Below are 72,089 nucleotides of genomic sequence, written 5' to 3' on the forward strand. Positions count from 1 at the left end.
GCATGCTGAACATAAGTCTTTAGGATTAAACTCTGCAATGCAAAAGGTTAAACAACATTATACCAGCACAAAGCATAAATTATGTTAGCTTGAATTCTTTGCATTCTAGTCGCCCGTAGAGCGCGCACTGCCCTGATGTTGACATGCAGCCCTTTTTTCCAATTAAAAAAATAATAATAATAATAATTTTTGTGTGTTTTTGGCTAGTTTCTTGATCTCCTCAAGGGGAACCCACAAACTCTGGGTACCTCTAGAATCCCTAGGATGTTTTAAAAAAAGGCTGGAAATTTGGCATGCGTAGCTTTTGTGGAGAAAAAGTTATGAGGCCTTAATCATGAACTACCCCAAATAGCCAAAGAAATGCTTGGCACAGGAGGGGAGAAAAGGCCTGGCAGTGAAGGCGTTAATCTGAAATAAACTTAAAACTTACTCTTCTTCTCTGGGAGTAAATGTGTGATAGGTTACAGTGTTAATTGATTTGAAGTGTGGATTTTAACTCCCCTTTACCCCTTGAGACTCCTAAAAAGGTCTGTGAAAAAAGAGAAGCAAATATATATGTCTGAGTGTTATCAGATGGTAGCAGAGTGAAGATGGTTAGTTTCCCGAAGTAAGGGAAGCTAGAACCCTTTATTCTAGATCAGTTAGTTCCTAGATTCCAGTTCTTAGTGCCCATGTCCAAAATTTGGAGTATCTGCAGAGTTCCAGAGGTTAGGGAGAAAGTCGTATCAGCAGTGAAGGAGTGGTTATCAGTAGGGTGGCAAATTGTGGTGGTTCATGTTTAGCTTATGGTGCTTTGTGGAGTCTTACTGGTGTTTTGAGGACATGTTTTGAATGTTGTGTGAGTGTGATGTTTAGTAAAAGAAGTTGAAGTTGTTATCGGGTTCAACATGATCTAAGATCCCAGGATAATAATAAAAATTGTACAAGGCACTATATTGTAATTGTCTGCTAAGTTTGGTGGGACGTTGTGGACTGCACAATTGAGATAGGGGCATATATTTGTGTGAATGTGAGATGGTTGGTATGGTGGATCCTAATGCACAGGGTGAATCTACACTAATCTGAACAATACCCCGCAGGTCAAGGTTTCATTTGAAGTGCTTGATTATTTTGACTCTTGTGTGACTGAAATACTGTCAGTTCTTTAGTGGAGCAGACAAAGGTTATTGTATTATATTTTGGTATGTGTGGTTGATGCTGAGGAATGTGCATGCGTGCAGATTGTGAAGGAGGGTGAGCCGCTGCAAGGAGCGAGATTGACGTCACAGTGTGTTGTGCTGGTATTGGTTGGTTGGGGTAGTGCTGCAATGGTATTGGTTGTCTGTGTCACAGGGGGCCGCACTGTGATTGGTTGTTGCTGCTGAACAAGAAATTATGGATAAGGAGTTATTTCCCGTTCTGGAACAAAATTCTATCTGTGATTATTGGTATTAGTTTGAAAAATTAATTGTTTCAAGGTAATACAAGATCTGTTTAGAGGGGAGGTTCTTGTAACTTGTAGAGAGGGAGAAGAGGCACCTCATGAAGATACCACAGGTCATTCTATGGCAATAAATGTAGGGCTCCAAATTTGTACTTGGCATAGTCAATGGCACAAGATCACAGAAAAGGAAGGGTCATTGAGGTTTCCACATTATGACAGATTTAATTTGAGGATCACTGAAAACTTGAGGAGCGTGTTAGATGAGATGAAACCACCTCCTAGATCTGCACAGTGAGAGGTACTTTACACTTGGGAACGTACTGCTCATGCTAGAGAGAAAGAGAAGCACCAGGGCAGAGCTCGAAAAGCAGTGCACGCATATGCCGATGCTAGGTGGGATGCTAAACAATAGAAATGAAAAACCGACATGATAGAGGGAGTCAGATTATTCCCAAGCCTTAATGAGCGAAGCATTTGAGAGAGAGAAGGAAAAGATAAAGGACAAGAAAGCAAGGGTTGGAACGAAAAAAGGAGGCAGATGATATGAGTGAGATCAGTGGCAGTAATTCTGGTGATAACTTTCTAGCTATATAATTGTCAGAACGTCCACCTCCACATAATGAGTCCCGAGTGGAGGGTGGAGATACCACTAATTGTGATGGAACTAGTGGATTAGCTACCACCCCAATGAATGTGAATCCTAGTCAAGTGGAAATTACTCCAGAGAATGTATCTCATGAAATGATGGGAGAAGGTACAAGAATTCACGTTCCTGCTAATTATATTGTTCCAAAAACTGCTGATGCCCTTACTATCCCGGTTACTATTGGTCCCCATGTATTGACCTAATTTCCCAGGAACTACAGTTTATAGTTTGGCTGTCCACAGTGCAGCAGGTATTTTAGGTAATGCGGCAGCAAGATCTGATGTGAGAGGATTTGTTACTCTAGTCCTGATACACATAAGTTCTCTGACTCTTTCAATGTGTAGTTCCATAGCTACATCTCAGAGATTGACAACTTCTGATAAACCCATATGGGGGCCACCTTTAAATTCTAGTGGTGGTGCCCAATGAGGTGGGATTATGCCTAGGCTTCTTAAGCCTATATGATTATTTCCTTAGCGCTAAGGGGCATATTTATATTCTGTTTGCGCCAGATTTACATCAATTTTTTGGGCGCAAGTCCAGTGCAAACTTAACTCCATAGCTATATTTTGACGCTAGACATGTCTAGTGCCAAAATATTGGAGTTAAAGTCATTTTTTGCCTGCGGAAAACTACCTTGCATCAATGAGATGCAAGGTAGACGTTCCCAGGCAAAAAATTACTCAAACGCCCTAGCGCCTTATTTATGCTCCCATGCAAAAATCACGTACAGGAGGAGGAGGGCCTTAAATAATGGCGCTAAGCCTGCTTAGCACCATTATTTAACGCCTGGGTCAGTGAAGGCATTAGGGGACCTGTGGGCCTTTTTCCATGGTCTGAGACCATGGAAACAGCCTATAGGTGCCCTTCCCTGCTCCCAGGGACACCCCCACCCACCCATACCCACACCTGGAGGACACCTAAGGATCGGGGGACCCATCCCAGGTAAGTCCAGGTAAGTATTTTTATTTGATTGGCAAAGTGCTATTGGGGGCCTAACTTGGGCCCCTCTACATGGCACTTTGCCCAATGGCCATGCCCAGGGGATTTAAGTCCCCTGGGCACAGTCATTGGGCTGGGGGGCATGACTTCTGTCTTTACTTAGACAGGAGTCATGTCCATAGGGGTTGTGCATGGAAAAAATGACGTTAATCAGGTTAGAGTCATTTTTTTTACTCTAACCTGACTAGCGCCATTCTTTCACGCACAACCTCCAGTTTCCCCTACGCCTCCCCCACCCAGTTAGCGTCAATAATTTTGAGGCTAACTGGGCCTTACTGCTGGCTAGCGTCATAGCTTAAATATGACGCCCGGCTGGCGTCCAGGAATGACGCTAGCCAGCGGTATACTTTTTGACGCAAACCTGCGCTAATGCAGGTTTGCATCAAAAAGTATAAATCAGGGCCTAAGACTCTCTGGGTCGGATTTACAAGGCCCTAGTGCCTCCAGAGCGTCACATTTAGAGATGCTCTGGTGGCGCTATTCACTGCACAATATTTACAAGGAGGCGGTAAGCCACTTTTCGTAGCTTAACGCCTCCTTGTAAACATGGCCCCCTCCAACGCCGTTTTCTGTGGCCGAGGGGGTGCAATGGGTGTTGCTGTGGGTGTTCCAGTGTAACACCCATTGCTTTTGACACTGCCCCAGATTTACGAGAAATTGTAAATCTGTGAGAGAGTTAAAAACTAATGCCACCTCAGGGGTGGCGTTAGCAGGGCACTACGAGGAAGAGTACTTTTATTCCTCCTAGATTTTGCTTTTTCTATGTGTGCTGCATCCTGCAGCGCACATAGAAAGAGCAAAAGGCCATGAGTGATTGTTTATGTTCAGGAAGGGACACCTTCTGGCCCATAAACAATGACATCCCTCAATGCAGACACCCTTGCGCTAAGGTGCAAGTGTGCCTGCGTTGGCAGCGAAATTTAGTGCCGGCATAGGAAGAAACACAGGGGTGTGCCGTATTTTGTAAATATGGTGCATCCCTGTAGTTCAAAAGTGGCACAGTGCTGCAAATTTTGTTGCTGCCCACTTTTTTCTAAATATGGGCCTCTGAGTCTTAGTGCTAAGGAAATAGATGGGTGGGTGAAAGCTTTTAATGCTGATACTCCTTCTAGTGATAGCAGGAGTTCTCAGTTGAGTGGGGAAACATTCAGTCACCTGTGAGAGAGAACCTGGTAGATGTGGCTAAACTGAAGATAGAACTGGAAGAGACGATGAGCAAGAATCTTGAAATGGCTCGTTTAGACTCTTACCAAGAAAATGAGCTTGTGTTCATGTGTGAGGTTGTTACTAGACCTGCATGACAATTTTATGATGAACTATATTAGTTGGCTAAAAGATATGAGATAGATTTGAACAAGACTAAAGCCTTGCAAAAGAGATATTGTGTATGCTTTAATGAGGAAGACATAGCCTGTATGAGATCTTCAGAGCTGAAAATACAAACCAAAGAGCTAATTCAGAATATTTGAAAATGGAATGAGCTAGATAAGTGAGAAAGTCGGTGGGTGAGAAAGAAAGAACCAAGGAAACAAACATGGGAACCACCTCCTTCTTTAGCGGGAGATGCAAGTGCATCAAATCTCCTGTTGAGAGAATTGCCTGTTGGAGGTTGTGTTCATTTGCCTTGGAGCAGAAGCGATCTTCCATCATTCACTAATGACTTTCCAAAGTAGAGGGGAATGCCAGTGGAGTGGTACATGCAAGTTGAGCAAATTGAGAAGATTTCACAGGAGTTGTGGGTCAGTTTGAACACTCTGTTTGACATTGCGGTTCCGAGTGACTTGTGGGCGGAATGTAAGACAGCTGATGAATGGCCTGAGTCAGAACCGCCAAGGAGCCTAGAGACAAAGGGCCCTTTGCTGTTGGTGATAACATTCTTAAAGTCAAAGGTGTCACCTAAAGATAGTGATTGGAATGAAATTAACAGACCAGCTCAAGAACCTAAAGTGTTGATTCATGCTTATTATGAGAGACTGTTGCAGGTGTTCAAGCAGTATAGTGGAATGGAAACGTTTAAACCCAAGGATATGGGACATTGTGTGCCAAGGTTTGTGAGTGGATTGAGGCCTGAAATTAGCATGATTATTCAACAGCATTTGATTTTCTGGAAGAATAAATCAGTTGATGAGATCTTGAGGTATGTGAAGTACTGTAGTGAAGAAATAGAGATGAAACAGAAGAAGCTGAGGTAGAAGTTAATGGTTGCCCAGATGAAGGCTGTTCAGAGGAGTAGTCAGATCCAGCCAGTTGTAGGGAATAAAGGTGTCATGCAAGGTGTGTATCAGCAAGGAACTACTACGATGCAGGGTAGGGGTAAAGGAGTGCCAATTGACCCTAGTACATGAATTAATGTGGGTAGTCAGAAGAAGACAACCCCTTGTCATTTTTACAACAAGTTGGGGCATTGGGAGAAAGATATTGTTTTAACCCAGCCAATCAGCTCCAGAACTCAGGGTTTGTACAGCCCCAGAATAATAACCCTCTACAGATGTAAAATTTGCAGAGACAGAGAGGGCATAATGTCAATGTCCCACAAGCTCCAGTGATGCAGGTTCCACAACACCCAATGCCATAGCAAAATGCCAATGGCCCCAGATTGAATTATAATCAAGTTCCAAGTGTGAGTTTGAATGCCTTTCAAGACAATCACTTTCAATAGTTTCCAAGGTTTGAGACCTTCGAGAATTATGGCTATGATCAGTCAGCCTTATGGTGCCTGATGGAGGTGGAAGATTGCATACTTGACGCTGTCTTGGAGGTAGACCAAAGAGGTCCATTCATACATGGTACGGTGAATGGCCACCACATTTCATTCTTTCTTGACACTGGTGTTACCCGTTCTACTCAGAGAACAGCAGAAGTCCCAAACCTACACCTCTGGAAAAATTATCAAATGCCTTAAGAGTTGTGAATAAACAAATGACAACCCAAGGAATGAAAAAAGTGCCTTTGAGAATAGGATCCTTTGAAGAGAATCAGTTTGGTGATCTTGTACTTATATAGCATGTTTTTGAGATTCATATGTTTAAGTTTGGTGCTTAATCTGTAATAAACTTTACTCTTTGACTCTGAGATTTAATGTGGGACTAAATAGTTTACAATGTTATTTGATTTGAAGTGTTGATTTTTAACTCCCCTTTACACCTCAAGATTCCTATTTGGACCCCGAATGTTATCACTGTGCATGGCCTTTGAACGTGTGCAAAGGATTTTGTGTGTGAGTGGGTGTTTGTTTTCATTGTTTTTGGGATCCACTGATTCTTCAAGAGTTCACACTGGGGTCATGCTGAGCACCATGCCGGATCTACAGATCCATGGATAGGCCCAAAAAAAGTGGACAATTTTTTATCATGAGGGGGTTCCTCAGAGACCCCTCAATCTCCCCGGTTGGGTCAGGATCCCTGTATCCTTACCCCTTCCATGAACATTTCATTCTCCCCCTCCCCCCCTGGCCAGAAAGAAAATGGTGGTAGCCACTTTCCTCTCAGGTTGTAGCCACCCAGTCAGGGCCTTTCTTTTCCCCCGGGTCCACGGATCCTCTGTGAGTGGATTCACGAAGGGGGCACGCCCCTAGATAGCTATATTTCTTTTTTCTTTAATAACTCCAAAACTACTGAACGGATTTACAACAAAAAACAAAAGTGGCTTTTTTTCGGGACCAAGAACTAGCTTTCTGCCAAATTTGGTGTAATTCTGTCCAGTGATTGGGGCTAAAATCCCTATGGGAAACTGCATGTGTATATACACCTATTGGAGTTACAGTTAGGACCATGTTTACATAGAAAAATAGTTTTTTGACTTGCCTATATCATTGGCACCATTTGACCAATCTTCACAAAATTTTCCACAAAAAGTGCCCCAGTAATTCTGGTTGTGCAAGGAAAGTTTTGTGGTGATCCATCAAACGGGGGCAGAGAAAAACCTGTGTGTCCAATGTTAATTCACATAGGACCTTTGAACACGACTAAAGCCCGAACCACTAGAAGGAATTTGGCAGAAAGCTAGCTTTCGGAACGCAGATTGTGCTTTCACTTATTTGGTGTAAATCAGTTCAGTAGTTTTAGAGATAATAAAGGGAAAATAAATGTGCAAATAATGGCAAGCTCGTGCAGGGAAATGCACAGCTCTGATTGGCTCCAAACGCTTCCGACCAGGTAGTGTTGGCATCCATCTTGGGATATAGCTTCACCTAAGACCTACAAAAAAAGTTTTTAAAAAAGACAATTGGCCAGGGTAGAGTCACCCTGACCCGTTAGCTTTGGTGCTGGGGCACCAGGGGGATCTCCCTCCCCAGTGCTAAAAAAACACTTTAAAAAAGTCCAGAATTTCAAAACGACATTGCAAATTTTCAGAATTGTTTTTTAAAAAAAACAAGTGCTGCTCCCTCAGAGGATGGGGTCCCCGGGGCCCAGATCGGCCCTGGAGAGTGGGGCCATGTGACACCTGCTTAACCTCCTCTACTTCTGGCTTAATCATCCTCACAATCATTCTCACACATTGTGACACACATACTAAGTTGGAAAAATGCGGAGACTTTTAAAACTTGCTTCAATGTTACACCTGCCTCTAACAGGCATATAATTGTGGCATAAATCCCTGCCTGAAAATGTTAATAGATGGGGATTTTTTTGTCAAAATCCATGAGTTTGTTTATGGGAATATTTATGACCTACAACTTACTCAAAGTCCGCTACGCCACCTTCGTCTCTGACCTTGTCAATTAAGAGTTTTACAGAAGCCTCCTCTCTGGCCTCAGCTATTCACCCTCCTATGTACTTTCTTGGCACCACCGTCCAATAACAGACCAAACTCTCCTCAGAATTTAACATTGGCCAATTATTATCTCACACTAAGTCATTTTCTTTATTATTTCCCAAAGATACTCTGTTTTCCCTGCAATTCCCCTGTATATACACATATACGTATAGTTAGGAAATAGAATTTAAAAACCATAGACATTCACTTAAAAATCCAAAGATTACAGGGATGTTATAGTTAGGCTCACATTTTAAACGTACCAAACCATAGAAATTCACCTGTCATAGTTAGAGTTATCTCAATTAACTATAATTCGTGCCCTAAGGTAACTATAACTTGCACCCATGCCATGTACAGTTTTCTGCTAAATAATTTGATTGCAAATGTTACATTGATACTATCAATGATATTATAAAAGATGTCATGATAGCAATACTGGTTCCCGCAGGAGGCAAGCCGCCGACTGGGACCACAGGGGCCTTGAGACTCCCTCCGCAGTCACTTTGCACACTGGGACTCTGTGGGGTACCCAGGACAGATGGCTGGGCCCCAGGTGATGGGGCCCCTGGGGCCAGGATTGGGCCGGGAAGGAGAGTCGCGAAGCTCCCTCCCAAAGGAAAATATATATTAAAGCCAGACCCTTGGGGATGGGTCCCTGGGTCCAAAATTGGCCAGGGGAGGGAGGCCGTGTGACCTGACTCCCCCATTGAATAGAGGTGGGCCCCCAGAGGCCCATGTGCCCCCCTCTCTCATGGTTCTCCCTTTAAATTGCTACAATTAGGAACATGTGCAAATCACCCTGAAGCTGCACCCGCTTGGCCCCTCAATGTCCACCTTAGTAGTATGCATATGTCTTTCCCTTCTTTGTCAGGATGATGGACAGCTTCCCAAAGGGAACCATAGAGCATTTTCCACCAGTTTGGATGGCGCGCTCCTGATGCCCGAGGAATATAAGGACATGTCTACAAAACAAAGAATCATTTACTTCGTATAGATAATAGGAAAGACCCTGGTTTGGTTGATATTGACGTCTTTGTAGTCTTGTTGGGCTCCCTGTAGGAGGATTCATGTTATTACAGATTTCTGGAGAAAGACGCATGAGGAACAATCACTTTGCCAAATGCACACAAGGTCACTGGTAACAGTTCCTTGTGCTCCATTACGCAGCTGTAAAGTACATACATTTACCCTAGGAAGCACAAAGAACTCCACTTGAGTAGATACTTCATGCAAGGCTGTGGACTTTTGTTGGATAAAGGGCAGGTAAGGTTCATCTGTGGCAGAGTCACTCACACAAGTGCTGACACACTCGCATGCGCACTCTCACAATCACTCAGACACTCAGACACTCATGCCCCACTCACAGACACACTTAGGCCCTTATTTATACGTTTTTAGCGCTGCATTTGCGTCATTTTTTTACACAAAAGTGCGGCAAACACACAAAATATAATTGCAAAAAATGACGCAAATGCAGCGCTAAAATAGTATAAATATGGGCCTTAGAGACTCAAACACCCACTGACGGACTCACTCAGAGACTTAAGCACCCACTCACAGACCCTCTTGAAGACTCACACACCCACTCACAGACTCTCATGCCCACTCACAGTCCCACTCAGACACTCACACACCCACTCACAGATCCACTCAGACGCATGCATCCACTCACAGACCCATTCAGACACTCACACACCCACTCACAGACCTACTTAGACACTCATGCTCTCAGAGACCATTCAGATTTTCACACACCCACTCACAGACCCATTCAGAAACATACACACACTCACAGACCCACTCACTCACACACTCACTCACAGACTCACTTAAACACTCATGCACCCTCTCAGAAACCCACTCAGACATTCATGCACACACTCACAGACCCACTCAGACTTTCACACATACACTCACAAACCCACACAGACATACACACCCACTCACAAAGATACCCTCACACCCACTGTCACACCCAGAGACACCCTTTTACACCTATTCTCACACCCAGTCACACCCACTCTCACATCCATATAGACCCTATGACACACACTCTAACACCCACTTCCACGACCAGAGTCACCCTCTCACACCTTTTCTCACACCCAGAGAGACAGGCCCTGCGGCCTGCTCCCGGCACACACAGCCAAAGGCCATGCGCAGCACGGGATTGGGTGATTATAGGGGGTTGGTCGCAGGGCCTGCTGTGAACTCCGCCACGCATGGCCAAGGAGAGTGCACTCCAAAGATTGGATTGACGTATAGTAGTGGAAGCGTGCTTTTTTTAAAACATAGAAATTCACTTAAAAAACGAAAGGTTACAGGGGTGTTATAGTTAGGTTCTGAATTACCTCGTACAAAACCAGAGAAATTCAACATTTACAGTTAGAGTTATTTAAAGTAACTGTAACTCGCAGCCCAAGGTAACTATAACTCGCAGACTCGCTGAGCACTACTAATTACTCCAAATATTAGAGCACACATGACAACTTTTATAACATCAATAAATCTAACAATGAAACCTTAGAAGTCAACTTATTGAAGAAAAAACTGTGCATGGCAGGGGCGTGAGTGGGTGTGTGAGAGTATGAGTGGGTCTGTGAGTGGTTGCGTGACTGAGTGGGTCTGTGAGTGGGTGTACGAGGGTCTAAGTGGGCTGTGAGTGGGTGAATAAGGGTCTGAGTGGGTCTGTGAGTGGGTGAATGAGTGTCTGAGTGTGTCTGTGAGTATGTGTGTAACTGTCTAAGTGGTTGTGTGTGGAAGAAAGAGATTGAAAGAGAGAGAGGAAGGGAGTGAGAGGGATAGAGTTTTTTTAGGCTTTGATCTATGATATACTCAGAATGACATATTTCTGAACAACTTGAAATGAAAAATGTATTTGTCATTAAAAACAGTAAAATCGCCTTTCAGTATGAGCCTTAAACATTTGCATTTCAAAAATAAAAATAAAGGAGGGAAACAGCTTCGACTGGACTCAAACCTTCAATGCTCAGTGTGAAGATCTGTGACATTCTCACTTGGGCTATTCTTTTTTTTAATATATATTTTTTAGCCCTTTATGAGCTATCTTGGACTGCAGCGGAGCCCTTAAGAGGCTCCCCCGCGGTCCCTGCAGGTTTAAAAAAAAAATGTTATAACCTGCCCTTTACAGGCTAACTGGGACCGCAGGGGAAGCCTCAATGCCTCCCCCACGGTCATTGACTATTCTTTTTTTTATTTTTTATCACATGCTCTTTAGGGGCTATCTGGGACTGCGGGGAAGCTTCAAGGCCTCCCCTGCGTCCTATTGCTCCAGCATCCAAGAAGCTACTTTAAGTAGCAGCTCCCTTAGTGCTGAAGTGAAGCTTTCATCTCTGTTCCATGCATGCATATCTGAGTGTAGGGAACAGAGACGAAATCTCTGCTGTTTGACAGGTCCCACTGTCAAAAAGCGGAGTGTTTGCTGTGACTTGGTGGCAGTTGTCAAGGCTACAGCCAAGCCTCAGCAAACACCTATGTCCCGGGGGTGGGCACCCCAGGTCATAGCACAAGCCGGCCCTGGGGGGTGGAAGTCCCCAGCAGTCGCGGCTCGTGCTAGGCCGAAGGAGCGTGACAGCACGCACGGGGGGATTAAATTAAATAAAGAATATTTTTTTTAAAACAAAACACTTACCTCCTCCGCCTGGTGCCGCTCCTCTGTCCCTTGTCGACTACAGGCACAGGCTCCCAGCCTGCCCTGCAGCCAATCCTGACACTGCTCAGAGCAGTGTCAGGATTGGCTAGGAGCACCCAGCCAAGGTGCTCCCAGGCAGACTGGGAGCCTGGGCCGGCTCTCTCCAGCCCAGCCGGCCAAGCACACATGCACTCTGAGGCCCCTCAGTGCACGTTACTCCCGTGGCCCCACCCCTTTTCCCAAACAATGATCATAAACACAGTTTATGATTCTTTTTTGGGAAAAGGTTTGCAGCTGCCACTGCTGGCGGAGAGATGACGCTTCTCCGCTATTATGAAGATGCCGCCCTGGTCCCAAGGGCTACAGAGGGTCTGCAACATACCCCCTTCACTTTATTTAAAATCTTTGTCCTGGGGAGGTGGTAGTCAACCCCCACACTGAGAGCAATACCACTGACCTGGTCAGTGAACTGCTCTGCCTCCCGTAGCTCCACCTGTAAGTAGAGCCCTCGTTCCTCTGAACTCCTGACCTCTGTCAGGAGTTCAAGGCCCTCCTCCACCCGCAGGCTTCTGCCTGCACCTCATCCCTGGTGTCTAGTGGGGAGCTCTGCTTTCCTACTAGGCTGCCCTCTGCCTCTCTCCTTTTTCCTGCTTTGCTCTCTGTGTGCTTTCTCGTTCGTGTTTGTCTCTTTTGTGTCCCTTTTGCCTTTCACAGTGCTTCTTTTCCCTTTTTGCCTCGCTTCTGTGTTATACTCTTTTCTCGCATATCTCTCCCCTCACTCCACTCTGTTCTCTCTCTCACTCTCGCTCCTCTCTCTCTCTCTCCCCTGCTGCAGCTGCCCCTGTGGCCCCATCCCCCTCCTCTCTCTCGCGCTGCATTCCCGCCACTGCTGCCCCCGTGGCCCGCCCCCTTTTTTTGCATCGTTTTATGCCCCCGCTTCCGCCTGCCAGCTGTCCTCTCCTCCCCCCTCCCTACTTAATGGCGGCCAGCGCGCGGTTGGACGAGCAATACCAATGACCTGGTCAGTGAACTGCTCTACCTCCCATAGCTCCACCTGTAAAAGTAGAGCCCTCATTCCACTGAACTCCTGACCGCTGTCAGGTGTTCGAGGCCCTCCTCCACCTGTAGGCTTCTGCCTGTGCCTCATCCCTGGTGTCTAGTGGGGAGCTCTGCTTTCCTAGTAGGCTGCCCTCTGCCTCTCTCCTCCTTTTTCCTGCTTCGATCTATGTGTGCTTTCTCTTCCGTGTCTGTCCCTTTTGTGCCACTTTTACCTTTCACAGTGCTCCTTTTGACTTTTCGCCTCGCTTCTGCGTTACACTCTTTTCTCGCATTTCTCTCCCCTCACACCACTCTCTCTCTTTTAATCTCACTCCTCTCTCTCTCTCCCCTGCCGCTGCTGCCCTTGCAGCCCCCCTCTCTCACACGCTGCATTCCAGCTGCTGCTGCCCCCGCAGACCAGCCCCTCTTTTTTGCACTGTTTTCCGCCCCCGCTCCCACCTCCCAGCTGTCCTCTTCTTTCCCCTACTTAATGGTGGTCGCGCCGAAGGTGTACCAAAGGCAAGTCCGGCTGCGCCCGTCCGCGCCTGGACTGCTCCCAGCTCCAGAACCTCTGGTTCTCGCCACCCCCCACCACCGCGACACTCAACTCCACTACGACGCCACCACCCTGCATGCGGTCAATGCCGGCCGCTCATCCACCTGCTATCAAGCCACCCCGCAGCTCGTCCACAAACACGCCGTCGAACTCTGGAACCTACTCGACTCCCCAGCCGTCGCCTTCCTGGCCGAGACCTGGATAAACCCCTCCTCAGCACCTGATATCGCCATAGCCATCCCGGACGGCTACAAGATCACCCACTGGGACCGCACCAACAGACCAGGAGGAGGCATTGTCATCGTCCACAGGAATACCCTCAGAATCACGACCCACACCGAAGACATCCCCAGCACTGCCGAAAACCTGCACTTCCAGATCCACACCAATCCAAACACCACCCTCAGAGGGACCCTTGTTTACAGACCCTCCCCTGGCCCCCAACAGCAGTTCAGCGACTCCATCTCTGACGTCATAAGTACGCACACCCTCACATCCACAGACTACATACTCCTCAGGGACCTGAACTTCCACCTTGAGAACACCAACGTCAACAACTCCACCACCCTGCTCGACAGCCTCGCCAAACTCGGCCTCAAGCAGCTCGTCACAACACCCACCCACTCCACAGGACACACGCTCGACCCCATTTTCTCCGCCAGCAAACACGTCTCCTTCAGCCCCACCACCGAACTCCACTGGACCGACCACTGCTGCATCGACTTCTCCTTTGGGAAACCCACAGCACACCATCACCCGCAATGGATTCCCCACCGCAGATGGAACAAGGTCACCGAAGACCAGATGATCACCATCCTCTCCCGGAACCCACCTATCGACACCGCGGACACCAACACAGCAACCCGCAACTTCAGGCAATGGATCGCCGACTGTGCCAACACTCTTGCCCGATCAAGAAACCCTCTAACAGATGCACCGATAGAATGGCCTTCTGGTTCACCGCCAACCACCAAGAATCCAAACAAACATGCTGAAGACTTGAGAAAAAGTAGCCCCAAGAACAGACATCGGACAACCACACAGCCTTCAAGAATACCATCCGCCGACACCACCAACTCCTCCAAAACACCAAAAGAACCGCCTTCAAAGAACACATCGACAACAACACACACAGCAACAAGGAGCTCTTCAGCATTGTGAAGAAACTCTCCAACCCCGCTCCAACATCAATGACATTCCACCATCACAAGACCTCTGCGACTCCCTAGCCACCCTCTTCGACCGCAAGATCACAGACATCCATGACAGCTTCAATACCCAGACCCCCCGTCAACCACCGACACCACAGACTCACTGCCCACTAGCCTCCTGCTCTCCTGGACCCACATCAACGATGACGACACCATCAAAACCATGAACACCATCCACTCCAGCTCACCATCCGACCCCTGCCCCACCACATCTTCAACAAAGCGAGATCCGTCATTGCACCCCAACTCTGGAAGATCATCAACAGTTCCTTCAAGACCGCCACTTTCCAGGAGAGCTGGAAACACGCCGAGATCAAAGCCCTCCTCAAGAAACCCAAGGCGGACCCAAAGGACTTCAAGAACTTCTGGCCAATCTCCCTGCTCCCCTTCCCAGCAAAAGTAATTGAGAAAATTATCAACAAACAACTAACCCATTTCCTCGAAGAGAACAACACTCTGGACTCGTCCCAATCCGGATTCCGCAGCAACCACAGCACCAAAACCGCCCTCATCGCTGCCACCGATGATATCAGGATCATACTTGACAACGGTGAAACCACGGCCCTCATCCTCCTGGACCTCTCAGCCGTGTTTGACACCGTCTGCCACCACACCCTACGCACACGCCTCAACGACGCAGGGATCCGCGACAGAGCCCTGGACTGGATCACCTCCTTCCTCACCGGCAGAACTCAGAAAGTCCACCTCCCTCCATTCTGCTCTGAAGCCACCAAAATCATCTGCAGCGTACCCCAGGAATTGTCCCTCAGCCCGACCCTCTTTAATGTCTACATGGCACCACTCGCAAACATCGCCTGATCTCACAACCTCAACATCATCTCATACGTTGATGACACCGAGCTGATCCTCGCCCTCACCAAGGACCCCGTAACCGCCAAAACCAACCTCCACGAAGGAATGAAGGGCATCGCCGAATGGATGAAGAACAGCTGCCGAAACTGAATTCTGACAAAACTGAGGTCCTCATCCTCGGCTCCACCCCCTCCGCATGGGACGACTCCTGGTGGCCTGCCACACTGGGAACCGCACCGACACCCACCGACCATGCACGCAACCTGGGATTCATCCTGGCCTCATCGCTATCAATGACCCAGCAAGTCAACGCCATCTCTTCCTCCTGCTTCAACACCCTCCGCATGCGTCGTAAGATCTACAAATGGATCCCCACTGAAACCAGAAGGACGGTCACCCAAGCCCTAGTAAGCAGCAACCCGGACTACGGCAATGCCCTCTACGCAGGAACCACGGCCAAGCTCCAGAAAAGACTGCAACACATACAGAACACCTCCACATGCCTCATCCTGGACATCCCCCGCCACAGCCTTATCACAGCCTGCCTGAAAGACCTGCGCTGGCTCCCCGTCAACAAGAGAATCATGTTCAAACTCCTCACCCATGCTCACAAGGCCCTACACAACACCAGACCAGAATACCTCAACAGACGGCTCTCCTTCTACACCCTGACCCGACAGCTTCGCTCCGCTGATCTTGCCCTCGCCACCGTCCCCAGCATATACAGAACGACCGCCGGTGGCCGATTGTTCTCCCACCTCACCAACATGACGTGGAACACTCTTCCCACCCACCTACAACAGACACAGGACCTACTTACCTTCAGGAGACACCTCAAGACCTGGCTGTTCGATCAGTATGAAAGCAGCTTCAGGATTGGTCTGAGTGACTTAGTGCACTTTACAAATGCTTTGTTTGATTGATTGATAGAATATTAACAAAGCCCCAGGAAGCTGGCACCCCAGCTATTTAATTCATAAAGCCCGGGGGGTGGTGATCCCCAGGGCAGCGGCGGGTTGGATGGTCTCTCTTGTTAATCTCTTAAAGCCCCTGGGATGTTGCGGTGCCCGGGGCTGTGGGGGAGGTGACAAGAAACCCCCACGCCAGTAATAAATTCAGCCCCAGGGAGCTGGTGGTGCCCAGGGTGAGATGGGGGCAGGCATTCCCCCCCGCACTCCAATAAAAGAATGGCCCCAGGACTTGGCCAACTCGGGTGCTTACTAAAGATTATTATTATTTTTTTAATTTTGCCAGATCAGCCACAAAACTTCAAACAAAAAAGATTGCTTTTTAGCTATAGGGGACCCCCCTTTTTCTCGCACCCCCTGGACGGATCACCCCGAAACTTTTCAGACAGCAGCTGCTGTGACTGGCATATTTTTAGGGAAAGTTTTGTGAAGATTTGTCAAGCGGCGCCAAAGATATAGGCAAGTATAGTCACTAGTCCTAGCTATAACTACCTAGTGGTGCCTATATATCTTTATGATTATGATTTATAACAAAGATAAATATTTGTTGTCTTATTTTGTTGATTTATAGTACAATATGATATTAACTGGTATGAGTTAGGATTTTCATGATAATGATTTGCAATGATGACAAATATATATACGTATAAGACAAGAATAAATATATATAATGAAAATACTGAAACAAATATATATATATACTAAATGTTATGTAAAATATTTGCATAGATTGGTTAAAAATAATATAAATTAGGATCATCATCAATTCATCCACTGAAAACCTTATTCATAGATTTATGTTACCAAATCTCCAAAGTATAGACAGTATTAAGATATATTTAATTGTTAATTTTGCATTGAAATATATAAAAGGCTCCCCATCCAATATTATCATGGTAATTCAGTTTGAATGATATATTTTGGCACCCCTATTCATTGTATTTAATTATGTCTTTATTTTTAACCTAAGAGATCATTATAATGTTTATTTGAAACTATATTATCCAGAATGCTTCATTACTAGCTTCCTGGATTGTTTGTATATAAGTAAACACGGTAAAGGGACCGTGATCAAGACTCCAGGCGAGTTTAAATGCAATGGTGGCTATACAATGAAATAAAGGATAAATAATTAGACTTGTGGAGTGCTGTGAAAATTCTTTAACTAATTATATATCTATGTGGATGGCCTCTACTGTCACAAGCACCGGCATCCACTTTCTCCCCTCACTATCAAAAGGAGGACAGCAGTCTGGATGCAAAAATATTGTTTTTAATCCTAAAGCAAGGTACAAGAATGCTTTTCAGCAACAAATGCCTTTCTCAACCTATGAGGTGCCATATTGTCTCTCCCCTTTATTTTACACATGTTCACAATCTCTGTGACAAAAATGAATTTGATTATGTGCAGAGTAAAATTGTGGTATTCTTATTTAGTAGAAAACTCAAATTGATGAAATTCCACAAATTGACCAAAAAGGTGACAACTGTAAGAATGGCTGAACAGGGACTGATTAATAATTTGCTCATTGCTGATACTTATGTAATAAAAGAATTAATGGAACTGGAAGAAAATGGGCAAGATGAAATAGATGAAACTGTCATTGTGGAAAAAATAGAGAAGGAAAGTGTTTGGTTAGCTGGGGACGGAGGGTCATCTTTTAGATCCAGGTCCAAATTTATTCCACAAGGAGGAGGAGATAATATTGACCTCTTTATGGAAGCAGTGTATAAAGATCTAAAAGATTTTAGGAAGGCCTCCCATAGATGCTGTTATAAAAACCAACAAGGGTTGTTGGGAAATGATCAAGAAGCTTACAAATAACACAGATGTAGTGATACGAAATGCAGACAAAGGAGGGAATTTAGTGATTTGGTCAGTAAAAGATTACATGCAGGAGGATTATACACAATTGGGAGACAGGGAATGCTACATAGAGGTTACTTATTCACGTTATGTAGAGGTAACAAGTTTATCTCATTATTGATAAGTTGGAAGGAGACTGGTCTGTTGAGCTCAGAAGAATATAGCTTTCTTAGAAATGACACTCCGAAGTTACCTGTTTCCTATCTTATTCCAAAAATTCACAAAGATGCTACCATGCCACCAGGTAGACTAATAATAGCTGCGCAGGAAATCTTTTTTGAAAATGTGTCTGAAGGTATTGATTTTTTCATGAGACCTTTTGTACAGGCACTGCCATCATATCTTAAAGACAGTACTGATTTTCTGAAATGCATCTTTGATGATGGATTGAGGGCCACAGAACATTTTCTAAGAGCTAGACCAAATAAGTTTTTCAAGCACAGCAAAATCTTATTGACTATGATGAAATGGTGCCTGAAACACAATATTTTCTTTTTTGACAATCGCATCTATGAACAGAGGCAAGGGACAGCAATGGGGACCTGCTTCGCCCTCAGCTGTGTGAATTTGCATATGGGCTGATGGGAGGAGCAGGTCCTCAACTGTCCGCCCTTGGATAGATGGCAGCCATATATTATTCTGTGGCTGCGATATATAGACAATATTTTTGTTATTGGAAAGGTGACAGAAGAAGTGTAGATGAATTTGAGACAGGCTTGAACCATAATGATTTGAACTTAAAGTTTACTAGCAAAATGAGTGAACATGAAATGAAGTTTCTAGATGTGACGGTAGTGGGACAAAAGCTGGAAACAGGAATGTATAGGAAACCTACAGCAGATAATAGTATCCCTCACGCCTCTAGTTTCCACCTTACTCATTTAGTGGAGGGTATCCCTTTTGGTGAACTCTTAAGAGCAAAATGAATATGTAGTACATATGAGAGCTTCTCCACGGAGAAAGATGAAATGGTGGCAATATTAAGAGCTAGAGGTTACAGAGAAGAGTCTCTACATAATGCTTACAAGAGAGTTGAGACATTGAAGCAGGAAGATTTCATTTTTCAGAAACCGTCCAAAAAGATGAAAAAGCCTAATAGCCAAAGGCTCATTCCTACATATAATAGAGCACATGCACATGTAAGAGCCATTCTCAGCAAACACTGGCAGCTTTTGACAAGTGATGGCATAATAGGGAATTAATTATCACAGAGACCTATGATCACATATAGAAGAGGAGTATCCACTAGAGATAAGGTGGTCAGAAGTGATGTGAGAAACATAAAAAGAGGGACATGGCTGATGAAAGGAGAGGGATTCCAAACATGTACCAGATGTAAAGCTTGAAAAAATGGAGAGAATATAAAAGAAATTTCAGTAGTTGGGAAGATCGTGCGTAGGATCTGTGGAACTTATAACTGCAAGAGTGATCATGTAGTGAATTTTTGAGATGCACTTGTTTGGAATTATATGTTGGAAGTACTACCTTGCAAGTTCATAAACGGATTCTACAACAGTTGTGAGTGATCAAAAATAGAGACACCACTTACCCATTAGCGAGACATATGAATGAGATACATAAAGGAAGATTAAATGATATAAAGTATTTTGTGATCGATGGCATCAAAAAAGACATAAGAGGAGGAGAATGGAAAAAGAGGTAACAGGATAATGGAATCCAGATACGTCATCTTACTTGACAGTAAAGAACCAGATGGGATGACTGCAGTAGAAGAAATTCATGAAGATATATGACAACGCCATGATAGAATAACTAACTGTATTTTTTATGTAATGCTCAGTTGCTGTAGTCTTATCATGAGCAGATTTGAAGTGTTTTGGTTTTTAGCTTTAATTGGTTTTAATATATGTTGATAGGGTAATCACTATGCATGTTTTTTTCAGATAGACGTCAAGAAGATTTGAACAGGGTGAAGCAAAGAAGTCCAGATACTTCACCCACTGGGGCGTGATAAAAAAAGTACCCATATATTCCCTAGGATTGCCTCAAAATGGGTAGAATAACCAATTTATACAGCACCAATTTATAAGTATGGATGTAGTAACTGTAAAAGAGGTTTTGTTTGCTGTAGGGTCAGATATTTTCTTGCTAAAAAAAAGTTGAATTGTTAAAGGAAAACTCCGACAGAGAATTATACACAAATTACTTAAGCATTTGGGGGTAATAATGAAGATGAATAAATGTGATGATTGCAAGACGTAAAGGCAATATAGTATTTTTACTATTTTTACTATGTCTTGAAATCATGTGACTATGATAAAACCAATTAGCGATCAGATAACAGAGATACCCTTTTGGACAATTTGAAAACACAGTGGTGATTGGTAGAAATTGTTAACACATGAAAAATAAAGGGGAGAGGCAATATGGCGCCTCATAGGTTGAGAAAGGCATTTATTGCCAAAACGCGTTCCTGTACCTTGCTTTAGGATTAAAAACTTTATTTTTGCTTCCAGAGTGCTGTCCTCCTTTTGATAGTGTGGGGAGAAAGTGGATTATATTAGTCGAAGTGGCAAAGTGACTCGACAGCACGACCAGCTATTTCGTGCTTTACAGCATCGCCGAAATGAAGCAGTGAAGATATATATATATATATATATATATATATATACATACACACAACTCCTTGGTGTGTCCTGTTTTCAATTTATGACACTCTAACACTGCACAATTCTTTTCAAATCTGTGATTACCGTCTACATTGAAATTGCACACACCTAGGATTTTCAAGTGTGAATCATGAATGCCAAATTAAATGAATGATATGCATCAAGGCTCGTTGACCGGATTTAGATACTGCTTCGCTGGAAAAGTCAAAGGCCCCCTCTTGTCCGCTGAACTTAAGTATTTGAATTAATTTCGTCCAAGGGCCATCACATTTGAAATGAGGTTAAATGACATAATTGACAAGTGTACTACAAAATAAATTTCCTGCTGTTCCCTACAGAAGATAGTAAATTAGAAACCTTGCAGATTAAATAGGACCCTGCCTCTATTCGTTGGGCCTCTTTCAAAATTATTTATCAAACAACAAATAATGGCAAATCTTTTTGCTTAGCCTTTCAGCTCATACAAATGTTATTCCATATGTTTTCACCTTCTCTGATTGGCTCCGATACATGGAATTACAAGAGTGATAGGTGCAACAATGCCACTAACTGAAACCAGGCTGTAGTAGTACAGGACATTCAAGAGTTGAAAATGGCGTAGTTTGGAAGAATAAATACTCGTGGTTAGACTTGTGATATATGACTCCCCCCACGACTTGCCAATGTAAGAGAGTAGACGTTTGCAAATATGAATAATCATATGAAACACTCCATGGTCCCACTTTAACTTTCTTTTTAACTAGTCCACACAATAAGTAAGAGAAAGAACTAATCAATCACAGGCAACAACAGAAAAAGAAAATAAAGTATCCTAGGAGCAATATATAATGATTACATTTTTGTCAATTACAACAAAACATTTCTTACATTAACGTTTTCTAGTGAAATTCACTTACACCCTCTTCTAGGGTGACATCCAGAGGAGCATGCCACTTTTATGTGAGGGTTAATGTTGTTAGACATGGGTGAAATATAATTTCCACAGGCAAAGTTTATGGAATTCATGGATTTCGCGTTACGCAAAATTTACATACAAGTTGTATGATACAACATTTCACATTATCATATTTTTGTGTAATTTTTGCCAGGCAGAAGCTGGTTCATATAGAAATGGGCTCACGTGCCCTTGAGCGAAAAAAGTCACTCCCGGTACTGGAAAGAAATATTTCACACCAAAAGCCTGAGTTAGCTAAATTTTAATAAAAGTTTAAGAACGTTCATCCAAAACTAAGGAGGCTAAGAAACATCATTTGTCTTTTCATGTGAAACACAATGTGGATCTCGCTATGGCTCTGTTGCCTTCAATACTGGATTATTGCATCAACACATCAGATCAAGCAGAGTAAGTCTGATCTGAAAGTCGAGACTTACTGCACCTGGCATTGTAAGTCATAGGATCCAGACTTGAGGAGCAAGTCAAATTGTACACTTTAAAAAATATGTAGATTAAACAAGCCTCTTCATTAGACTTTTGTTGTCACTTCAGGTCATCTACAGGAACCCCAGCCTCTAATATGAGGGACAGGGTCCTAGCATATAGTGCACCTATCCAAAGGTCTGGGTTTGGAAAGACTTGGAACCTCTCGATATTAGGTTCCAAAATGTCCACTTGGCGGGAAAGACAGCACGCCTAAACTTCTTTGAACTCACTAGTCATATGACGGAGTTTTAGCTGGGACTTAGGGGGTCATTCCATGACCGCCAGGGCCGGGGACCACGGAAGCACCGCCAACAGGCTGGCGGTGCTTCCAGGGCCATTCTGACCGCGGCGGTAAAGCCGCGGTCAGAAAAGGGGAACCAGCGGTTTTCCGCCGGTTTTCCCCTGGCCCAGGGAATCCTCCATGGCGGCGCTGCTTGCAGCGCCGCCATGGGGATTCCGACCCCCTTCCTGCCAGCCTGTTTCTGGCGGTTTTCACCGCCAGAAACAGGATGGCGGGAACGGGTGTCGTGGGGCCCCAGGGGGTCCCATAACAGGGCCCTGACAGGGCCCTATAAGGATTTTCACTGTCTGCTTTGCAGACAGTGAAAATCGCGACGGGTGCAACTGCACCCGTCGCACCCCTGCAACTCCGCCGGCTCCATTCGGAGCCGGCTTCCTTATTGCAGGGTCTTTCCCGCTGGGCCGGCAGGTGCCCTTTTGGCGGGCGCCCGCCGGCCCAGCGGGAAAGCCAGAATGGCCTCCGCGGTCTTTTGACCGCGGAGCGGCCAAGTGGCGGTTCCCGCTTGGCGGGCGGCGACCGCTGCCCGCCAAGGTAGGAATGAGGGCCTTAGTGTCAATAATACAGTGAAATACATACATATTGAGGTATTTGGGTCTACCTCTTGTTCTTACAGTATGGCTTTCTTGTCTATCTCATTTTACTGCTTGTTATGCAACGGCTTTCCTCACTACTTATTCTTTTCCCCACCTCTGGAGCATTTCTTCTTAACTGTGTTTTGATTGAATGACTTGTATTTTCCCACAGCTTGCATTAAAAGAACTGCTTTTCTTCTTTTGCTTTGAGCATTCCATGGAAGTGAATGTGGTTTCTTGCTCAATATCTTGTGTGATGCTTTCCCTTCAAATACCCACCCATGAACAGTCCATGTTGTTTCCTCCTCCCCCACCCCAGATTGCTTCCACATTGTAGGAGGCTGGCCTGGCTTGTAGTGGGTACCAATGGTACTTACACTTTGTTCCAGGTCCAGTTATCACTTATTAGTAGATTAGTAGTGTTCTAGCAGCTTAGGCTGATAGAGGTAGCTATAGCAGGTAGCTATAGCAGAGCAGCCAAGGCTGAACTAGGAGACATGCCAAGCTCCTACTATAACACTTATGTCATATAGGTACGATATCATAAGAAAGACAATACTCAGGGTTACTAAAAATAAAGGTACTTTATTTTAGTAACAATGTGCCAAAAATATCTCAGAGGATATATGGCCAGATGTATCAAGTGTTTCTGCATTCACAAATGCGACTGGCCATTTGCGAATGCAAAAATGCCTTTTCCGATGTATGAAAGGCATTCACAGTGCGAACATAAGGAATCGCAAATATAGTGATTTTTTGCGAATGAGACATGAATTAGCGTGTTGCAAACAGCGTATTGCAATAGCGATATGAATTACAGAATCGCTATTTGTGAAATGCTAATTGCGACACATATTAGCAAATCGCAGATAGCGATCCGCTAAATGATGACGCTATTTACGATAAGCAGATTGCGACATGCAAAAACGGATTCGCAATGCGATGAATCAATCGCAGTTTGCGATTATTGGCAGAATACCCGTTTGCACATGCAATTTACCACAAACTGAAACCAGGTAGTAACCAGGTGCACCCTATATAAAGAGGCCCAGAATGCCTCAGCTCCTGTTCCACAATGGCTGCATTCTACATCACGGCGAGGAGAATGAGGATCTGGCCAGGTTTGAGGAGAGAGAGGAGACAGGAGCACATATTTAGAGTGCGCATTACCCTTTTTGACCAGACTGAGGAGGAAATTTATGAGAAGTACAGGTTAAGCTCAGCCATGATACTTGACCTGATAGCTGAGCTACAACCCATGCAGCAGCGCACAACACTCAGGACCAATAGAATACCCACCCATGTGCAGGTATTATGCTCCCTGCATCTACTAGCCTCAGGGAGCTATCAAGGGGTCAAAGCAGCAGCTGGAGGGGTATCACAGAGTGCCCTCTCTAGATTTTTCAACGCATTTCTCAATGCCATGCTGAGCAGAATATAACTGTACATAAGATTCCCCAACACCCCACAGGCATTACAACAAACTAAAATTAGTTTCTACCAGATAGCACAGTTCCCAAATGTCATAGGTGCCATCGATGGGACACATGTAGCAATCTGTCCACCATCGGCCAGCGAGTATGTGTATCGCAACCGTAAAAACAATAATTCTATGAACATACAGGTGATATGCAATGCCTCCTACATCATTACCGATCTCGTGGCCAGATACCCAGGGAGCACACATGACTCCTACATCTTTCGACACAGCGGGATACACACAAGACTGCTAGCTGGGGAGTTTGGTGAAGGATATCTACTAGGTAATTTGTTAGTTTAGAAAAATGCATTGATGTAAGCGTGACGTCAGACAGCACATGTACTCATTTTACTCTCTGTGCATTCGGGAGACAGTGCCTACGCTGTGCGCACCTATATGCTTACGCCCTACCTGAGCCCTGCAACTCCAGCAGAGGGGAGGTACAATGTTGCACATAGGGCAATCCACAGTGTGGTGGAGCGCACTTTTGGGCTGCTGAAGAGCCACTTCAGATGCATCCATAAGAGTGGAGGTGCACTACAGTACAGCCCAGAGACGACATGCAAAATTGTGGGCACATGTGCTATCTTTCACAACATAGCAACCACCAGGGGCATACCAGTGGAACTCACGGAGCCGGACTCAGATGAGGATGAGGATCCCTTACCACCCCTTCAACCAGCAGACAGGACCAGTGCAACAGATGTAAGTAATGACAACTCCACTTAAACTAAATGTATTTCTGTAGTTAGCCTCTTTATTACCTTGACTTCAGGTAACCAATGTGTCAATAGGACATAGCTATTCACAATGGGCAGACATGAACAATTAACAGTGTCACACTATTAGCATCATAGCATAATTGTATTGCTACATGTTTAGGTAGTCCCCTGTAGCCCTCAACATCACTTCCTACGTCCACGCACCCCACTTGAGTGCTCAGTGCCCTCGCTGGCACCTCTTGTAGCAGGTTCACATGCAGTACTGTGTCTGGCACTGCAACGCCTCAGATCAATCACAGGGACGGTCAGACTGCTGAGGCTAGAGGACTCCTCACTGTCCCCATCACCCAGTTCGCTGGTTGTGGCACTGCTTGCTGTTTGCATAGCATCCAGTGCGTTGGTTATTTGCACCAATCCCTGTGCAATGTCCCGACTGCAATGTGCCATCTCCACCTGTGTGGCAACGGCACGCCGTGATATCAGGGCTGTTGAACTTGCGAGCCGATTGGCGGATCTACAGAAGCTATCAAACCTTCCCAAATATTGGTGATGGCGCCTGCGCTGGCTGACGCGCTCCTGCCGTATCTCAGTGCAGAGTTTCCCCATTGGCATGTGTCAACTCCTTGGTGTTTTCAGCTGCTGTTTGCTGTCCCTCAATCCCTCAAGAGTCTCCAACTGCTTGTGTAGTAAGCTCATATTGCGATTGTGAGACACAAACTGTCTGTGCAGTGACTTCAATTGTTTGCATTGCAGGCACTGCACCTTCAGCATGGAAGCTTCTAGGCAGCCAAAGACTGATGGGCCCAATCCTTCATCTGTGCCCTGTCTGCCTGCATCATGGCGCCTCCTGGGGGGAGTTGACTGTCGCTGGTGCTGGGACTGCTGTCTTCCTGTGGGACTAGCCTCTGGTGGTGGTGTGGGTTCGTGTTCTGGCATCTCATCTGAGTCCAGGTTATACTCTGGCAGTGGTAACACCCTTGCCCTACATCTAGTCGGAACTATACTGTAGGACTCACTGGTATTTGAGTCAGACTGTGGCCGTGTTTCTGCTTCCCCCACTTTTTCAGATCCTGCAGCAGCAGGGACCGGGTCATCTGCAAGGACAATGTGCAGCATGTCAGTTCTAGCATTTTTCACAGATTTCCGCAGTGTTGCTTTAAATGTACAATTTAATTGTGTCACCATGAGTCGTTTGTGGTGTTTCTCTATGTGGCTGACCGGAATGTTACTATTTATGCTGTGTATTCACCTTAGGGTTGTGTACTACCACTCCCATAAGGCACAGTTGTGTTGTATGTAAGATGTGACATGGACTACTTTTCACTGTGCATCAAGCTATGAGCATTTGTACATTCACATGTGGGGATACACATAATTACTGGCCTTACCTTTGCTGGTGCTGGGTGTCCCTTAGGTTTCAATGTCAGTAACACCACTGACAGCTTCTGGAAGCAATTTGGACTCCACCAGGTCTTCCATACGGGTGGAAAGTGTCTGGGTGGATGGTCCGCCTCTGGTGCTCCTTGCCTCCATAAGAATGCTGGCCACAATCTCTTTGGCACGAGACTGCAAGTCGTACCATTGCTTGTGTATCTTCTCCACAGAGCGCTGCGCAACACCCACTGCGCATATTTTTGTCTGGATGTCAGACCAGAGTTTCCGCTACTCACTCTCAGATACTTCCTCAATGAGCACCTCCAATTCTGGCTCACTTGAATTTGAACTTTCTCTTTATGTCTCCCTTCTCCTTCCCATTTCCAGCATTGGTCATGTTGCTGTTTGGTCCTGGCTTACTCACAATGCTGACTCCCTGGTGCTGGGCTGTGTCTCTCTCCCTGCTCCTGTGGGTGTGGCTCCTGGAAACAGCATGGGCTGACTCACTTCCTGATTGTGATGTCATCAGGCTGTTCCGGTTTGCCGTTTTAACTATGTGCGATTTTCAATTACCGAATCGCAATTTTTTTTGTGATTCGGTATTTGCATCTCGCAAATTGCGTTTGCGAATTTTAAGAAATCGCTATTAGCGATTTTCAAATTGCTTTTTTTAAAATGCTTTTTGCATATCTTAAATTGCGATTTCTTAAAAATCGCAATTTGAGAATCACTAACTGGAATCTTGATACATCTGGCCCATACTCCCTTAGGAGGTAAGTAAAATACACAAAATATACACACAAACCAAATCAGGTAAGTAAAACAGTCAGAAAAGTAGTGAAACCACTGTAGAATACAATAGGATGCAATAGGCCTAGGGGAAACACAAACCATATACTGAGAAAGTAGAATAGATACCACAAATTGACCCCTAGGCTAGTGTAGTGTGTAGAGGGTCGCTGGGAGTGTAAGAAAACACTAAGGGTGTCCAAGATACCTCACCCAAAGACCCTGGAAAGTAGGAGTAAATTACTACTATTTACACAGAAACACACTAAAGTTGTGATAAGGGATTTTGCAAAGACCACAACAGACTGCAAAGCACTGAAGATGGATTCCTGAACCTGATGACCTGCAAAGGAAGGGGACCAAGTCCAAGAGTCATGAAAGTGTCCAGGGTTGGCAGGAGCCCACTAAACCCCAGATTAAGGTGCAGAGTGGCTGCCTCCAGATAAAAGAAGTTGAAGATTCCGCAACAACAAAAGGTGCTAAGAACTTCTCCTTTGTGCAGAAGATGTCCCACTGGAGGATGCAAAGTTGTTTCCTTGGCAAAACACCGCAAACAAGCCTTGCTAGCTGCAAGAGTCACGGTTAGAGAAAAAGGGTGCTGGCTGGGCCCAGGAAGGACCAGGATGTCGCCACTTGGAAGAGGAGACAGAGGGGGCCCTCAGCAACGTAGAGAGCCCTCACTCAAGATGGAAGCACCTGCAGAAGTCTTTGAACACGGGTTCAAGAAGTCTGAACACTGCAAAAGGAGGTCCCACGACACCGGAGATCAACTCAGGGAGCTGAGCATCGCAGGCCAGAGTGCTGGTGACCTAGGCTCAGCTGTGCATGCAGGATTTCTTGGAAATGTGCACAGAAGCCCTTGTAGCTGCAGGTCAGGCAGTGCACAGGATTACTGTATGGAGAGGGGAGGCAAGGACTTATCTTCTCCAAATTTGGACAGTTGGACCACTGGACAGTCTGGGTCACTTGGGTCTACCACCTGTGCTCCAGGGGCCACGTTCGTCAGGAAGAGAGGGGCCCCAGAGTACCGGTGATGCAGAAGTTTGGTGCCTGCTACAATGTCGCTGGTAGTCTTCTTGCTACTTTGTTGCAGTTTTGCAGGCGTCCTGGAGCAGTCAGTGGTCGATCCTTGGCAGAAGTCGAAGAGAGAAGTGCAGAGAAGTCCTGCTTGATTCTTGCAAGTCGTTATCTGAGGAAAAGCCAACTGTAGAGACCCTAAATAGCCCTCAGAGGAGTATTGGCCACCTAGTCAGGTAAGCACCTATCAGGAGGGGTCTCTGACGTCACCTGCTGACAGTGGCCACTCAGAGGCCTCCAGAGTGCCCTCACACCTCTGGAAACAAGATGGCAGAGGTCTGAGACACACTGGAGGAGCTCTGGGCACCACCCCTGAGGTGGTTATGGACAGGGTAGTGGTCATTCTCCTTTCCTTTGTCCAGTTTCGTGCCAGAGCAGGGACTGGGGGTTCCTTAAACTGGTGTAGACTGACTTATGCAAGGAGGGCACCATCTGTGCCCTTCAAAGCATTTCCAGAGGCTGGGAGAGGCTACCCCTCCCCAGCCTTTAACACCTATTTCCAAAGGTAGAGGGTGTAACACCTCTCTCAGAGGAAATTCTTTGTTCTGCCATTCTGGGACTGGGCTGCCCAGACCCCAGGAGGGCAGAACCCTGTCTGTAGGGTGGCAGCAGCGGTAGCTGCAGAGAAAACCCCAGAGAGCTGGTTTGGCAGTACCCATGGTCCATAGTGGAGCCCCGGGGATGCATGGAATTGGCTCCCCAATACCAGATTTGGCATGGGGGGGGGCAATTCCATGATCTTAGACATGTTATTTGCTTTTAATTTTTTCTCCTCCCTCTCTGCCTTAATCAACTCTGTTGCTGGCCTTGTCCCCACCTTTATTCCTTGTTGCTTTGCTCATCCCACGTTGACTACTCCATCAAGCCACTCCTCTGTTGCTCCCACGCTCCTCCCATTATGGTGTTTGCCACCTTTTTACCCAAAAACATTTTTTAGAGGGTTCGGCAGCTACAATTTGATGAACGGCCACTCTGTAAATTAAAAATAACCAAATGTGTGGGGACTTATGGATACATTATTACACTAAGCCACCGTAGTGTCATGGTGCATACAGGGCAATCCTAATGAGGCTTATTGTGTATATGTCATTGCTTTTATTTATTTTTTTAATTTTATCGGCGGAAAACATTGGCAAAGCTCTGCAATGAAAGCCAAAAGGTGATACCTATTGGCTTCACCTTTTCTTATTAAAGGTAAAGAATCTACTTTTGGAACTGTCAGTAGGAACCATAGTACAATTGGTAGAAAAAGCAATGTATATATGGGAGCGGGTTTGTGAAAAGATCAACAACCCATTGGAGCAGTGGGTAGAATTCTCAACAAGCCTTTTGGAGAATCAAGAACTGTCCAGAGGAGCTTCTAGTGCCTTGGGTTCAGCAGTAGCCCGACCCAGAAAAGCCTCTGCCCTATTAATAACTGCAAAGAAGAAATGTAATCGAGCTCTTCGGTTTCTGAGGAATGGGTCTAATGAGCCCCCACGGTCTGTGACTCTCACAGGGCTGAGATCGCTCTATAAAAAAGCCACATGGGAGTCAAGTAAAGGCTGAAAAGGACTTGTACTGGTGTAAACTACTCACAGTTTCTAGGAAAAGTGAGGCCAGAGTACTCTGGCAATTGCTGAATCATTCAACAGGCGTGAGTATACCCGCCATTACTTCAAAACATCTCGGAAGCCACCCAGTCCACATATCTCTAGGAAATGTATGGGGGCCTGATAGTGCAAAAGGGGTTTCAAGCAGAAGAGTTTATAATCATGGAGACAAATAGCCCTATAAGAACTCTATTAATGGGGGACCTGAAGAAAATCATTAAAGCTAATCGCTGGGATGGGGTCCCAGGACCTGATGAATACGGCAAGCAATTTACAAACAGAACTCCCAGTACTGGGCTAAACAGCTGGCCAGCTTATACAATCATGCCCTATTAAATGTAGAAATTCTGGATAGCTGGTGTGGCTCAATTTTGGCCCCAATTCATAGAGCAGGAAAGTCGACATCCCGTGAGAATTATCAGTTGATTGATCTAATGGATCAGAAGGCAAAATATTTTGCAAAATGTTTGCTTGCTGTTTTGATAGTCTGGGCCGAAGCCAGTTCTTTAGTGGCAGTAAATCAGACTGGGTTCATAAAGAAAACAGGCTCTACTACAAACATCCCCATGCTTGCTCTGCTAATGAACAATCAAGGCTTCATTCATCCATTTTACATCTATGCTTCGTGGACTTCAGTTCTACTTTTGATGCAGTGAAGTTTACCATCTTATGCACAAAGCTGTAAATCTGGGACATTACCCCTTTCCTATTAAGAGCCATACATCTGTTGTATACTGACACATGGACATGGGTAAGGATGGGAAAAGGCTCGACAGTGTTGAAGAAAATACCAACAAATAACAGCCTTAACCCCTTTGTTGCCAGGCCTTTCCCATTCAGGTGCCAAGCCTTTTTTGGCTACTTGGGGCAGTTCGCGCTAAGGCCCTCATAACTTTTTGTCCACATAAGCTACCCAAACCAAATTTGCATACTTTTTTCCAACATCCTAGGGATTCTAGAGGTACCCAGACTTTGTGGGTTCCCCTGAAGGAGACCAAGAAATTAGCCAAAATATAGCGAAAACTTCCTTTTTTTCATAAAAATGGGAAAAAAAGGGCTGCATCAACAAAGGGTTTGCTGTGCTAAAATCACCATCTTCCCAGCTTTCAGCAACAAGCAGATTTGAAACAGAAAACCCCATTTTTCAACACAATTTTGGCATTTTACTGGGACATACACCATTTTCACTATTTTTTGTTTGTGCTTTTAGCCTCCTTCCAGTTAGTGACAGAAATGGGTGTGAAAGCAATGTTTGCTCCCAGAAAGCTAAACATTTCTGAAAAGTAGACAACATTCAGAATTCAGCAAGGGGTAATTTGCGTAGATCCTACAAGGTTTACATAAAGAAAATAAAAGCTGAAATAAAAACATATTGAAATTGAGGTGAAAAAAACAGACATTTTTCTCCACGTTTTACTCTGTAACTCTTTCCTGCGATGCCAGATTTTTGAAAGCAATATACCATTACGGGCTTGTGGGTTCATCAAGAACCCTAGGTACCCAGAGCCAATAAATGAGCGGAACCTTGCAATGGGTTTCATTCCATACCGGGTATACAGCAATTCATTTGCTGAAATATGGAGTGAAAAATAGGTATCAAGAAAACCTTTGTATTTCCAAAATGGGCATAAGATAAGGTGTTGAAAACCAGTGGTTATTTGGACATCTCTGAATTCCAGGGTGCCCATACTAGCATATTAATTACAGGGCATTTCTCAAATAGACGCCTTTTTTACACACTGTCTTACATTTTGAAGGAAAAAATATAGAGGAAGACAAGTGGCAATAACACTTGTTTTGCTATTCTGTGTTCCCCCAAGTCTCCTGATAAAAATGGTACCTCACTTGTGTGGGTAGACCTAATGCTCGCGACAGGAAATGCAACATGGACACATCACATTTTTACATTGACATCTGACATGTTTTTTGCAAAGTCCCTAGCTGTAGATTTTGGCCTCTAGCTCAGTCGATATCTAGGGAAACCTACCAAACCTGTGCATTTTTTAAAACTAGACACCTAGAGGAATCCAGGATGGGGTGACTTGTGGGGCTCTCGTCAGGTTCTGTTACCCAGAATTCTTTGAAAACCTCAAAATGTGGCCAAAAAAACACTTTTTCCTCACATTTTGGTGACAGAAAGTTCTGGAATCTGAAAAGAGCCACAAATTTCCTTCCACCCAGCATTCCCTTAAGTCTCCCGATAAAAATGGTACCTCACTTGTTTGGGTAGGCCTAGCACCCGTGACAGGAAATGCCCCAAAACACAACGTGGACACATCACATTTTCCCAAAGAAAACAGAGCTGTTTTTTGGAATGTGCCTAACTGTGGACTTTGGCCTCTAGCTCAGCCAGCACCTAAGGAAACCTACCAAACTTGTGCATTTTTTTAAACTAAACACCTAGGGGAATCCAAGATGGGGTGACTTGTGGGGCTCTCACCAGGTTCTGTTACCAAGAATACTTTGCAAACCTCAAAATTTGGCCAAAAAACCACTTTTTTCCTGATATTTCGGGAACAGAACGTTCTGGAATCTTAGAGGAGCCACGAATATCCTTCCACCCACCGTTTCCCAAAGTCTCCCAATAAAAATGGTACCTCACGTGTGTGGGTAGGCCTAGTGCTTGCTACAGGAAATGCTCCAAAACACAACATGGACACATCACAATTTCCCAAAGAAAACAGAGCTGTTTATTGCAAAGTGCCAAGCTGTGGATTTTGGCCTCTAGCTCAGCCGGCACCTAGGGAAACCCACCAAACGTGTTACTTTTTGAAAACTAAATACCTAGCGGAATCCAGGATGGGGTGACTTGTGGAGCTCTCACCAGGTTCTGTTACCCAGAATCCTTTGCAAACCTCCAAATGTGGCCCAAAAACACTTTTTCCTCACATTTCGGTGACAGAAAGTTCTGGAATGTGAGAGGAGCCACAAATGTCCTTCCACCCAGTGTTTCCCCAAGTCTCCCAATAAAATTGGTACCTCACTTGTGTGGGTAGGACTAGCGCCCACAAAAAGAAATGCCCCAAAACACTATCTGGACACATTAAAATTATCAAATACAAAATTACCTGTTTTTGTGGGGGGTGGAAGGCACCTGCATTTTTGGTCCTGGGCTCAGCAGCCATCTAGGGAAACCTACCAAACCCCGACATTTCTGAAACTAGACACCCGAGGGAATCCAGGGAGGTGTGAATTGCGTGGATCCCCCAGTGTTTTCTTACCCAGAATCCTCAGCAAACCTCAAATTTAGCTAAAATATCAAATTTTTCCCACATTTCTGTGTGGGATCACTGCACCAGGACAAATTTCCTACTACCCAACGTTCCCTTCAGTCTCCAGGTAAACATGATACCTCACTTGTGTAGGTGGGCCAAGTGCCTGTGACAGAGAAGAGCCAAAAACATGTCAGAATTGAGGGGAAACCAAAGCGGGTCCAAAATGGCAGTTTGAAAAAAAAAAAAAAAATCGGCTGACAAGTGGGGCAGAATTGTTATCAGTATAGATGAGACAATGCTGGGTGGTAGGAATTTTGTGGATTCCTGCAGATTGCAGAAGGTTCCATCACAAAAATGTGGAAAAAATGTTTGATTTCCAACAAAGTTGGAGGTTTGCAGGGCAATGTGGGTAAGAAAATGCTGCGGGGTGCATGTGAAGCACACAATCCTGGACTCACCCAGATGTTTAGTTTTCAGATGTGTCTAGGTCTTGTGGATTTTTCTACATGCCAGCGTCCCAAAGTCCAAAAAATGCAGCCCTCACCATTCCAAGTGGAACGATTTTGAGAGTTAGCCAAGCTCTCATGGCCCAAATGTAAAACCAAAACCAAAAATAATCAAATGTCCTCTTGCTTGCCATGGGATAAGATGTTTTAGTGTGTGGGGGAGAGCTGAAAGACTGTTACCCCCTTCAGTTGGGGTGGGGGCATAACCATGCCCAAACTGGTTGGTAACCACCACCACACTATTTTTTTTGTTTTAATTCCCTGGCATCTAGTAGACTTTCTGCCCCCTCCCCGGGGGGTGGATCAGGGGTAATTGCCCCATCTGCCCACTGGTGGGCATAACAACTTTGGCCCCATTTTTTTAGGGTGGGGGTATGGCCCTGGTCTCTGGTGGACTTTCTGCCCCCCTTGGGGGGTCAGATATGGCCAACAGTAATGTGCCCCCATGGGGAGCAACCCTTGACCAAGGGGCTGCCCCCCCCAAACAAAACACACACATACACCCACACCTATCCCTGGTGCCTAAGTGGTTTCTGCCCCCCAGGGGGCAGATCGGCCTAATAGAAATAGACCAATCTGCCCCCAAGTGGAGCAGAAATGGCCTAAAATAAATCCCCCACCCCCCCCAGGGGAGCGACCCTTGCCTAAGGGGTCGGTCCCCACATATAAAAACAATAAAATAAACAAAAAAAATGTATCCCTGGTGTCTAGCAGTTTCATCCTAATTATAATAGGCCGATCTACCCCCAGGGGGGCAGAAATGCCCTAAAAATACTTTGCCCCCCTCGGGAGCGTCCCTTGTCCAAGGGGCCACTCCACTTATTCAAATACACACAAACAAAAAATCTCCCTGGTGTCTAGTGGGCATTTCTGCTGAGAGAGACATGAAAGGAGAGGAAAGGCCTTTCCTCTCCTTTCATGCCTCTCTCGCCCCCTCCACGTGATCGGAGGAGAAACGCTTTTGCATTTCTCCTCCAGCGTGGAGGGGTAGGCCTCTGATGAGGTCAGCGCATGATCGCGCGCTGACGTCATCAGATGCCACAGGGGGTCAGGGGGGAGCTGGGATGGAAGGGGAAGCGATTCCTCTTCCATCCCTGTCCTGGGGGTGCCAAGGTGAGGCTTGGGGGGAGCGCTAGCGCTCCCCCATGAGCCGGTCCGAGGACGTAACGGTTACTTCCTTGGCACCTCAATGCCGCAGCCAGGGACGTGACCGTTACGTCCTTGGCTGCCAAGGGGTTAAACATGGTTTTGTTATAGACCTATATCTTTTCAACTTGTACCTGGCAGAGCTGAACACTTTGCTTAACAGCACAAACTCACATTCTCCTAAAGGTGTCTGGATTTAGTGCGTCCCATACCGCTATGGCTCAGTACGTTGCAAAACATGAGCTAAGAGTTGATTTATCTAAAACAAAAACAATGTTAGTAACCATGGGAAGAAGTCCATGGCTCTGCGTTAGAATCTGTGCCAGAATATAAATATTTGGGTATTAGCTGTGAATCAAAAGAATCTTTTGTCAAACAGTGCTGCGCTATACAAAGAAGAAATAACACTCTAACCTCCATCTTTTGCTGCTTGAGGAACACCTTAAAAGGAATGTCTTTTCAGCCTCTTCTGATGATTATGATGGCAAAATATGTTCCCGCTCTCATTTATGGAATTGAGGGTCTAAGAGGTGGAGATGACAAAATAATTGATGAAGCTGTAATAAGGACATATCCTTGTGTGTTTTTAATCTTCCACCAAGAACCTCTCCAGTGCAAATCTGCCTGGAGTTTGGTCTCTAGAGACAGAATGTGAGTGGTCTGGGTGGGTTATTGAAATTTTGTTCTAAACTAAAAAAATTACCTTAGACCTCACTTAAGTAGTATTGTGTGGAAAGCTATAAATGATCCAAGCAATACTGAGACCCACACCTACTTAAATCAAGCGCTCACCACTTTTAAGGCAGAGGAGCTTTGGGCCTTAACCCTTTCACCACTTGCTTTTAACTGGGTTATTAACTCCTTGGGGAAAAGATCTTGCTACTTGTAAATAAAGTAGGCAGTCTAAACGATCACATGCGTGGATGGTAAATGGCTCATATGGCCTCCTGTGCCTCAGTCATATTCAGGGGACCTATTTGGACTAAAGCCTAGGCTTAAATTACTAACTCTACGGATGGGTGGCTTTCAAGCCCGATTTTATTCCCTGATTTGGAAGCAATGCTTTACGGAGATCACATGTCGGCTCTGTAAATACTTTAAGGAGGATATGTGTCATATCGTATGTATTTGTCCTGCCCACATGATGGAACGGAAAGATTCATAAAAGCAGTAATTTATTGATAATAGCATATGTACATGTTGTCAGAAGATCACAGACTGTCTACAAGGACAAGACGTGATGTTTACTGGGAAGTTTCTAAGGTTTATTCAAATTACAGAGCCCAAACTAACAAAGAGTTAATTATGAAAGATCTTTTACAATGTCTGGTATTAATTAAGTATTCACTATTAGTTTAAGTTCAATGTAATATTATCGAAGAATCGGCAAGAGGTAATGCTATGAATATTTAAGGACCAGCATGTCTATTTTGTGACAACATGGTATTCGAGTATGAGGAGGTGATATTTAATGTCAAGTCAGGCATATTGATTAGGATCATCTTAAAAACAATTATGAATGAACTCGGTATATTACATATGAGATGAAAGTAATTGTCATTGTATTTAGCGCTTCTTAGATCTACGTAATAATGGTTGCTATGCAACTTCTGACTGACGATTTAGTTTTTTCCTAGCATATTGGTTTTTTTTGTGTGTTCTTAATGATTGTAAGTTTTAATTAACAGAACAATTACAACTTATTAACTTCACTACTTTTGAACTAGAATACCTGGTCTCCCAAAGCAGCCTTCCCTTTAATTAAACTGTGTTATTTTTAGGTGCAATTGCTACATTACCTTTCTCTTTCCTCACAGGGATACACACAAACACATACACGCTCACACACACTCACACGTGCACAGATGCACAAAAAAGTGCATTACTGAGTGTTAGACTTTTCATCCTTGGCGTGGTCTCCCTTAACTTTTTGCCTCTGTTCCCCAGGTTGTTGATGTGTGTGCTGGACTCTGATTTTACTGTTTTTGTTACTCTGGGCACTTTACCACTGCTAACCAGTGCTAAAGTGCAAGTGCTCCTGTTTAAAATGTGTACGTAATTGGTTCTCCATGATTGGCATATTTGTTTTACTGTTAAGTCCCTCGTAAAGTGCACTAGAGGTGCCCAGGGCCTGTAAATCAAATGTTACTAGTGGGCCTGCAGCACTGGTTGTGCCACCCACACAAGTAACCCTGTAATCATGTCTCAGACCTGACGCTGCAGTGTCTGTAAGTGTATTTTTACACTGTAAATTCGACTTGGCAAGTGTACACACTTGCCAGGCCTAAACCTTCCCTTTTCTTACATGTAAGGTACCCCTAAGGTAGGCCCTAGGTCGCCCCAAGGGCAGGGTGCAGTGTATGGATAAGGTAGGACATATAGTAATGTGGTTTATATGTCCTGACAGTGAAATACTGCCAATTTCGTTTTTCACTGTTGCAAGGCCTGTCTCTCTCATAGGATAATATGGGGGCTACCTTTAAATATGATTAAAGTGTAGATTCCCCTAGAGAGTAGATGGACATGTGGAGTTTGGGGTCCCTGAACTCACAATTAAAAAATACATCTTTTAGTAAAGTTGATTTGAAGATTGTGCGTTTGAAAATGCCACTTTTAGAAAGTGAGCATTTTCTTGCTTAAACCATTCTGTGACTCTGTCTTGTTTGTGGATTCCCTGTCTGGGTCAGTTTGACAGTTGGGTTGTTTTTCACCTCGTACTAGACAGTGACACAAAGGGGGCTGGGGTGTAACCTGCATTTCCTGATTAGCCATCTCTGCTAGGAGGGAGGGGTGGAGTGGTCACTCTCATCTGAAAGGACTGTGCCTGCCTCTGACAATGCCGGCTCCAACCCCCTGCTGTGTGTCTGATGCCTTGCCTGGGCAAGGCAGGATTTCACAAGTAGGTGTGAGTCCCCTTTGAAGAAAGGTGACTTCAAAGACTAAAATGGGTATAAGAAGGGCACTCAAATCTACAGACTTTAGAAACACTTCTGGAACCAAGAGGAACCTCTGCCTGGAGAAGAGCTGATAGCTGAGGAAGAAGTGCTGCCCTGCCTGTGACTGTGCTTTGAGGAGCTTTCCTGCAGTGCTGCTTCTGCCAGATTAAGAGGGCAAAGACTGGACTTTGTGTGCCTTCCATCTTGTCAAGAAATCTCCAAGGGCTTGAGTTAGAGCTTGCCTCCTGTTGTTTGAAGTCTCAGGGACAGCAAAGACTTCTCTCTGCCAGCACCTGGAGTCTCTGGAGAGACTCCTGCCCCGACAAGTGGTGCCCTATCCAGTCCTTGGGCCCTTGAAAGGAAAGCTGGTAGAATCCAAGGAAATCGACTTCGGACGACTTCGGATCGACGCCGCTGCTGAATCCGGTAACGGCGCCTGCACCTGACGCCGTGACCTTCGCTGGAACGCGACGCTCTTCGCAGGCCCGACGCCGCAGCAGCCCCGCTGAAGTCCGCGACTCCGTGGAAGTCGCCGCACCACGTCGTGACCGACGCCGCTCGAAGTGCGTGGATTCAACGTTTCGCACAGACGCCGCGATCCCCGACTTCGCGCATCGGCTTGTTTTCACTCTTCACCAAAGGTACTGTACTTGGGGATCTACACGACTCCGTGTCCGGCGCCGCTGGTGTCGGCTTGTTGGGAACAACTCCGTCATGACGCCGTGTTAACATCTCATCGAAGCATTTTTGTTTCTAAGCGCTATTTTTGGGTTTAATCTTTAAAAATTCATAACTTGACTTGTGTATGTCGGATTTTTGTTGTTTTGGTCTTGTTTTGTTTAGATAAATATTTCCTATTTTTCTAAACTGGTGTTGTGTCATTTTGTAGTGTTTTTCATTAAGTTACTGTGGGGGTCATTCTGACCTCGGCGGTAAAAGGCTCTTACCGCCGGTCAGAAAACCGCCATTCTGCCGCCGCGGCCGCAGAAACCCGCCACGGTCACTCTGACCAACAACTGCCAAGCCGCCAAAAACCCGACATCCACGGAAGGCCACCTCATCAGCGGGCAGCGATAAACTGGAGATGACCAAACCTCCACCACCACGCCAACATAACCACGCCCATGCCATTACGACCCACAAATCCACGCGGCGGCCTTTCAGCCGCGGTATTCCATTGGCAGTACACACCGCCGCGGTCAAAATACACACTCAGGCTCCAAAACCCAGCCACATTGGACAATTTGAAATACACACACCTGATACACATACAAACACCACCCCCACACATCCAAGCAACTATAAAACACACACCCACATCACCCACAAACCCCCACTAGTTGGAAATCGGAGAGAAGGCGAGAGAGAGCGAGAGGGAGAGAGAGATAGAACAGCAATCGAAAACCCCAACACCCAACATCATCAACCACACCACATCTACGCACACATCACCACACACCACCACTCACATCACCGCAAACACCACCCCACACCTCATCCACACCACCCCATGGCACCCCAAAGACACCCCAGGTTTTCTGACCAAGAACTCCAGGTCATGGTGGAGGAAATCATAAGGGTAGAGCCCCAGCTCTTCGGCACACAGGTGCAACACCCCACAATAGCCAGGAAGGCGGAGCTATGGCAGAGGATTGTCGACAGGGTCAACGCTGTGGGACAGCATCCCAGAAACCGGGAAGACATCAGAAAGCGCTGGAACGACCTACGGGGGAAGGTACGGTCGATGGTCTCCAGACACAACATCGCTGTGCAGAGGACTGGCGGCGGACCACCACCCACCCCTCCCGAATTCACAGCATGGGAGCAAGAGGTCCTTAACATCCTGCATCCTGCGGGCCTCGCTGGAGTAGGCGGAGGAATGGACTCTGGTAAGTCCAGTCTCAACTACTCCCCCCCCAACCACCAGCATGCCAACCCACACCCCCACCCTCACCCCCAACCCCCCAGCACACAGCCTCCCTGCCAATGTCTCACCAGCACAACCCACCCAACCCAAAACCAAACCCTGAATGCCAACACAAACCATGGACACCCATCACCTATGCATGACCACTGCACATACCCATCCCCCCCACAAACCACCCTCACAACTCCTGCCACAAGGGGATGCCAGCACTGGGGCATAAGGGCACCCACAAATCTCACACCATGGAACACACAGAAGCAATAACCATACTCTTTCACCCATGCAGGGCCCGAACGCCAACACACCGGCCAGGAGGGTCCAGATATGTCCATCCCACCCCCCAGAACAGGCCCGCAGTGAGGACAGCAGCTCTGTCGACCTGGAACCTGATGACCAGCCCGGACCATCGGGGACCTCTGGACAGTCGGTTCCCCACACACAGACACAGACCACAGCAGACCTAACCCCCTCTGGGAATATCAGCACTGCTCCCACCCAGCGGGCCCATGCCTCTGTCTCCAGGACAGGTCAATCAGCGGTGTGTCCGCCACTACAGGGCACCCAGGCTGACCCAACACCCCAACAACAACAGGGACCTGGGGGCAGTGGTAGTGGGCACACCGTCCAGGGGACAGAGGCCCGGGGAAACAGGGCAACTGGGAGGGCTGCAGTGCGACAGGGGGGGGAGGACAGGCCCAGAGAACCAACTCTCCAAGAGGCCCTCACCACCATCATGGGAGCATACCACCGCTCCCAGGAGACGATGGCGACGGTAATGGCCAGGTTCCAGGAGATCCAGGCACAGCCGGAGGAACGGTACATGGGGTACAGAGAGGAGCTCAGGAACATCGTCCAGGCCCTGAACCTAATAGTCACCACATTGCGGGACCATGTGGCACCCCAAAGGGCCCCTGTCACCAGCTCGGACCAGGAACAGCCTACCACCTCCGCCGGCGCTAATGGACAGGAGGCCCCCACACAACGACGGGCCACCAGAACCCCACCTCCTGCTGAAGATCAACCACCCCGCAAGAGGAGCCTGAGATCACAAAGGAAGACAGAGTAGGATGCCAAGACCCCCGCCAGCCTAAGATCCCCCCGGATGTCATTCCACTGTCCCACATCGTCACCCTGTCCAACCTTGAACTGCCCCTGCTCCATCCTTCCACAGGCATATGGACAATGCACCTGTGCGACCGAGAACTGGACTCTGCCATGGACATCACTCCACCCCCACCCATCACTGTTTTACTATCATGGACCTATATGTAGCACTTTAAATAAATCACTTATTGCACATACAACCCTCAGGAGTCTGCTTGTATTCTTAACAAATGTATTATGCATAACGGGTCAAAAATGTACAGTTACTTTGTGATGACAACATACCAATGTCAATTTGCTTTACTCCATGGCCGAACAAACCAGAAGTCACGCAGTGGGTCATACAGCTCTGAAAAGCCAAGGGAAAGTCACAATTCAGTTGAAAGGAACTGGGGGGAAACACAGAAAGTAGAGATGCAGGAGGCCAGAAGTAAATGTAAAATGACGTGGGGGATTCTTACCTGGGTGCTACTGAAAATACTGTTGTATGACCGTGTCCCTGTTGTCCGTGTCGTCCGCGTCGTCTTCCTCCTCTTCACTCTCCACAGGCTCCACAGCTGCTACAACACCACCATCTGGACCATCCTCCTGCAGAAAAGGCACCTGGCGTCGCAATGCAAGATTGTGAAGCATACAGCAGGCCACGATGATCTGGCACACCTTCTGGGTGAGTACATTAGGGATCCCCCTGTCATATGCAGGCACCTAAACCTGGCCTTCAGGACCCCGAAGGTCCTTTCTATGATCCTCCTAGATCGCCCATGGGCCTCATTGTACCGTTCCTCTGCCCTGGTCCGGGGATTCCTCACTGGGGTCAGTAGCCACGGCAGGTTGGGGTAACCAGAGTCACCAATTAGCCACATACGGTGTCTCTGTAGCTGTTCCATCACATAGGGGATGCTGCTATTTCGCATAACATACGCGTCATGCACTGACCCAGGGAACTTGGCATTTACATGGGAGATGTACTGGTCAGCCAAACAGACCACCTGGACATTCATAGAATGGTAACTTTTCCTGTTTCTGTACACCTGCTCATCGTCTTTTGGGGGTACTGAGGCCACATGGGTCCCATCAATGGCACCAATGATGTTGGGGATATGTCCAAGGGCATAGAAGTCAGCCTTCACAGTGGCCAAATCACCCTCCTCAGGGCAAATTATGTAGCTCCGCATGTATTTCGTCAGGGCAGACAACACTCTGGACAAAATCTTAGAAAACATAGGCTGAGACATCCCTGATGACATGGCCACTGTTGTCTGAAAAGACCCACTTGCCAAGAAATGGAGGACTGACAGAACCTGCACCAGAGGGGGAATTCCTGTGGGTTGGCGGATGGGGGACATCAGTGCTGGCTCCAGCTGGGCACACAGTTCATGTATAGTGGCTAGGTCAAGTCGGTATCGAAGTATTATATGACGTTCCTCCATTGTCGACAGGTCCACCAGCGGTCGGTACACGGGAGGATTCATCCTTCTCCTCACAAGTCCCAGCGGATGGTGCCTAGGAAGGACAACATGGAGCACAGAGTCAAACAACCCACAGGTACGTAACTACAGCTTGCACAGTACACGATTTTCAATGCATTGAATGGCTTGTATGAGTGGCAATGCAAGGCCTAGGCCTGTGTGACGCAGTAGTAATTAAGCCCTGTGGTCCCTTGTAATGGCGGCTGCCTGACATGAGAAGTGTGACAGTGGGATGTGAGGTCAATGCGCTGGCGTGACACACCGTGGCGGTAGGCGGTCGAAGACCGCGGCGCAAAGCCGCATTGGTTAACATCGAACCCTATGGGTTTCACGGGCCAATGACTAGCTGCGCCGGCGGTCGCGGAACGCACCGCGGCGGTACGCGCCGCCGCGGGCGTGACCGCCATTTTCTATCTGATTAATCACTCGAGACCTGATCATCCACAGGAGAGGACCTATACTGCAAGTGCTGCTGTGACCTCGGTCTGGGAGATACAATGGCTGCTGCGACTGGGGAAAGGGCCCCTGCCTTCACTACAGAAGAGTTGGAGAAACTTGTGGATGGGGTCCTGCCCCAGTATGCGCGACTCTACGGTCCTCCAGACCAACAGGTAAGTACACTGTGTGCACGTTGAATGGGCTATGCCTGGGTTGTGTATGGTGGATGTAAGATGGTGGGGTGGGGTGGGGAGCGAATGAGGAGTGCAAGGCACGACAGATGAGAGCATGTGCCACATGGCAAGGTTGGGGAGGGGGGGCCAATCGCATCTATCATGCGGAAAATTTATGATATTTAAATTTCCACCCTGTACATGTCAAATAGGTCAGCGCCCATCAGAAGATCGACATTTGGCGTGCCATCGCCAAGGAAGTCCGGAACCTGGGGGTCCATAACAGACGGGGCACCCACTGCCGCAAGAGGTGGGAGGACATCCGCCGCAGGACCAGGAAGACCGCCGAGTCACTGCTGGGGATGGCCTCCCAACCTAGGAGGGGTGCCAGTCGTACCCTGACCCCCCCGATGGTCCGGATCCTGGCGGTGGCCTACCCCGATTTGGATCGGCGCGTGACGACATCACAGCAGACACAAGGGGGTGAGTACCAGCACATTCAGCTATCTTTACACGCAGTGGAGGCGTCTGGGTGGGGGAGGAGGGCTGTGGGTGACATTAGGCCAGGGCGCTTTCTGTAGTGTAGTCCCCTCCTTTAGGCATGGCCCTGTGCCCCCGCCCCCAACCTCTGTACGGTGCCAGGTACAGCTAGCCATGGTCCTGCATCACCCATATGCGCGTTTGTTGTCCCTAGACCTGTTGGCCCAGTCACAAGTACTCAGTAGTGTACCCCGATTGTGCGGCTTAGTGCATGAGGCTCCTGTGTCTGTCCTCTCCGCCAACGGTGTTGACAATGCATGTACTCAACCTTTTATTATGTCTCCCCCCACCCTTTTTCTTTATCTTCTTGTGCATGTGTGCTTCAGCATCATCAGGCGGAGGAGACTTGGCACCGGAGCACGAGGGAGCTGCGACTCACAAGGCCCCGGTGGGCCATGGCACAGACACGAGGCCACCAGTGATACGGAGGGCGAGGGGAGCTTCACAACGGGGAGCCGTGGTGAAACCAGCGACACCGACACGTCCTCGGAAGGGAGCTCCCTAGCGGTGGTGGCAACATCCGTGCCCCCCGCCTCTACAGGTACAGCCGCCACCCAGCGCACCAGCTCCGCCCTCCCAGCAGCCCCTCAGCCTACGCTCCGTGCCCGCTCGCCCAAGAAGGCGGGCGTCTCCTTCGCCCCAGGCACCTCAGGCCCTGCCACTGTTACCCCTGCTGCCCTCAGTGAGGAGGTCATTGACCTCCTGAGGACCATCATTGTTGGGCAGACTACCCTTTTGAATGCCATCCAGGGGGTAGAGAGGGAGGTGCATCGTAGCAATGCATACCTGGAGGGCATTCATTCGGGTCAGTCTGCCCGTCAACGATCGTTCAATTCTCTGGCCTCAGCACTGACGGCAGCCATTGTCCCTGTTTCCAGCCTCCCTCTTCTAACTGCCTCCACCCTGTCTCTGTCTCCTGTTCCTCTGCCTATCCCATCCACACCATGAGACCAGCCTGCACACACCTCAACACCCAAGGGCAGCTCATCCAGACATAAGCACCACAGATCACACAAACATTCACCCAAGCAACACCCAGATGCAGACATGCCAACAGCCACTACCACCTCTGTGTCCCCCACCTCCTCGTCTCCCTCCTCCCTCCCTGTGACGTCTCCACTCACCCCTGCATGCACACCACCAACAGCCAGTACACCCATCACCAGCACACCCTCCAGTACAGTCCGCACACGTGCAGTCACCACCCCCACTGCCGTTTACACGTCCCCTGTGTCCTCTCCCACTGTGTCTGTTACCCCCTCTTCCAAGACACACAAACGCAGGCAGCCACTCACCCAACAGCCAACCACCTCACGACAGCCTGCAGCCCATGCACCTTCACCCAAGGACAGCACACCTGACTCTCCTACAACCACCTCCTCTTCCTCCACTCCCATAACCACTGCACCTACCTTTTACCTTGGTCCTAAAAAGTGTTACCTCTCCAATCTTGACCTCTTTCCCTCACCTGACCCACCCCCTCCATCTGCTAAGAGTCCCAAGAGCACCTCAGCCACCACCAGCCCGGGTTCACGTGTCAGTGTAGTCCATGGATTTTGGAGTCCCCCCTTTGCCAGCAGTGAGACATCGGTCAGCAGCAAGGGGACAGCCAGCCCCCCTCCTGGAAAGAGGACCCAGAAAGTGAGGGGCCGCCGCGGGAGGAGTGCCACGGCTGCCCCCAAGGACCAAAGTTCGGACACTTCACCTGCCACAACATCCAGGGGAGGCAAGGCCCAGAGAGCCACAGCGAAGGAGGGCAAGGGCAGCAGGGCGGAGAAGTCAGGAGCGCGGACCAGGAGGGCCCCACAAGCCCCATCCCGGGTGTGAGGGAGGACACCCAAGGGCCCAGGACACCGTCACCGAAGGGTCCAGCAACTGCACGGTCGGAGGGCGACTGAGCAGGGAGTCCTGCCCAGGTCAGACTCCAAGGAATTACAGGACAAACACCGCTGAAGAGGGCCCCGCCATGCAGGAAGGCACCGCTGAAGAGGGCCCCGCCGTCCAGAAAGGCACCGCTGAAGAGGGCCCCACCGTGCAGGAAGGCACCGCTGAAGAGGGCCCCGCCGTGCAGGAAGGCACCGCTGAAGAGGGCCCCGCCGTCCAGGAAGGCACCGCTGAAGAGGGCCCCGCCGTGCAGGAAGGCACCGCTGAAGAGGGCCCCGCCGTCCAGAAAGGCACCGCTGAAGAGGGCCCCGCCGTGCAGGAAGGCACCGCTGAAGAGGGCCCCGCCGTGCAGGAAGGCACCGCTGAACAGGGCCCCGCCGTGCAGGAAGGCACCGCTGAAGAGGGCCCCGCCGTCCAGGAAGGCACCGCTGAAGAGGGCCCCGCCGTGCAGGAAGTCACAGCTGAAGAGGGCCCCGCCGTCCAGAAAGGCACCGCTGAAGAGGGTCCCGCCAAGACAGGCCCCGCTCCGCTGGGCCCTTCCTGTCAAGCACCGCTCCGCTGGGCCCTTCCTGTCAAGCACCGCTCCGCTGGGCCCTTCATCTCAGGCACCGCTCCGCTGGGTCCCGCCGTCTCAAGCACCGCTCCGCTGGGCCCTTCCTGTCAAGCACCGCTCCGCTGGGCCCTTCCTGTCAAGCACCGCTCCGCTGGGCCCTTCATCTCAGGCACCGCTCCGCTGGGCCCCGCCATCTCAAGCAACGCTCCGCTGGGCCCTTCCTGTCAAGCACCGCTCCGCTGGGCCCTTCCTGTCAAGCACCGCTCCGCTGGGCCCTTCATCTCAGGCACCGCTCCGCTGGGCCCCGCCGTCTCAAGCACCGCTCCGCTGGGCCCTTCCTGTCAAGCACCGCTCCGCTGGGCCCTTCATCTCAGGCACCGCTCCGCTGGGCCCTTCCTGTCAAGCATCGCTCCGCTGGGCCCTTCATCTCAGGCACCGCTCCGCTGGGCCCCGCCGTCTCAAGCACCGCTCCGCTGGGCCCTTCCTGTCAAGCACCGCTCCGCTGGGCCCTTCATCTCAGGCACCGCTCCGCTGGGCCCCGCCGTCTCAAGCACCGCTCCGCTGGGCCCTTCCTGTCAAGCACCGCTCCGCTGGGCCCTTCCTGTCAAGCACCGCTCCGCTGGGCCCTTCCTGTCAAGCACCGCTCCGCTGGGCCCCGCCGGGCCCCGCCGTCTCAAGCACCGCTCCGCTGGGCCCTTCCTGTCAAGCACCGCTCCGCTGGGCCCTTCCTGTCAAGCACCGCTCCGCTGGGCCCTTCCTGTCAAGCACCGTTCCGCTGGGCCCCGCCGTCTCAAGCACCGCTCCGCTGGGCCCTTCCTGTCAAGCACCGCTCCGCTGGGCCCCGCCGTCTCAAGCACCGCTCCGCTGGGCCCTTCCTGTCAAGCACCGCTCCGCTGGGCCCTTCCTGTCAAGCACCGCACCGCTGGGCCCTTCCTGTCAAGCACCGCTCCGCTGGGCCCCGCCGTCTCAAGCACCGCTGGGCCAATGACTGTGCTGGTTCTGTGTCGTGCTAATGTTCACGCTGCACTCGGCCCACCCTGCCCCCTCCATTGCCTGTGGAGACTGTTATCCACTTGATGGACTGTGACTTTGCACTCCCCAGGATATGACAGTGGGCAAGCCACCCACTGTAGAGACTTGAGAGACTGTGGCTTTGCACTACCCAGGATTGGACGGTGGGCATGGTGGCCCCTTCTTGGATCTGGCGTCGTGGACTCATGTGGCTGTGGTGCCCCCCCTTCCCTTCCCCTTGAAGTGCCTGTAGTTTTGTCATGTGATGCCCCTGCAGTGTTCTCTCCAACGGACTCAGGTCTCCTGTGTGGGCTTTGCCCATGTGTTGATACACTTCGGCCCACGGATATTTGCAATTTCTGTGACTGTGGGGGACTTTGTGCCTCTATTTCTCGGTCACGCAATGTTTACATTAGAAATTTTTTCCATCATTTTCCTATTTTGCCATGTCTTCAATGAACCTATTTTGTACATAAATGTTGTTTCTCACTTGAATCATATCTTTTCGTTATTCCGGGGGGTTTGGGTGGGGTAACTTTGACTTGGTGCTCTGCATTGGTGTGTAGATAGTTGGGGGGTGGGTGTGATGCGTATGTGTGTGCCCGTAACCCTTCCTCCTCCCCTGTGTCGTAGGTGCGGTACTCACTGTTGTCGTCTGCGCCGGAGTTCGTACTCGTGGTAGATGAGCAGGTAGACGAGAGCGGGTAGGATGTGTAATTCGGGCTCCATGCTGTCCTCCGTCCTCGTGGAGTGTATAGAGGTGAGCGTTTTCCCGTTCGTAGTCTGTTTCCGCCGTGTTTTTATCGGCGGGGCTCCCGCCCCGGATGAGGTGGCGGATTGGTGAGTTGTGATAGGGTGAGCGGTACATTGTCTGCCGCCTGCCTGTTGGCGGTGACCGCCGCGCTGTTTGTCTGTCCTGCCGTGGCGGTCGGAGTGGTAATGTGGCAGGCTCTGCTGGCGGTTCCCGCCAGGGTCAGAATTCCATTTTTTGAACCGCCAGCCTGTTGGCGGGTTGGCTGCTGCTTTATCACCGACCGCCAGGGTCAGAATGACCCCCTGTGTGTGTTGGTACAAATACTTTACACCTAGCGATCTGAAGTTAAGCCTACTGCTCTGCCAAGCTACCAAGGGGGTAAGCACGGGTTAGCTGAGGGTGATTCTCTTTTACCCTGACTAGAGTGAGGGTCCTTGCTTGAACAGGGGGTAACCTGACTGTCAACCAAAGACCCCATTTCTAACATTGGTGATCAGCGGTTGGGATTTGTACTTGTATTTGTACTTGACATACAGTAATTAAGTGTACACTACTGTTTGAGTTCAGACCACTACGTGACCACATACTGCTTGTCTTGAGATTTTTGCTTTTTCTCTTTTTGTGGATTTTTCCCTACGTCCACTTTGTTTTGTTTCGCTGATCCTTGATTGACTTTGAACTTCATTTGGGAACTTGTTTCTGCATTTGGAACTTTGCACTCTTTTTACCTTTCATCATGTCTCTACTTGGAGATGCATCAGTTGGAGCTGACTTTGACCTTGAGAAATTGTAGAGTTATACCAAAGCTCAGTTGAAGCAGTTCTGTAAAAGTTTTGACTGTCCCATTAAGAGCTCATCCAGGAAGGAGGAGCTGCAAAAGGCGCTGAGGGCCTGGGTGACAGCCAAGAGCACTGAAGGGCACATAGAGGATGAGGGAGATGAGGAGGATGAGGAAGAGTGTTCAGTACACAATGGTATTGTGGGTGGGCCTGTTATGTCCAGGGAGAAGGTCTCCAGGGCAGGTAGCAGTGTCTCATCCAAGGGTCTGACACCTGAGGAGTTTCAGGACAGACAGGCAGAGAGGGCATACCAATTGGAGATGCTGAAGCTCAATCTGGAGAAAGAAAGAGATGAGAGAAGAGCAGTCCTTGAGGAAAGGAAGATGCAGCTGGCTCATGAGCTTAACTTAAAGGAGTTAGATCAGAGGAGCCAGTCCAGTAGGGATGGTGGCAGCAATCCTACAGTGCAGCCGGAGAGAAGGGTACACATCCCAAAAGACCTTGTGAGGGATTATAAGAGGGAGGATGACATATACTTGTGGTTCAAGGGTTATGAGTCAGCTCTCCACATGAACCTGGTCCCTGAAGCTCATTGGGGGGCAGCCCTGTGGAAGCATTTTTTTAGGCAGAGGGGAGGGACACACTGACGGCCTTAGGGGATGCTCAGAGTCTCACCTACCCTGTCATGAAGGAGGCCTTACTCACCAGGTATGGTCTCACCCCTGAGCATTACAAGGAGAAGTTTAGATCCTACAAGAGAAAGGAATCCCAAACATGGTTGGAATGTGTTGATTCTTTTTGCAGGTCACTGGATGGTTGGGTGAAGGGCAGTAAGGTAAACACGTATGAGGGGCTTTACAATTTAATTGCTTGGGAGCACTTGTACAGTTTATGTTTTCCAGAGCTGCGCCAGCACCTCATTGACAGCAAGCTGACTGACCCCAGGAAGCTTGCGCAGGAAGCGGACCGCTGGGAGAGCACCAGGGTCCAAAAGAGGTATGGGGGAGACCACGCCAAGGGTGGGCAGGGTCCCTCTCAGAAGAAAGGGGGGGGGGGGTAAGGGCAAACAGGGGGAGTTCTCTAAAGGGCCCCAAACTGATTCCCAGGGTAAGGATTCCCAACCCCCCAGTGAAAAGAAGCCATGGTTGTCCAAAGGGAAGCCAGTGGCAGGTGGTCCCCCACGTAAGTGCTATGCATGTGACAAGGTGGGTCATGTGAGGGGGGACCCCAAATGCCCCAAAAGTACACCTGCACCCACTGGTGCACCGTCCCAGGGTTTGGCCAGTGTAGCGCTTGGGGAGGAGTTGGTTTCAGGTGGGTGGGAACCAGCAGAAATGACCCTTGTCTCACTAGGGGACAGTGAGATGGTCCAGAGAAACCTAGTGCCTGATAACACTAAGAAATACAGGCAATGGGTGACCATCAATGGACAGAGGGTGGAGGCTCTGAGAGACACAGGAGCCAGTGTGACTACAGTGAGGAGTCACCTGGTGTCTGAAGAGCAGATTGATCCCCGGGTACTTCACCAAGTAGTTACGGTAGACAACTCTGAGCGCCTCTGCAGAGTGGCGCAGGTTCCCTTTGAATGGGGGGGGGGTCTCAGGTTCCTGGAAAGTAACTGTGAGTCCAACCATGCCTGTTGATTGTTTGCTAGGTAACGACCTGGAGGATTCCCCTTGGAAGGAGGTGGAACACAGGTCTCACTTGGAGATGTTGGGTCTGCCTGGGTGGGTATGCGTATCCACCCGGTCTATGGCAGCCAATCAGGGTAGTCAAGAGCCCCTGGAGCCTGAAACAGTGGCCCAGGGGACCGCCAAGAAGAGGAAGGGCAGGGGGAGCGGGAAACCGGCCCCCGAAGTTCCCACGGTTCGGGAGGAGGCGGAGCCTGAGGGTGACGCCCCGGAACCTACAGGGGAGCAGGTGGCTGAACTGGGGGAGGTCCCTGAGCTGTCACAGTGGCAGCAGGAAGGGGGACCCACCAGGGAAGCATTCTGCACAGCGCAGAAGGAGTGCCCTACTCTTGAGGGGCTGCGGCAGCAGGCTGCAGCCCAGGCGGCTGGCGAGCCGCCAGGTACTCACCTGATATATTGGGACGATGGCCTCCTGTATAGTGAGCCTAAGGTTCCTGAGCCTGGGTCAGCAAGTTTGATGGTGGTACCCCAGTGCTTCAGGGCCTTCCTACTGGGTTTGGCTCATGATGTGCCTTTGGCAGGACATCTAGGGCAGGACAAGACCTATAAGAGGCTTGTCTCCCACTTTTACTGGCCCTTGATGCACAAGCAGTCAGCTGCTTATTGTAGGTCTTGTCAGACTTGTCAGGCAAGTGGCAAGAGTGGGGAAAATGCAAAGCTCCCCTCCAACCTTTACCTGTAGTCAGTACTCCCTTTGAAAGGGTAGGAATTGACATTGTGGGGCCTCTGGATCCCAAGACAGCCATAGGCAACAGGTTCATCCTGGTCTTGGTGGACCATGCCACACGGTACCCAGAAGCCATTCCTCTAAGGACGGTCACTTCCCCCGTGGTGGGACGTGCCTTGATGGGGTTTTTTACCCGCATGGGGTTCCCCAAGGAGGTGGTATCTGATAGAGGTACAAACTTCATATCCACTTATATGAAGTCTCTGTGGAAGGTGTGTGGGGTAACCTACAAGTTCACCACCCCTTACCACCCCCAAAGTAATGGTCTGGTTGAGAGATTCAACCGCACCTTGAAAGGCATGATTCAGGGCCTGTCAGAGCCCTTGAGGTGTAAGTGGGACGTCCTCTTGCCATGCCTTCTGTTCGCTTACAGGGAGGTGCCTCAAAAGGGACTTGGCTTTAGCCCCTTTGAGCTCATCTATGGCCACCCTGTGAGGGGACCGCTCAGTCTGGTGAAGGAGGCTTTGGAGAAAGCTCCTAGTAAACCACCCCAGGATGTATTTAGCTACATGCTGGCACTAAGAAACCAGACTGCCCGCTTCAGGAGTCTCGCTCAGGAGAACCTGGAAGCAAGCCAGGAGGATATGAAACGGTGGTACGACCAGAATGCCACTCTGGTTGAGTTTCAGCCTGGACAAAAAGTGTGGGTCATGGCACCAGTGGAGCCTAGGGCTCTCCAAGATAAGTGGACTGGGCCTTTTGAGGTGGTAGAAAGAAAGAACGAGGTCACCTATCTGGTAGACTTGCAATCCCCCAGGAACCCTTTGAGGGTCCTACATGTCAACCGCCTCAAACCACACTTTGAGCGAACTGAGCTATCCATGCTCCTAGCGACAGATGACGGGGTGGAGGAAGAGAGTGAGCCTCTTCCTGACCTCCTGTCTGCAGGAGAGAAAGATGGGTCTGTGGAGGGAGTGATCCTCTCCCCCTCCCTGACTGAGGAACAGCAGAGGGACTGTCGCCACGTGCTGGGACAGTTCGCCTCGCTGTTTTCCCTGATCCCAGGAGTCACACACCTGTGCACACTTGATGTGGACACTGGGGACAGTACACCTGTTAAACATAAGGTTTACAGGGTGACTGACAGGGTCAGGGCTTGCATTAAGGAGGAAGTCTCCAAAATGTTAACCATAGGGGTTATTGAGCACTCCAGCAGTCCTTGGGCCAGCCCAGTGGTCTTGGTCCCAAAGGCTGCTGCTCCTGGTGCCACTCCAGAACTTAGGTTCTGTGTGGACTACCGGGGTCTCAATGCGGTCAGCAAGACTGACGCACACCCCATCCCCCGAGCTGATGAGCTCATTGATCGGTTAGGAGCTGCCAAGTACCTCAGTACGTTTGATTTAACATCTGGGTACTGGCAGATTGCCTTAACTGAGGGGGTAAAGGAGAGGTCTGCATTCTCTACCCCAGATGGGCACTTCCACTTCAATGTGAGGCCCTTTGGGATGAAGAACGCCCCTGCCACCTTTCAGAGGTTGGTCAACAAGGTGTTGGCAGGACTGGATGAGTTCAGTGCCGCCTACCTGGATGACATTGCTGTGTTTAGTTCCACATGGGAGGAACACCTGCAACACCTCTGGAGAGTGTTAGAGGCCCTGCAGAAGGCAGGCCTCACTATTAAGGCGAGCAAGTGCCAAATGGGGCAGGGTTCTGTGGTGTACTTAGGACACCAGGTGGGGAGTGGCCAGGTGGCACCCCTACAGCCTAAGATTGACATGATTCTGGCTTGGGAGCCTCCCAAGACCCAGACTGAAGTGAGGGCCTTTTTAGGTCTCACAGGATATTACCGGAGGTTTGTTAAGGGATATGGTACCATTGTTACCCCCTTAACTGAGTTGACTTTTAAGAAGCAACCCAAGAAAGTGATCTGGACAGAGGCTTGCCAGAACGCTTTTGATGCCCTGAAGGCTGCCATGTGCACAGCACCTGTGCTGCAGGCACCTGACTACTCCAAGGAGTTTGTTGTTTAAACAGACGCCTCAGAGCATGGTATTGGAGCAGTACTCTCACAGCTTAATGAAGAGGGCCTAGATCAACCCGTAGCCTTCATTAGCAGGAGGTTACTACCCAGGGAACGTAGGTGGAGTGCCATAGAATGCGAAGCATTTGCTGTGGTGTGGGCACTGAAGAAGTTAAGACCCTACTTGTTTAGGACTCACTTCCGAGTTCAGACCGACCACATGCCCCTCAGATGGTTAATGCAGATGAGGGGTGAGAATCCAAAACTGTTGAGGTGGTCCATTTCCCTACAGGGGATGGACTTTACGGTGGAACATCGTCCTGGTACAGAGCACGCCAATGCTGATGGTCTGTCCAGGTTCTTCCGCCTTAGTGATGAGAACTCCCATGAGATTGGGTAGTTGCTCCCCACTTTTAGCTGGGGGGGACACGTGTTAGACTGTTCATCCTTGGCGTGGTCTCCTGTAACTTTTTGCCTCTGTTCCCCAGGTTGTTGATGTGTGCTGGACTCTGATTTTACTGTTTTTGTTACTCTGGGCACTTTACCACTGCTAACCAGTGCTAAAGTGCAAGTGCTCCTGTTTAAAATGTGTAGGTAATTGGTTCTCCATGATTGGCATATTTGTTTTACTGTTAAGTCCCTAGTAAAGTGCACTAGAGGTGCCCAGGGCCTGTAAATCAAATGTTACTAGTGGGCCTGCAGCACTGGTTGTGCCACCCACACAAGTAACCCTGTAATCATGTCTCAGACCTGCCGCTGCAGTGTCTGTGTGTATTTTTACACTGTAAATTCGACTTGGCAAGTGTACACACTTGCCAGGCCTAAACCTTCCCTTTTCTTACATGTAAGGCACCCCTAAGGTAGGCCCTAGGTAGCCCCAAGGGCAGGGTGCAGTGTATGTATAAGGTAGGACATATAGGGCCTAATTCTGAGTCTGACGGGCGGCGGAGGCCGCCCGCCAGACTTCCCCCCTCCGAAATACCGCTCCGCGGTCGAAAGACCGCGGAGGGTATTCCGAGTTTTCCCCTGGGCTGGCGGGCGGTCTTCGCAAGACCGCCCGCCAGCCCAGGGGAAAACTCCCTTCCCACGATGACGCCGGCTCGTAATAGAGCCGGCGGAGTGGGAAGGTGCGACGGGTGCAGTTGCACCCGTCGCGTATTTCAGTGTCTGCTTTGCAGACACTGAAATACTTTTAGGGGCCCTCTTATGGGGGCCCCTGCCGTGCCCATGCCATAGGCATGGGCACGGCAGGGGCCCCCAGGGGCCCCGTGACTCCCCCTCCCGCCATCCGGTTCCCGGCGGGAGAACCGCCAGGAACTGGATGGCGGGAGGGGGAGTCGGAATCCTCCATGGCTGCGGAGCGCGCTCCACAGCCATGGAGGATTCCTACGAGCGGCGGAAAGTCAGCGGGAGACCGCTGGCTTTCCGCGTCTGACCGCGGCTAAACCGCCGCGGTCAGAATGCTCGTAGGAGCACCGCCAGCCTGTTGGCGGTGCTCCCGTGGTCGGTGGCCCTGGCGGCCACCGACCGCCAGGGTCGGAATGACCCGCATAGTAATGTGGTTTATATGTCCTGACAGTGAAATACTGCCAATTTCGTTTTTCACTGTTGCAAGGCCTGTCTCTCTCATAGGGTAATATGGGGGCTACCTTTAAATATGATTAAAGTGTAGATTCCCCTAGAGAGTAGATGGACATGTGGAGTTTGGGATCCCTGAACTCACAATTAAAAAATACATCTTTTAGTAAAGTTGATTTTAAGATTGTGCGTTTGAAAATGCCACTTTTAGAAAGTGAGCATTTTCTTGCTTAAACCATTCTGTGACTCTGCCTTGTTTGTGGATTCCCTGTCTGGGTCAGTTTGACAGTTGGGTTGTTTTTCACCTCGCACTAGACAGTGACACAAAGGGGGCTGGGGTGTAACCTGCATTTCCTGATTAGCCATCTCTGCTAGGAGGGAGGGGTGGAGTGGTCACTCTCATCTGAAAGGACTGTGCCTGCCTCTGACAATGCCGGCTCCAACCCCCTGCTGTGTGTCTGATTCCTTGCCTGGGCAAGGCAGGATTTCACAAGTAGGTGTGAGTCCCCTTTGAAGAAAAGTGACTTCAAAGACTAAAATGGGTATAAGAAGGGCACCCAAATCTACAGACTTTAGAAACACTTCTGGAACCAAGAGGAACCTCTGCCTGGAGAAGAGCTGATAGCTGAGGAAGAAGTGCTGCCCTGCCTGTGACTGTGCTTTGTGGAGCTTTCCTGCAGTGCTGCTTCTGCCAGAGTAAGAGGGCAAAGACTGAACTTTGTGTGCCTTCCATCTTGTCAAGAAATCTCCAAGGGCTTGAGTTAGAGCTTGCCTCCTGTTGTTTGAAGTCTCAGGGACAGCAAAGACTTCTCTCTGCCAGCACCTGGAGTCTCTGGAGAGACTCCTGCCCCGACAAGTGGTGCCCTATCCAGTCCTTGGGCCCTTGAAAGGAGAGCTGGTAGAATCCAAGGAAATCTACTTCGGACGACTTCGGATCGACGCTGCTGCTGAATCCGGTAACGGCGCCTGCACCTGACGCCGTGACCTTCGCTGGAACCCGACGCTCTTCCCAGGCCCGACGCCGCAGCAGCCCCGCTGAAGTCCGCGACTCCGTGGAAGTCGCCGCACCACGTCGTGACTGACGCCGCTCGAAGTGCGTGGATTCAACGTTTCGCACAGACGCCGCGATCCCCGACTTCGCGCATCGGCTTGTTTTCACTCTTCACCAAAGGTACTGTACTTGGGGGTCTACACGACTCCGTGTCCGGCGCCGCTGGTGTCGGCTTGTTGGGAACAACTCTGTCACGATGCCGTGTTAACATCTCATCGAAGCATTTTTGTTTCTAAGCGCTATTTTTGAGTTTAATTTTTAAAAATTCATAACTTGACTTGTGTATGTCGGATGTTTGTCGTTTTGGTCTTGTTTTGTTTAGATAAATATTTCCTATTTTTCGAAACTGGTGTTGTGTCATTTTGTAGTGTTTTTCATTAAGTTACTGTGTGTGTCGGTACAAATACTTTACACCTAGCGATCTGAAGTTAAGCCTACTGCTCTGCCAAGCTACCAAGGGGGTAAGCAGGGGTTAGCTGAGGGTGATTCTCTTTTACCCTGACTAGAGTGAGGGTCCTTGCTTGAACAGGGGGTAACCTGACGGTCAACCAAAGACCCCATTTCTAACACTGAGGGATAGGTAATAGAATCGTGCACTTAAATTGTTTGTAGTCAATCTAACATCATTTGAAATTTTAAATAGAAGATACACAATTCTCATGCCTAAGGAAACAGACAGGCACCCAGGATGGGTGGGGTTGTGCTTAATATGAGCTGGTGGTTTCCGGTGGTCGGCATCGACACTTACTTGCCAACACCACACTCATGACAGTGCCACATGATGGTGATGTTTGTTTTATTTAGTGATGAGCACAACAGTTGTTTATTAATTCAATATATATTGTAAATTACTACTACATGCCACCCAAGCCATTCTTGTAGATTCAGGGGCCTGGAATAGTCTAAATGGTCACACTTGTAGTAGTTGGATGGTTCGTACTGTCTTTAGTAAAGCTGGCTGGGGCAATGAATGGTGCAAGCTGATGAGTGCTCTGGCACTTATTCATTTTTTTTTTTTTTTTTTACAAATTAAGCACTGCGCTGGTAGGGGCAAACAGAGATGAAAGCTGAGTTTCAAATCAGACTGCTGTGTTATAAGAACCTCATGTTGTCTGAAGTCTGCATTAGTTCCTTATAAGGAAAAGCATCTTCTCCGCACATCTGCTTTGGCCCTAGGCCATGCATTTCCTCTTCTTCATTTAAATCGTTCACGTCAAAAGGCAATGTTTTTATTTTTTTATTATTTTTTTTTTAACAAATGACTGGTCTGGTGGTATTATTGTGTTTTTTGGTGCGGAACTGCCGATTTCATTTTTGTGTATTTTTCCCCAAGTCTGCACATCGCACTGAATTCGCCATGGAATTCAAGGCACGCCGGTTTTTTATTGCTGCCATTTTTTAAAACGTCTAACCTCCGTGTGCAGGACTTTGTGATAAATCAAGAAAACAGTTTCAGTCTGCACAGCAAGCCAAGCAAAGAGCCCATAACAGAAAGGATAAGAGTTTCTGCGGTTACACATATTTAATGGCAGTGCAAGGCTGCTTGTCGAAGCACACTCATTCCCATATCTGTGCCTTTCAGTGATATTACAGGAGTATGAAAACTAATCATAACACTCACTAACAAAGCCAATAGATTTGACGTTTGTATAGTGCATGTGCATAGCCACACAATATTCTACCATACATTGACATTGATGACTTGCATAAGCATATATTCAGACACACTAATTGTCCTACCGGGCAGTTACGCTCTGTGCGTAATGCCAGCGTCTGGAGAAGTGTCCAGGCCACTGGACTCACCCAACTCCTGTGCCCAGTCCAAATTAGGGTCATCCTGGTATTCACAAGAGTCCAGGGACTGTGCTAGGCAGACAGTAAAAAGCAGGCTGGGGCCCTGTTAGGGGGCCCCAGGACACCCGTTCCCGCCAGCCTGTTCCTGGCCGTGAAGACCGCCAGAAACAGGCTGGCGGGAAGGGGGTCAGAATCCCCATGGCGGCACTGCTTGCAGCGCCGCCATTGCGGATTTGGGCAACCGGGGGAAATCCGTCGGGAAATCGCCGGACCTGGTTTTCTGACCGCGGCTTTACCGCCGCAGTCAGAATGGCCCAGGAAGCACCGCCAGCCTGTTGGCGGAGCTTCCGTCATCCGCGACCCTGGCGGTATCGGAATGACCCCCTTAGTCTGTTGTTTGTTATTCACATTTTTCTTCCACCCATTGCAGTATGCTTCATGGGGCACTGAGTCAGTTCTGCATCCACACTGCAAAACTGCCTCTAAGCCCTTTTAATTAGAGCTGTATGTGCGAAATGCATTTGTTTTAGTTCTCATTGTAAACAAAGGTTTTGAGTGATAATTGCCATAGATTTATATACTTGCTTGCTGTGCTCACATGCTTGGTGCACATAGCCTTGGCTGCAGCGCACAGAGATCTTGCAGTGCAGAACAAGGAGGAAAACAATTAGAGGGAAAATTGGTAGTCAGCTACAAAGTATTTAGCTGGAGTTTATTCATCTCATGGACTTTGAATGAGTGAAGGCATGGATGGCCCATCTGGGCTCTATATGTACAAGTATTATCATTCCAAGCCTCTTTAGTGTGTCAGTATCCAAGGCACAGTGTATAAGTAGAGAGTCACTTGAGGAGTGGCTGGCTGTTGAAATGTATGTGCAGGAGATATGAGTGTGAATTCCCTGTGGGCTTTGAGACTGTATTAGATTATGGGGCTGATTCTAACCTTGGCGGACGGCGGAGGCCGTCCGCCAAGGTTCCGCCGTCAGAACACCGCAACGCGGTCGAAAGACCGCGGCGGTGATTCTGAGATTTGCCCTGGGCTGGCGGGCGGCCGCCAAAAGGCCGCCCGCCAGCCCAGGGCAAATCAACCTTCCCACTAGGATGCCGGCTCAGAATTGAGCCGGCGGAGTGGGAAGGTGCGACGGGTGCAGTTGCACCCGTCGCGTATTTCAGTGTCTGCTAGGCAGACACTGAAATACTTTGTGGGGCCCTCTTACGGGGGCCCCTGCCGTGCCCATGCCAGTGGCATGGGCACGGCAGGGGCCCCCAAGGGCCCCGCGGCACCCCCTACCGCCATCCTGTTCCTGGCGGGCGAACCGCCAGGAACAGGATGGCGGTAGGGGGTGTCAGAATCCCCCATGGCGGCGCAGCAAGCTGCGCCGCCATGGGGGATTCTAAGGGCAGCGGTAAACCGGCGGGAGACCGCCGGTTTGCCTCTTCTGACCACGGCCGAACCGCCGCGGTCAGAATGCCCTGCGGGGCACCGCCGGTCTGTCGGCGGTGCTCCCGCCGACCCTGGCCCCGGCGGTCTTAGACCGCCGGGGTCAGAATGACCCCCTATATGTGTTATGTGGTTGCCTTCATTAAATGAATGGTGTGTATCTGGTTGATCTGATAGAGACTTCTATTTGCAGATTCCTTACCTTAGAATTTCCCCCCAGGCATCAGACTGGATCCAGAGATTTTTTTTTCGAGCAATACCCTTGTGTGTCGGTAGGCGGCGTCGGTCAATTCCGCGGGAGTCGTTGGCATCGTAGTCGCCGTGATGACATCAGGAGTAGGACATAAACGCCGCCACAGCACAGTGACGTCAGTTCTTTTCTTTCCATGCCACACGCTGATCCAGAGAGAGCTATCCTGGTCTCTTTTTGACAATTTCAACCCTTTTGTCGAGTTTTTTTGGAGAGTTTTTGGTGCGTCGAGGATGTCCCCGAAGGACGGTTTCAAGCCATGCAAGTACTCTCACCGCATGATGTCCGTGACGGATCTGCATCGGGTCTGTTTGTGGTGCCTGGAACGCGACCACGACCCGAAGTCGTGCTCCGAGTGCCAGGGTATGCAACCGAAGGCCTTAAGGGAGCAGTCCCTCAAGCTCATGGCGGCCCTGCGCTTGACTCCGCATAGGTCCTGGTCTCGCTCGAGGGGAAGGTCTCGAGACCGCTCACGGAGCCACCACCACTCTTCTTCTTCTTCTTCCTCGAAGTCTTCGGGCCAAGGTAAGAAGAAGTCGTCGAAGCGGTCCCGTCACCCTTCGACTTCACCCCGTCGCTCTGCTGATGCAACACAGGAGGAGCGTCGATGCTCGAGGCCCCCGTCTTCAGAGCCTGCTTCTGCGTCCGCTCCGCACTTCCCCGAGTTTCAGGGAGTTTTTATGAGGCCATGTGCCCGATACAGCACCTTCGGGCCCAAGGGGTTCGGTCGGGAGGCCACGGAGGTCTCCTCCAGATCTGCTCTCGGATCCGCACCGATGCCAGACGTACCAGGAAGACCTTCCCCAGTGCTGGTTCGATTGTCAACGCTCCTGACGTTGGTGGTGCCCACCATTGACGTCGACCCAATCCTCATCCCCCACGAATTGGAGTCGGAACAGTGTCGGCCAACGCCGTCTCTGTCTTCGATGGGGCCTATTCACCCCAGGTTAAATTCAGACCCTTTTCCTTTTTGGTACAAATTCAGGGAGGGATTTGGTGGGGTCCCTGGACTCTTGTGAATACCAGGATGACCCTAATTTGGACTGGGCACAGGAGTTGGGTGAGGCCAGTGGCCTGGACACTTCTCCAGACGCTGGCATGCTATCTCCTTCTACTGTGGCTACGGCGGAGGGAGCAACTTATTCTATGGTGGTCAATAGGGTGGCTGAGGTTCCTGGAATTGAGCTGCCTACTGTTCAGGTCAGGTCAAATCTCCTGACAGAGGTACAAACAGGGGCTTCCACATCTGAGCCCCTTCTACCATTCAATGAAGCCCTCACCAATGTCCTCTTGGGTACTTGGTCCAGACCCAACACAGGGGCTCCTGTGAACAGGACTATCACACATCGCCATCCGCTCGCCCCGAACTACCCTAAATTCCTGTCCCAACACCCCACGCCTGAGAGCTTTATCATCCAGGCTTCCTCTTCCTCGGGCGCATTCCCTTCAGCACTGCTGGATAGGAAATCCAAAAGGCTGGAACAATTTGGGAAGAAGAAGTTTTTTTCCTACAGTCTCGCGATGCGGTCCGTGAACACTGCATGCCTTTTGGGCTGCTATACCCACTCTCTGTGGGATACGGTCGTGCAAGTTCTGCCGCAGATAGTGGAGGAGGCCCGTGCTATCGTCTCCCAAGCTGTCACCGATGGAAGAGATGCGGCAAAGTTCACGATCAGATGTGGGCTGGACACGACCGACTCTCTAGACAGATCGGTTGCGACTATGGTGGCCTTGAGGCGTCACGCCTGGTTACGTATATCTGTTTTTTGGGGGGATGTCATCATGATGGGAGGAGCGCGGGAGGAGTGGCTTGATAGAGAAATTCATGTGGGATGAGCAGATCAACAAGGAATAAAGGTGGGGAAAAGGCGGACTCAGCTTTGGAGAGGTTAAAGGACTGCCAGGATACGGCTCAGTCCCTTGGCCTTTCCACTGTCCCTCACCCCCAGCAGTCTACCTTTCGACCCTTCCGTGGCCAAGGAAGGGGCTCCCTGTCATGTCCACGTCCCAGCCACCGTGCCACCCATGCTGTTCAGCCGCTGCGTGGGAAGGGACGCGGAATCCCACTTGGGTGTGGGACATGGAACTAGAGGTATTCCCAGTCCACCCCTGCCCCTGCTGTAGCCTCCAAACCCTCCTAGTTCGTCCCATCACTCTGATCCAGTTGGCGGCAGGATTCGCCATCACCTCTCCCACTGGGACTTCATCACTACGGACAGGTGGGTTTTACAGATCATTCAAAAGGGCTACTCCCTCCCCTTTGAATCTGCCCCATTAGCCATGCCTCCATCAGTCGGCCATCTTCCAGAGGATCATTTGGCACTTCTCTGCCAGGAAGTTGAGCTCTTTTGGCCAAGGAAGCCATAGAGAAGGTACCTTTGCCAGAAGTAGGTTGTCCTTGTTATTCCCGCTACTTTCTGGTGCCCAAAAGGACAAGGGCTTACATTCTATCCTAGACCTTAAGGACCTCAATTACTTCCTCAAGAAGAAGAAATTCAAAATGCTCACCCTGGCTCAGGTCCAGTCTGCCTTGGACCCAGTAGACTGGATGGTAGCGTTGGACTTGCAGGACGCCTATTTCCACATTCCCATCCTGCCTGCCGACATACATTGCCTACGATTCGTAGTAGGTCATGAGCACTTTCAGTTTACCGTGCTCCCCTTTGGCATTGCCGGTGCCCCTTGGGTGTTCATGAAAGTGATGGCGGTGGTTGCAGCTCATCTGCATAGGTTAGGGTTTCAGTCTTCCCCTATCTCAGTGACTGGCTGTTGAAGGCGGACTCACCCCCAGAAAGTCGTCTCCCACCTTCAGACTATGGTGAACCTCCTGCACATGCTGGGGTTCACTATAAATGTGCCAAAGTCACACCTGACTTCCTCTTAGACGCTCCCTTTCATTGGAGCTGTTCTGGACAGTTTCAGGCTTATCCTCCCGAAAAGCGAGTCCATAATATTCAAGCTATGATTCCGATCTTTCAGCCTCGGTCTTGGGTTACGGTGAGACTGACTCTGAGGCGGCTAGGCCTTATGGCCACCTGCATCCTGCTAGTGACACATGCCAGATGGCATATGCAGCCTCTGCAGTGGGACTTGAAGTTCCAGTGGGCGCACCATCAGAGAAGTCTCTCCGACATGGTCCAGATCTCTGAGGGGACTGTGAAAGACCTGCAGTGGTGGCTTTCAAATCCTCATTGGGTCCACGGCAGATCCCTCTCCCTTACCCAGCCGATCTATCCATAGTGACAGATGTGTCACTTCTGGGATGGGGCGGCCACATGGGAGAGGCGAAGATCAGAGGCCTCTGGTCTCCAGCGGAGTCTGGGCTTTATTTCAATCTTCTGGAGCTCCGGGCGATCAGGCTTGCGTTGAAAGCATTTCTTCCCTCTCTCAAAGGGAAAGTAGTGCAAGTGTTCATGGACAACACTACAGCCATGTGGTACTGCAACAAACATTGTGGAGTAGGGTCCTGAACTCTTTGTCAGGAGGCACTACACCTCTGGACATGGCTGGAACATCAGGGCATTACCCTGGTGGTTCAACATCTGACGGGCTCTCTGAATGCCAGAGCAGACAAACTCAGCCGATGATGCATAGCCGATCACAAATAGCGTCTCCATCCGGATATGGCGCAAGATCTCTTTCAGCAGTGGGGAGAACCTTGGTTAGATCTGTTCACCTCTGCAGAGAATGAGCAATGCCAGCTGTTTTGCGCATTGGAGTTTCCAAGGCGGCACTCGCTCGGAGACACTTTTCATCTTGAGTGGAACTCTGGCCTCCTTTACACCTTTGCGCCCATACCACTTCTGCCCAGAGTTCTCAAGAAGATCAGGAACGACCGGGCCCAAGTTATCTTGGTGGCTCCAGACTGGGCATGGAGAGTATGGTATCCAGAGCAATTGAGCATGGCCACCGATCCTCCACTCAGACTGCCTCTTCGGGAGGATCTTCTCTTGCAGCAGCAGGGGACGGTTCTCCACCCGAACCTGTCTAATCTCCTCCTTCATGCGTGGAGATTGAACGGCAGCAGTTGACAGCTTTTGACCTTCCACCCAAAGTCTGTGACGTTATCTTGGCAGCCAGACGTCCCTCCACCAAAACGGTATATGCCTGTCATTGGCATACATTTGTGGCATGGTGTACCAACAAATCTGTTGATCCCCTCTCTGCTCCTCTTTCTGAGGTTCTTTTGTTCATTCATTCTGTAGCCCAGCAGGGCTCTGCTTTGGGCTCCTTTAAAGGGTATTTATCAGCTATTTCTGCCTTTCTTAGGTTACCTGATCAGCCCTCACTCTTTAAGTCTCCTATTGTCAATCGATTCCTTAAAGGTCTCACCCATTTATTTCCTCCCACTCCACTTATTATGCCTCAGTGGGACCTCAAACTTTTCCTTACTTACTGAATGTGAACTCCCTTTGAGCCGATGCACAAGTGCCCTTTACAGCTCCTCACTTTCAAGACTGTCTTTCTTGTTGCCATCACTTCTGCTCGCAGAGTGAGTGAGCTCCAAGCCCCCATACTTGTCTGTGCACCCTGACAAAGGGGTGTTGCGCACTAAGGCTTCCTTCCTTTCCAAGGTTGTTACGCCTTTTCATGTAGGCTAGTCAATCACCTTGCCTACTTTTTACGCACCCCAACATCCTTCTCATGAGAAAGAGAGACTTCACAGTCTGGACCCAAAAATAGCGTTGGCGTTCTATCTAAATCGTACTAAAGATTTCCGGGTGTATGATCAACTCTTTGTTGGATATATGGGTATGAAGAAAGGGAAGGTGGTGCAAAAACGTACCATCTCTCGATGGGTACTTCTGTGCATCAAGATGTCCTACTCTTTGGCCAAGAAGCAACCCCCTGAGGGCTTGTGCGCTCACTCCACCAGAGCAACTGCTTCCACTGAGTTAGCACGCAGAGTTCTTGTCCTGGATATCTGCCAGGCAGCTACATGGACATCCCTGCACACGTTTGCTAAACATTACTGCCTGGAAAGTCAGGCCCATCGGGACAGCTACTTTGGTCATTCGGTCCTGCAGGACTTTCTAGTATGATCTTGGTTCACAGCCCACCTCAGAGGATGGCATTGCTTAGGTATCTATTCTAAGGTAAGGAATCTGCAACTAGAAGTCTCTAAAAGATGTACAAGTTACTTACCTTCGGTAACAATATATCTGGTAGAGACATAGGCCCTCATTATGAACACAATGCAGTAAACACAATTCTGCCGCCGGTGGCGGTAATTACCGCCAACAGTCAGGCAGTCTGGACCGCCAAATTATGAACCACCTTAAAAACAGGCAGCCTGAAAACCACTCACCGCCAGCAGAGGAGTGCCGACAACGAGGGCAGAGCACGCTCACAGGCCGACGGAAAGGCCCTACCCGCCCATCAAATAATAAAGCACTAGACCGCCGTCAGTTCCGGGGCGGGAACCACCGCCACGCAAAGCCAGGCGGAAACAAACCAAATATAAGGAAACACTCACTAGAGGCTCACACAGCATGGCGAAGCAGACAAGGAGAGAGAGTTGCAAATCATGCCAGCCCTGCCCCTTGTCATATACCTCCACGACCGATGCCGCCACTGCCGACGGTATGTACCGCAACCTACCAAACAAGGAAAGAAAGGGCACAGTTACATAACCCACCCACTCCATCCACCCAGCAACGCACCCACAACCCCTCACAACAGCACAAGCCATACAAACCTGGCAAGAGGTACTTAATCGACAAAAGTAAAAATAAACCTGCCCAAAGTACACACATGTGCCCAACACCCCAACCAAAGAAACAATGAATCACGGATCCTGGGTGTGCCAAAACCAACACTGGCCACACAAATTTTAATTTAGCTCAATGAGCAACAGAAGTGCAACATAAGGCCAATGGCCAGTCCATAGTTCATAGTCCGATGGGCCCAACTGGCCCCAACTTGACTCCCACAAGTGCAAAGGTACTCCAACTCATAGGGGCAACAATTGGGCATCCAGGCACCTCAGGGAACAGGGGTAGGGGGTGGTGGGAGTGGGGACTTATGACTCGGGGGCTTTGATTTACGTTTGGAAGGTGGAGGTGGCTTGGGTTTTGTGCTTGCAGCTGGTGGAGTGGACTTGGCCTGGGGTGCGGCAGATGTTCCAGGGCCAGCACGGGATCTCTTGCTCATAGGGGATGTAGCACGGGAATGGGAAGGTGCGGACAGGCGCGGGCTGTGACGTGGGAGGAGTGGACAGGACAAGGAGGTGGGCACGTTTGGGGATGAGACGGGGTGGGCCAGTGGGTTCAAATAGGTCAACACGGGATAGGAAAAGTTTTTTAGCGGCAATCGGGGTGGACCTGGAGGAAGGTGTGGGAGTGGAGGTAGAGGGAGTGGTCGTGACAGGTGTAAGTGTGCATGATGTGGGTGCGGGTGACTGTACAGTATGCTGAGGTGTGGTGGATGTGTGTTGGGTGGGTGTTTTGGTGCGTTTAAGTGTTTTGGGAGGAGGGAATGTGGACACAGTGGGACAAGTCAGGCTGCCAGTGTACATGGATGTTGTATGGGTGTCTGCAAGTTTAGTGAGTGTGCTGCACGTGTCAACCAAAGTCGTGGTGAGTGCAGGTGTGGTGTCTGGGGTGCATGTATGGATGTCGGCTTTTGTGGTGACTGCAAGAATGGGGTAAGCAACAGTGAATGATGGTGCAGTGCCTGTGAGTGTGCATGCAGAGGGGACAGACAGGGAGGCGGAAGATACGGACACACTGGGGGAAGTGGATGTTGGTGTGTGTGCCTGTGTATGTTGGCTGTGTGTATGCCTGTGGTGGGAAGTGTGGTGCTTGTGTTTCGAAGTGTACTTCTTGTGTGTTGAAGTGTGTGCCTGCGTGTCAGAATGTGTGCTTTGGACGGGTGAAGGGAGTGGGGTGCTGGAAGGGGTAGAGGTGGTTGGAGGGGGACGGAATGACCAGGGACACTGGCTGCCGTCAAAGAGGAGGCCAGAGCATAAAAAAAGATCTCTGTAGGCCAGAAACGGCACCGTGAATGCCATCCAGGTAGGCATTGGTCTGCTGCACCTCTGATGCTAGCCCCTGGATGGCATTGACGATGGTTGTCTGCCCTACAGAGATGGTTCTCAGGAGGTCAATAGCCTCCTCCGTGAGGGCAGCAGGGTTGACTGGGGCAGGGGAGGAGGTGCCTGGGGCGCAGGAGATGCTCACCCTTCTGGGTGAGCGGGCAACTCGGTGGGGAGCAACTGGGAGGGCAGTGATGGTATGAGGGGTGGCGGAAGATGACACAGAATGGGTGGGCCCACTAGGGTCTGCCACCGCCAGGTAGCTGCCATCGGAGGAGGTATCAGAGTCACTACCCCCAATGGTAGTTGCCTCCCCCATGGTATTCCCCTCACCCTCCAACCCACTTGTCCGCTTGGCGTCGGGCCCCGCATCCCCACTCGCCGGTGCCTCAGCTCCCTTGCCAGATGATGCTGATGTACACAGACAATACAAGAGAACAGGGATAGGGAGACAAAACAGGAGAGACACTTGTAAGTAGCTGAATGGAGGTACATAACTGGTTCACACATACACCCATCCTGCAAATACTCCAGCATGCAGCAGCTACCGCTATTCACATGGCTATGCCCCTGACTAGTGGCCACAGCCATCCCCTACAGCACTGAAGGACCTGAACTACTGCAGACCTGACCCCTACCACCCTAATCCCCACGGGGGCCATTGTGGAAAAGGTCATCAGTCAGAGTCCCTGCCACTAGACAGCATACATACCACAGCACACTCACACATCCATCATGCAGGCATACAATGGTTCATGTACTCACCCCCTTGTGTCTGCTGTGCAGCCTTCAAGCGCCCATCCAGGTCCAGATACGCCACAGCCAGAATGCGTTGCATTAGGGGTGTCAGTTCCGGACGAGCATCCCTTCCACATTGGGAGGACTTCCCCATCTGGGCCTCGCAGGTCTTCCTCGCCCTGCGCCGCAGGTCCTCCCACTGCTTCCTGCAATGGGTACTCCGCCGGTTGTAGACCCCCAGGGTCCACACCTCCCTGGCAAAGGCCTGCCACAGTCCCCTCTTCTGATGGGCGCTGACCTATATGGGACACACAGAAAAAGGAACACAGAGGTCAGACTATGCCCATTACATACAGCTGGCCGTACGTCCACTATGGGATGGACACTTAAACAGCATAACAGCACACACATGCAGCACGTTAGGAACCCACGACTGTACAGTGTCAAACGTGCACACATGTTTACAGCCATCTACCACCATTACACACATCCATGCCCCCCAATCCACCTACTCACCTGTACCTCTGGTCGACCGTAGAGCTTGGCGTACAGGGGCAGGAATCCGTCCACAAGCTTGTCCAGTTTGTCGCTGGTGAAGGCTGGGGCCCTTTCCCCTGTCACACATGCCATTCCCATGACCAGAGGCAGGACACAGCAGCACACTCAATGGAGTACCTGCATGCACGAAATCCGGGATCAAGTGAAGTTGGGGTGACGAGTTAGCGTACACTCCGCGGTGGTGTGCACCGTCATTGCCGGCGGCGATCATGACACGCTAAGAATCCCCATAGACAACCATGTTAACAAATGAAAGGTCGCACAGCGGTGAACACCGCCTTATGCTATTACGTCAACCGCTAGCGGTATGAGGTCACTTCCACTACAACATTTCTGCATTACAGGGGGCAGACATTTTGGCCATTAGTACGCAGTTATTAAATCCTCATATGCCCCATGCAGGCCCTATAAGCCCAACCCCCATAGGCAAGAACAAACATACATTTACTCACCACAACAGTCCTGATGTATTCTTGTGGACATGTCACTCCAGTTACACATCCTACTATACATATGTGTCGTCGACTTGTATGCCAGCAGTGCTGAATATGAAACATTGTGGGCAGATGTATGTGTGTTCCTCACATGTGTTCTCAACTCCTCCTAGGTATAGACCCATATGGCGAGGGAGGGCCCCATCGGTGTACAGACCACTTGTTGATTTGGGGACCACGGTGGAGCGTCATATTAATTTCAATTACAGACTCAACCGTGCTACTATTCATGAACTTTGTGCATTACTGGATCCAGCACTGAGACCGGCTAATTGGAATCAGAATGCCATCCCTACTGAAGTGCAGGTGCTCTCTGCACTCCACTTCCTCCTCACAGTCTCATTTCAGGTGACAGTGGGCACGGGTGCAGGTTTTTCAAAGCCAATGTTTAGCAGTATACTGTCCAGATTCCTGAATGTATTTGTACAATACCTGCAGTCCTATGTGAGGTTTCCCCAAAGTGCTGACCTCCCTGCCATCAAGTCGGACTACTATGCCTGTGCCAACATTCCCCATGTCATAGGTGCCATCGATGGAACCCACATAGCTCTCATCCCCCCAAGAGTAAGTGAACAGGTGTACAGAAACAGGAAGAACTTTCACTCCATGAACATTCAATTGGTGTGTACTGCAGACCAGTACATCTCACATGTGAATGTCATGTTTCCTGGATCAATCCTTGATTCCTTTGTGCTGAGGAACAGCAGTGTGCCACACATGATGGAACAACTACAAGGGGACAGAGGATGAATCATAGGTAAGTATTTGTGACACTTTTTGGCACATAGCAGACAGCCAGGCTGTCTGCCACTGAGGGTTGTCAGTGACAGTCCTGTTTTGCCCCCTTTCTCAGGTGATTCTGGCTACCCCAACATGCGTTGGCTCCTGACACCAGTGAGGAATCCTAGGACAGATGCAGAGAGGAATTACAATGAGGCCTATGGACGTACTAGGAGGATGATTGAGCGTGCAATAGGTCTCCTGAAGGCTAGATTCCGTTGCCTCCATATCTCTGGGGGATCCCAGGCCTATGATCCTGAGAAGGTGTGTAGATTAGTGGTGACCTGCTGCATGCTGCACAACGTGGCTGTAAGGAAATCTATTTCCCTCTTGGAGAAAGAGGGTGCTATATATCCAGGCCAGCTTCCTCAGAGAGGGAATGAGAGTGATGATGATGATGAGGAAGGTGAAGATGTACATTCCAGGAACCAACTGATACAACTTTACTTCCAGTAACTATGTGGGTCTATTCGATGATGTTACTGTCTGTGCAGCATACTGTCAGTGTGCCTTCTCCTCTATGGTGGTGTTGGGTCTATAGACATTGTCACTGTGACCAGGTTTGCATGGGAAATGTTACAATATGGACAAATTGTTTGTAAATGTTTTTGGCACAACCACATGTTAAGCGTGGGTTGCCATTCCAGCAACTTAGATATGAATAAATGATTCAAAGACAATTGCTTCAACACTTCCATTTGTTTCAACATAATGACAGGGGACATTGACATTGGTGAACAGGTGTTTTATTTGGTGCAGGGATTCCATTGTGCAGTTTACAGTGATGAAAGTGGGCCACTGGTGGATGTCCATATTGGCTACATGGTCACAGTGTGTTTTTGCAGTGGTGGTATGTCCATCTATCATATACAGTTTTTGGGGTTGTCATTGCACGGTGTGGACGGTGGTTCAATGGCACACTTGGAGGACAGTTCTTGTCAGAGTCACTTCTTTGAGGGGGCCTTGGTCTTGGCAGGTATTCCAGTGCCATATCTGGGCCTGAGGGACCATTTGGGTGCCTGGTATTGGCCTGTACAGGATGAGTGCAGGTCTCCTGTGTATCCTGAGATGGTGGCACAAGTCCAGTTGCTGCTGCTGATGTTGTTGGCTGGTCTGTATCTTGGCCCATAGTAGGGGCTTCCTGGTCTGTGGGGGTCTCAGGCTGGGTTGGGACAAAGTGCAGCAGCGCACCTGCTATGGTGGCCATAGTGGCATTGTGCAGTTTCCACTGCTCCATGGCCTCTTGGTGGTGTGCTACCGCAGCCTTAGGCTCTGTTCCAGGGTGGAAACAATCTGGCCCAATCTGTCCTGGGTATGGTGGTATGCCTCCAGGACCTCAGAGATCACATCCTGGGCTGCAGCATCCATCCTGTGACCTCCCCCCTGGCCCACCGATGCCCTCCCACTAGGCCTAGCCCCCTGTGCCTGTGTCCCCTGCACAGGTCTGGCGGTACCACTTGTACTGGGGCCATCGTCTTCCTGCCTGTTGGTAGGGGGTGACTGTGGCCTCTGTCCATGTGTTCCACCAGTCTGTGACCTGGATACACAGGTGTGGGGCCGGTTGCCCTGGGCTGATGTTGGCTGGGTGGTAGGGGTGTCAGTGGTGTCCTGGGTGGGGCTGCTGGGTGGTGACAGTCCAGGAATGTGTGTGGGCTAGGGTGTTACTCACTGTCCAGGGTTCCCTCTCCAGTGTCCTGGGTGGTGCCTCTGTCTCCATGTGGGGCACTGCCACTCCTTGCGCTGTAAGTCAGGGTCGCATGGCTGGTGGTGGCTGTTGGGGAGAATGGACATGCCTGTTCCAGTTGCATGATCAGATGGGGTGCACAGGGCTGGGCTGTTTTGTGCAGGTTTTACACTTTGGGGCCATGCAGGGTGCCTTTGTGAGGTTGCCATTGCATTTTGATTAGGATGTGGAGGTGCATTGTGGGTGGTGTAGTGCCTTTGTGATTCCTTGCTGGGGTGGGTGGCTGTGCACAGGGGGAGGGATGTGGGGCTGTTAGTGGGTTTGTGGGCATGCAGGGTGACTGGATGTGGTGATTGTGGCCTGGGTGGGGTGGTGGTCCTGGTGGCTGTTGGAGGGGTGGGTGGTGCATGCATTACAGGTGTGATGGATATGGGGTAGTTGTAGACGACTTACCCGAATCTATTCCTCCAGTGAGTCCAATGAGTCCCTCAGGGTGCAGGATGGCCAGTACCCTTTCCTCCCAGTCAGTGTAGTCGGGTGGTGTTGGTGGAGATCCCCCCCAGTCTTCTGGGCTGCAATGTTGTGCTGGGATGCCATGGACCTCAACTTCCCACGCAGGTCGTTCCATCTCTTGCGGATGTCATACCTGGTGCGTGGATAGTGTCCCACTGCATTGACCTTGTTCACTATTGTCTGCCATAACTCCATCTTCCTGGCGATGGGTGTGTGCTGGACTTGTGCCCCGAATAATTATGGCTCAACCTTCAGTATCTCGTCCACCATGGTACTTAGCTCCCTTTCTGTGAAGCGTGGGTGTTTGGGGGGTGCCATGGTGTGTGTTGTGAGTGGTGTGTTGTGTTGTGTGGATCTAGGTGAGGGTGCTGTTGTGTGGTCGGGTGTATGAATCGTGTATTGTGGCATGCAATGTCTGCTTCTGGAGTTCTCTATTGTCATGACCACACAAACTTGCCAAGTCAAATCAAAGAAGTGCATGAGAAAAGCAAAGAGATATCCTCAGTGGAGACAGCAAAGCCCCAAACTGGAAGAAGGTTTGCAGAGTAATCTTGCGCTTATTTCAAAGGAAAAATCAAGAAGAGAAGATCCAAGATGGCCGCTGTGAGTCCTGAAGGTTAGTTACAGTTCTAGTCTTGCAATCGGTTGGTTGCTAGGTTACGAGCTCTCCAGCTGGAAGCCTTGCACTTCAACTGAGGTCTGACAGGAATCAGCTGTGTGGAGAGAGAGCGCGCTTCAGAACAGAAACTCCTGTGAGGTAAAATTACCTTTGAAGATTATATTACTGAAAACGGATAAATATTGTCAAGGTTTATTAGAAGAGTTTGATAGTAGACCGTTCCCGTGGAAGTCGGCAAGGCTACAGAGTTAATGTTTGAATTAACCTTATGTTTACAAGGTTCTTGTTTAAGATATTAAAGTCAAAGAAAAAACGAACTTTAAAAGAGCAAGTATCTACAAATGTCAAGGTTATAAACGAAGGCCAAGTTTAAAGGAGAAACGAACTGTTAACAAATAAGCATTTATAAATTCAATGGTAATAAACCAAAATAGAGTTTAAAAGAGAAACAAACTTAAATAAACAAGCATTTACAACTACAAGTAATCAACAGATGTCGAAGTAAGGAAGGAGAATTTAACTGTAATAAGCAAGCATTTACAAATACAAGTTATCAACAAATGTCGAAGTAAGAAAGGAGAAACAAACTTTAATAAACAAGCATTTACAAATGCAAGTATTAACAGAAGTCACAATAAGACAGGAGAAATTAAATAACATCAGCTGATTTGAAGAACGCATTATCACCAACTATATATATATATATATATATATATATAGCAACATGAAACCAATCTCTAACAAAGGTTGAGAAGTTCTTCCAGAATCAGTAATAAGCATTTTTTTAAGAAGAGCTATCATTTATAGAGAGAAGCAAGGCTACAGAGAACTCAGGGTGAGTGAAGAAAT

This window comes from Pleurodeles waltl, chromosome 7, assembly GCF_031143425.1.
Source record: "Pleurodeles waltl isolate 20211129_DDA chromosome 7, aPleWal1.hap1.20221129, whole genome shotgun sequence".
Lineage (NCBI taxonomy): Eukaryota > Metazoa > Chordata > Amphibia > Caudata > Salamandridae > Pleurodeles > Pleurodeles waltl.